The 72,089-nt window shown below is 37.7% G+C and overlaps 1 pseudogene; it reads left to right on the forward strand.

Moving 5' to 3' along the window:
• The first annotated feature begins 7,653 nt into the window (after nt 1-7,653).
• On the forward strand, nt 7,654-26,799 carry LOC118854869 (annotated as a pseudogene).
• The last annotated feature ends 45,290 nt before the right edge of the window (nt 26,800-72,089 follow it).

Genomic DNA, 72,089 nt, shown 5'->3' on the forward strand with positions numbered 1-72,089 from the left:
CACACACACGCACACAAAAGACCTTACTTAGAAGAGAGAGCTTAGACTTGGTCTTCCAAAACTTTAATTCTATGAGGAACACAAATATATTTAAAAAGAATTAAATAAGGATATAGAGATAATGATTTTTTTAAAAAAATTCAGACTAGAACAGAATTAATGAATAGAAGAAGAAATTAAAAAGAAATAAAATTATCTTACTTATTGCTTAGTACTGAAAAATTAAAAAAAAAAACTCCTAACAAATAAAAGAAGTTGGAGGGGATGAAGGGAAGGATTTTGAACTAACCACTAAATTGAGAGGGAGAAGAGAGAGGCAGGGGGGATGATATTAGATAACTTTTTAAAAAATCAATTAATTAAGCTAAACACCATAACTAGAGAAAGGATTGACAGATGATAGAAGTAGTAACAGGTGGGTATGGTGTATTTAAAAGAATATGTGGGAATTGGTTTGTAATAAAGCAAATTAAGCAACACTAGTTGTAGGGATGAAACATCAACTTAAAAGAAAAGAGGGAGCAAAAAATTCCCAAGAGAGATAAAAATGAAGGAAAACATAAACCTAAATTCTCATACACTTTAATATAAATGGATTAAACAATACAGCAAAGTAGAAGAAAATAGCAGATTGGATAAGGGAATGAAACAATACAATCTGTTCCCTACAATAAAGACATCAGAGAAGAAAAAGCATACATAGAATGAAAATGAGAGGCTGAATTAAAATTTACTATGTGTCAGAGAGTCAAAAAAGCAGAAGTCACCATTGAAAAGAAAAATTCATGGCAGAGATAAACAAATATATTCTATTATGCATACAGCAAGGTTTTTTTTTTTCCTTAGGGTCCATAAACTTGCTTATTTAAAGAAGATCTTGATAACTGCAATTCTATGTAATTTATTATATGCATTTGAAAAACTTATTCTGAGAAGAGATCCAAAGGCTTCACTAGACTGCCAAAGGGTCCATGACACAAAAAAAGATTGAGGAATCCGGGGTAATAGGAACTATAGACATTGAATCAATATCAGTATTAAATGTATACATTCAACATAGCATAGCATCTAAATCTATTGAGGACAAAACTTGTGCCACCTAAACTTTTAAAAGAATTGAAAATCAAATCAGTAAAATTTAAACATTAACAAGATAAAATCACAACAAAACCAAAAGAAATAAAAAGAATAGGGGCTTAACAAATGTTTGGTCCTTTCTTCCTTTTTCCACTTCCCTCAAATAGGAGTGACTCTCTAGGAAGGAGGAGAAGAGGGCCACTGGTAGGAAATATTAGTTACCAAAAAAACCTTAAAGTTATAAATGAAAATCAATCTTTGTTTAAAAGAAAACATATGGTGTGAATCCAGTTAGTATCATTTTGCAACTCAGAATGTTCTCAAACTCCTTACCACGACAGGTTAGGAACAACTGGTATACTGTGATGAATACTGAACTAGGAGTCAGAAGACTTAGCTTTGCATTTTATTTCTACCACCTATTAGCTGTGTGATTCAGGCAAGTCTTATTATATGTCTGAGCTTTAGTATTCTCATTTGTAAATATGCATACAATGGAAGAGACTAGAATCACTTGGAATCACATTTCAAATAGGTTAGCCATATACTTGGATTGGCCGATACATAACACTATAATATTATGGGTATTTATATTATTCTGTGCTGATAGCAGAGGATGAAGAAGTTTCACTTTCTAGTTCTCTTTTCAAGAAATGACAAAGTCTACAACTAGGAATTAGAGCAGAGTGGAAAAAAATCACTAATTCTGGCTCAGTCACTTCTTAGTTGTTCAGCCTTGGTAAGTCATTGGTTAATCTTGATATTCTCATCTTAAAATGGAGTGCAGCTAGATGGTGCAGAAAGGTTCGTCTTCCTAAGTTCAAATCTGGCTTTGGATGTGACCCTGGACAAGTAACTTAACTCTGTTTGCCTCAGTTTCCTCATCTGTAAAATAAGCTGGAGAAGAAAATGGAAAAAAAAACATTCCAATATCTTTGCCAAGAAAATACCAAATGCTATAATAAAGTTGGCCACAACTGAAATGACTGAACAATAACAATTGTAGTTATAAAGTTTTATATAAATTAAGTATTTATTATTAGTTTTAAAATATATTATTCTTCCTCCATTATTAAAGAAAGGAGATATTGACTTTTTTAAAAAAGATTGATATATTTTATTTTTATAACACCTATACTTCCCAAAATACACATCCTCCCATATGCTCCCAGAGAGTTATTTTATAAGAAAGAATAATAGGAGGAAGTAAAAAAAATTCATCAAGATTACACACATCAACCAAGTCTAATACTATACACAGTGTTCTACACCAATACTTCCCCACCTGTGCAAATAGATGTGAGTTATATCTTCTCATATCTATTTTGGAGGGATCATCACAATTATAATTTCACAACATTCTGTTTTAGTTGTGTTTCTTGCTTTGTATTGCAGTCATTGCTGTGTATGTTATTTTCCTGGTTCTGCCTTCTTCTCTTTCTGTCACTTGATTTAAGAACTTCTCAGTGTTAAGCTTCCAAGATATCATGAAAGAAATAATACCATGTTATGGGAACCAAGGAATGTGATGGAATATCTTTAATTCTTTGTTGTAATGAATAAAAGAGAGTAGAGGAACATATCATGTTCCAAAAGTCTTAGGGCAGTTTTAAGCTTTTAGAACTTCAGAGATAACTTTATAAAATTGCCAGAGAAAAAATCAACAACATTAGAAAGGTTAATTATTTAAATGTCTAAAAGACTGGTATGTTTTTAGTAAAATTCAATGTATCCACCATCTTTTGTCATACATCACTCCAGTTGATTTTTGAGCTTTGTAAAAATTTTTATCAGTAGCTGCCCAGAGACTGAAAAGGATTACATTTGAAATTCTAGTTTTAAAATCATTCAAAGGATGAGGTATTGGTAAATACATGGCAGTTTTGACATGTCTACACAAGAAGAAGTCTAAAGGAGATAGATCAGATAAATGGGTTGAGAAAGAATCATCCAGAAACTATGCAATACATAATGACAGGCTTTCCCTTCTTATTAAAATTAAAAAATTATTATTCAAAATTTATAAAAACTAATTAAATGTACAAGAAAATGATATAAACTTTCAAGTGACATTTTTATAAATTTATAGAATTTATACTTGTGAAGATACTAAAACTTGAACCTATAACAAGATTTTCTGAACACCCAGCATTTAGAAAGGAAGATGAGAGCTTTGAGATCAGAATTGCTTTATGCATTGTATTTGTTCAAATCACAACACAGTTGTGCCTTGTCATCCGATGTTATTCTTGCCTGCCTGTGACCTTCCATATATCCCTGATTGGAGGATCAATCCGATCCACTGAGACTTCCTCAGTAGTCTTTTAACAATTCATGGAATCTAGTACCCAACTGTTAGCCTATATCCTTTCTTGACTGGCTCACCTCTTCTTCTGTTCCAACACGACCTTCGTGTTATCTCTATATTATGCCACTCCCTATTTGCAAGGTACCATTGGTAATATGAAGCAACATGCCAACGCCCACCTTTCTGTTGCCCTTTGGGCTCTCCTCACTTTTGAATCTTCAAAATTTTTGGTGTTCCATGATCCACAGCTATCTAACATCATGTGGAGAATACTGATGTTAAAAAATATGCTTTAGCAGCAAGGAGCCACTAGGGATCTTTGAAAGTTATATATGGCTACATATGAAGGTGGAAAAAAGAGGGGATTAGGTTTAGATGTCAAGTATTTTTCTGTATTTTAAAACTAATAGAAATGATTAGTGGAAATGTCACAACAAGTGATATTGAGAAAAGATTTCTGGATGGAGTGAGCTATGTGGCAAAACTAATTTCCCTTGCTTTGATTCATAAGCTAGATTTCCATGCTGTGCCTGGACATAGTTGATGCCATTGGGATGGGGGGAGCCCTTTTATTTGTGGCAGCAGCATGCAAATCAGGTCAAATTCTGAAACCCTGAAATATTAGGGTCCAGAAAAAATTGTGAGGCTTAGCATCTGGGTCAATGCATTAAGGATTTGTTGAATTCTCCATATTCCTGAAATATTCACAACAGCTGAGTAAGTAGAAGTGATATTTAAAAAACATACATTACAGGCTGACCATCTCCCCTCTGGGACCGCCAGTTCTTGAATCAACCTACATTAATATTTTGGGAAAGGCATTTGTGCTTTCAGACTCTCCTAAGGGTCTGCCCTCCTTGCTGTAAAAATTGAAAGTTTCCCATACATTAGCTCAAACCTGTTTTGAAGATCCCCCCATGCTTTGTTTGATCACTGCTCAAATGCACACTTTCTAATTCCTCCAGCCATACTTTGCATTCTCATATTGATGGTATTCAAGCTGACACTGCAGTCCATCTGACAAGCAAACAAAGACTCTGAAGGGCTTCTACTCAGAGCCAGTTTCATCCTTAACAGTTGACCTTGTCCTGCTAATTTTAACTGTCAAGCAGATTGGATTTGAGCCTCCAAGCAGGAATGAGATGCGTACGCAGCAATATGGCTTGCATTTTGAGTTTGTGCTGATATGGGTAAGCAGCAACTGAAATCATACCATCCAGTTCAAGCTGTAGATATGGAGGTCATTCTGTCAATAGATGTATTCACATGGAAAGAATGCAATTAAGGTTCAATCAGCAATCCTGGCTTATCAGACACCAAGCAAATGCATCAAGGCTTTCTGTGACATAAAACAATCCTTTAAAGGCCTCAGAACCATTAGCAGCAACAGGTTGAATTGTCTCTTTGTGATGGGGAAATAATACAGTTTTCTTCTCTGGTGCAACTTGAATTTTTAAAATTGGAGCCTAAGGAAACAGTGAGATTACACTGCTGTCGTCTCTTTCCCGGTAAAGCGACATGCTTATGTCTGATGATTACATGAAGAAGAGAGGTGGGCAGAACAGCCTTTTAGAAATCCAATCCTACTCAATTTAGCAAAGTCCTTGCCTTCATTCTGTCATCATAAGATTTCTACACACACACACACACACACACACACACACACACACACACACACAATATGGAACTTCAAATACTGGGATATCCTTAAACTCTATTCAAACCCTGACCAAAGAGAGAGAATTTTATTTAAAAATAAGTGAAAAGCTACAGGGGTTGTGAGTCAGAGGAAGAGATGGAATGACAACTGAATATGATCAGATAAAGGAAATTCAGTGTCCCTGAACATGGATGTAGAACACTTGTGAGTGATGACAGATCGAGGGTATGACTGTCTCTGTGTACAGCTGCAGTGAGATGTAGGAGTAGGTCATAGGAAAAGAGTAAGTTGAGAAATTAGGAGGGTAGGGTATATTAGGCTATCTATCTGTCTATCTAAGTATCTATTTATATCTATATTGCTGTAGCTATCTATCTCTAATATATATATGTGTGTGCATATACATACATATACATATATACATACATACATGTGTATATATGTGTATGTGTGTTTAAGTTCCCTAGTATAAGGGCAGAAGTAGGGGAGGATAGAAAGACTGTGAGCCAGGCATTGAATTCTTTGAAGAAAGAAGGAGAGTATCCTATAAACAACAACCACCAGAATCTTGATTGACTGATAAATATTAATTTAATGAATTTTGGAGGAGGAGAATGAGAGTGGCAAAAAGAGAGCCTAGAAGTAGAAATGAGGAGCAAGGGGCGTATCATCTCCCTCATCATGAAAATAGACCAGGGTATGAGTGAAAGTGCAACCAGTACTAGAAAGCATGGCCCAGGAAGCTATGTCATCAAGGGGAAACCAGGCCTCAATGAATGCAAGACACAGGGAGCAAGTTTGGAAAAGATCTAAGATGAAAGCTAGTTTTTTTTTTCCTCTGAAGTATAATAGTGAAAGGGGTTAGTAGCTGTAGAGTGGGACATTATATAAGGTGTATCTACCCCCAAGTAAAGGGGATGTAAATAAGGGAGTGGAGATTGGGGAACAGAAAATGGGTTTGAATAAATAATGGCAGCCAAAGGTTCAGACTTATTAGAATAGGGAAGAGTATGAAAAATGAAAATATGATAATCCTTAAGGAATAAGTTCAGATAGTCTGTCATTGTCCCTAAGGGTTCATGTGCTGGGGCAGTGGTGTCAAATAGAAATGGGGTCAATAGTCCATACAAAAGGATCCCCACAGACTGCAATTGACTGAGTTTTAAAATGTATTGTCTATTCTTATTGTATTTTGTTAAATATTTCATAATTGCATTTTAATCTGGTTCAGATTCCACTTCAGAAAATAATGAACTACATAGGCCACATGTTTGACACTTCTATCCAAGGGCATTAGGCAACTGTGTGTGGCTGGAAAGGAGAGAGGGGAAGCTCAGATGGTGCCAGGACAGAGATAAGGCAATCCCTGCTCAGGAGTGGCCAAATAGGGATCCTGGAATGACTGCTCATGCAGGCAGGCTCAGGCAAGGCAGCTGCTCTAGAGATACAGGTGTGTAGATGACCAGAGAGAGTAAGCAAAATAGATTGGACGCTCATAGAGGTTGGAACAGGCAAGGAAATGCTCTGGAGCCATAAGGGACAAGAAAAGGAGATAGTGAGATTGAAGGGTTCACCCTTCAGGGTATAACTTATAAATTTACATGCTTACAGACCACTCAAAGTCTGAGACAGTCACCCTTACATCTCATTGGTTTTTACCTACCTTTACTTCCTGAAAGTTCATCAAGTGGATTGGGGGAAGGGGGAAAGTGGGGCTTGATTGATCAGTGTCATCTGACGAACCCCTTTCTATTTAAAAAAAAGTGTTGTTGTTTTTTTCACTCTTTAGAAGTACAATACTACATTATCATTATCATCATAGTCGCCATCAACCAACTTTGAGATCTCAGCTTTTATATCACATGGCCAAACCCTAGGGCACAGCAGTAGCATCAACATTGTTGACCCCACAACCATGAACTTGATTGCTCTATGTAGCAGCCAAGGAATCATGAAACAAAGAGGGTAGACTAAAACAAAGGTGGTTTTTCTAAGTCTTAGTTATTCACAGGAAATTATAGATGTCTCTATGTAAACTACCATGACCACATCATGACTTGCTTTCCATCCGTTCATCTGACTCAGAATTATCAGTAATTTTCTCCAAAGTTTCTTAGACTATTGTTCATATTCTTTCCTGTCAACTGCAATAATCTATCTTTCCTGTTAGTTTAGGGTTCAGCACAAGGTAATGGGTAGAAAGCTAGACTTGGATTCAGAAAATCCCCAGTCAAATCCTGCCTCTGACAGTTCCTAGCTGTGTAACCACAAACAACACATTTAATTTCTTTGAGCATTCATTTCCGCCTTTATAAAATAAGTAAATAGACATCTGCCACAGCAAATGCAGATGAGAATCTCCCACTGCCACTGTCCCCATAAGCTGCTGCTGCTTTGACTGCTACTATCCCTTTGGCCTCAGCCTCATCATCATCTCTAGTATATTGAATAGCTATGGATGACTACACAAAAATATAGAAAACTGAGAGAAGGTACTTATAGTATGTGTGTGTGTACGTGTGTGTGCCTGTGTGTATACATATATGTGTGCATATACATATATGTATATATATATATATTTGTAGATAGATATAAAGCTGTAAGTCAGATGGTAGCCACAAAGAAAATGAAATTAGAAAGTGAGGAAGGTATTCTAAGTACTGTAAGAGGAGAAATTTCTCTATTGAAAGAACTTCATCACCCAACACAATCAGTCTTCAAGATATACTCTTCTTGCAAGACTGTATCTCATTTCTGAATTCCTTTCCATGGATCTCAAAAAATACTCAGATTCTATCCCTCTTGTCCCATAGGCAGATCTTAACTTGTTAAAAATTATTTGTACCAAGTATTTAAGGGTACCAAAATCTTTTGTCACTCATGAAGAGATCTTCATAGAGTTTTGAAACCTCAAAATCTGTTAATAGATGTTAAAGGAGTAGTGAATCTGACTGACTTTGGACTTACACAGGCCTTTTGAATACCTATAAGGGTATGTACGCATGAGGAGGCAATACTGTGGTACACATCTCTGCAGGTATTGCTAAGGTCTGCTAGATATTCCATGCCAATAGACATTTGGAATGGAAAAGGAAATGGCAAACTAATCCGGTATCTTTGCCAAGAATACCTGAAATGGGGTTATGAAGAGTCAGACACAACTGAAACGACTGAACAACAAAGACATTTGGAATATAGGCACAATATTTGCTGAATTAACAGCCAAGAAGCCACTTTTCCATAACGATCTTGAAACCGATCGGCTCTTCAGAATCTTCAGGGTTTGGTGGATTCCTAGACATTTGTAAGGCCAAAAGCTGAATCACTGCAGGATTGTAATAATATATTCCCCAAGTGGAAACCAGAATACTTGATATTACATGTCAAAAAACTGGATGAAAACAAAATAGATTTGCTCTCTAAAATGTTAGTCTGTTCTAACTGAAAATGACATTGAATTATCTATGTTTTAATGACCCATATAGTCAAATTAAGATGTTCCAGCCAAACATATCCAGGGGTTTTGTATCAAGAATGGTCATTTTTTATAGTTAAACACTTGTCAACATTTGTCTTTGCATGTGTGTTTCATTTTGTTTGTAAAAATAAAGCTGTCCTCTGTTTTCCAAGGCAAATATCTCCAATCTGTAAATATTATTATAATGAATAATATTGTGTCCATCTCATCAATATAGGTGTTTTGTTTTCTATAAATAAAACTGTATATCCAAAAAAAATAGGGGTTGTAATTCCTGTTCTACCTACATTTCAGGGTGATTTTGAGCCTCACATGAAGTAATGTATATAAAACCAGAAATGAAACTGTCAGTGATTATTATCATTCCTCGGAATAGGGAACCTTTTCAATTGCCCAGTTAGTTGGATAAATAAGACCTGGTTCTAAATCCCCAATGTGACATATCTCCTTTACTTTAACAAATTTCTAAGCCGTAAGATGCAAGTAGCTCAATGCAAATAGTGGCAGTTAAATTCTGCAGCAGATAAAGTACCAGAATATGAGTCAGGAAGATCTGAGTCCAAATCCAGTCTCAGACATCTACTAGTTGTGTGGTCCTGAGCAAGCCATTTAACCTCTTTCTGCCTCAGTTTCCACATCTGTAAAAAAAAAGGAGGGGGAGGAGAATAAAAACAGCACCTACCTCCCAGGATTGTTATGAAGAGAAAATGGGATAATATTTGAAAAGTACTTTGAAAACATTAAAGTAATATATAACGCTAGCTATTATTACTATCACTATACTATTCATTATTATGATTATATGTGTGCTTTTTAGAGGATAGGCCTCTTTCACAAATGAGCAGGTCTTCATACACCTTTTAAAGGAAATGAGGCTTTCGGTAACTTGTCTGGAAATGAATGGCCCGCAGAGACAATGAGTACTCCAGCCCTACCCCTGCATAGATTTCCCTTATAATTTTCCCTAGCCATTTATTTGAGTAGACCATTGGAAGAACCTTCAAGTTTTTTGTTTATTTGTCTTGGTTTGCTTTTAAACCCATGAACTCTGAAATTCAGAGCTTTTTAAAAAATACTGGGTAAATGGTCATTGCTTGATTATGGCCAAGCCTGCAGAGATGAAGATTTGGAAAATGGACTGGATAGTTCCCACGGATTAGGGTAAGTAGATCTACCCGTGTGAAAGAAATAGTTGTTGAAAGGAAGAACCAAGTATCAGCTCTCCTGCTTACTGCCTTGTAGCTAGCAAACTCCTGATGGAGCAGGACTGGACAGGATTCCACAAATCCTAGGCTAAGGGAATCTCTCTGATTTTTCTGAAATAGCATCTCAGTACCCCAGCTGGATGGTACAGTGGATAGAGCACCCAGCCTGGAATCAGGAAGACTCATCTTCCTGAGTTCAAATCCAGCCTTACACATTTACTAGCTATGAGACCCTGGGCAAGTCACTTAACCCTGTTTGCCTCAGTTTCCTTGTCTATAAAATGATCTGGAGAAGGAAATGGCAAACCACTTCAGTATCTCTGCCAAGAAAATCCTAAATGAGGTCACAAAGACATCTGCCCAATAAGCAGAAAGCCCAATGAATCCAGCACAGTGACTTATTCAATAAAGACACCACGAAGTGTGAGGAGCATACTCAGCTGGACCAGCTAACAAGCACAGATGCCAACCAGTGAACATTCCATGAAAAGAGAAAGGACATGGAGGTCCAATACTTCTGGATTTGTAAGTTGCCTTAGACATGCGCATTTCTTACATCTGTGATTCATTACCAGTGAACTACATTTTTGTCCAATCTCCCCACAGACATTGTGAGTGTTTATGTGAGGGTGGACCCAATGTACCTGAAGATGGGGTATAATCTTCTTGTCATGATATTGGGTAAATGTCTTTGCTAAGAGCAAATTGAGTCCACCGGATGATTATTGTGGGGAAGAACACTTATGGGGATCCTAAGTTGTAGTTTTAAAGGATATAAAAGGATATATAGATTTAATACCCTAGCAACTATGGTAGAAGCCACAGTCTTGGGACCCAACCTGGAAGTAAGTATAAGTTAAAGTAATAACCCAGATGGGGTGCTATACTAACAAATTTAAGGAGTTTCAGCTGAAATACACAGCCCATTAATTCTTTCAGTGATACGCATCCAAAGAGTATCTAAAATACTGGCAGCAGTCATTCCTACATCTTGCACTAATTAAGTGCCTTTTGAAACATAAGTAATGCATTGTATTATATCTTGTCATTGTGTACCTTCATCAATATCCTTCAACTTAGGTAGTTCATTACCAAGTGACACCAATATGGTCATTCATTTTTAATATTGAATGACCTATTGGGGAGTGATGTTCTCCTTGTAAGTGATAGATGCCTTTGCTGTGTGCTTGGGATGTATCCTTGTTGATTCCATTTTCACATGATAGGGGAGAGAGAAAGGGAAAGATAGAAACATACTGCCCCAGATCTTTTCAAGACAGTAACAAAAACTGACAAATATAATTGTTTTCTTCTTCTGGGACTTACAAAAATAGATACCCAATCACACAAGGTCAGTTAATTCTCCTTAGTCTGAATTTTTTTGAGAAGACATTAATATAGTAAAAATGTGAACTTTTACAATAAACAAAAATCCTGGCTCCACCAGTAAGTCTGTTTCAATCAAGGTTTTGCAAACTGTATTATGTACATTTTTTTCTTCTAATGGCTTATACAAAATCCTCCAGTCTTTGTTTCTGCCTCTTTCTATAGAAATTCTGAACTAGAGGCTCATGAATAATATACAAGATGTACATATGATCTAAGATGGAAATTTTAAATCCTGGCAGCTGTCAAGTAATGTAACTGTCACTAATTAATTTGCTATGATCTATTTTACTAAAAAAGAGGGTTTTTTTCTTTTCTTTTCCACCAGTATTTCCTCAATCAGAGGTCTCTATTAACTGATATCTCCAAATATCAATATTTAAATTATACTTGATGTTCCTAATCACATACCCCTTGGATCTGCATAAGTTCTTGAGTACCTTCTGAATCCTCATTTAAAAAAAAGTGGAAACATACTCCATATTGCATTTGAATCTATAATTTCATGGGATTTTATGTTTAAAGCTAAATGGGGCATTAGACTAAGGTCATATAGCCTAATACTCTCCACCAACCTCCATTGAAAAGATGAGCAAATTGAGTTCCAAAGAGGTTAAGTAATTTATCAACGGACAGACATAGATCAAGTGGCAAAGCCAAGATTCTTTGGAAACTTGTTGTTTTTGCTTGCTTTGAAACTCTCTGTTAACTGGGATTGTGGATTAATTGTAGATGTCCTCATCCCCCAAACCTGCAGAATGACAAAATGTTTACTACTAGAATGACCCAGTCTACATTTGGAGACCCAAAATCACTTTTCTTCAGAAAAGACCTGAATATTATTGGTGATTACTAAGACAGGTTTAGCCAAGAGGAATCTGATTGTTATGACAATTCATGAGAAAAAGACACAAGTGATTCTGACAGGATCCTCCTCAGAACAAAGAGGAGAACAAAACTCCGTGACTAAAACAAAGTGGACAATAAAGCATTGTGACTGATTTTTTTTTAAATATGCATACCAGAACATAAGCATCCAAATTACTGTTGTTCCCTTCAAATGCAGTCATTTTGATACATAATTCTGCAAAACAAAACAAAACAAAACAAAACAAAACTACATACTTTGGTATTCATGTACAGTGTGGGAGAGAAGGCTCAATTTCAAATGTAGGTTTTTCTCTTTGACTAGCTGCGTGACCCTGGGCAAGTCAACCTTTGTGAACTTGTTTCCTCATCTGTAAATAAAGGGAGTTAGACTAGATGGCCTCTAAGGTTTCTTCCAGCTCTAGTTCTATGTTCCTATGAAGTCATACAATCCCTACATGTATAAATCCAGCTTGCTTTATACAATACTGGTCCTGTAGGCTTCCATATGTCCCTTTCTGTTTCCCACTTCATGAAGAACTATCTGCTCATTAAACAAATAGTGTTCAGGGTCTCTGTCTAATAGAGCCAGAGAAGGCTGGAGCTGAAAGGAACTTTTTTTTTTCTCTACTCACTTGGCTTTCACCATAATGTAGGCATTAATCACCTCTTTTCTTGATGATTGTAATAGCCTCCTAATATTTTTTTTCTGCTTACAGTTCCCACCCCTCCCCCCCTTCTCTAATAAGTCTTCCATACAGCTGCTGAAATAATCTTCCTAAGGCACAGGTCTAACTGTAGTATTAGAGCAGGTAGGGACCTTGAAATATATCTGTTCTAATCTCATTTTACATTAAAGAAAAAATATGCATTTATTAAAATCTTACTATAGTCCAGGCAGTGTGCTAAGCTCTTTACAGACTAATTTTATCCTCTTGACAACCCTAAGAAGTAGGTAGTATTATTATCCCCACTTTAAAGGTGAAGAAACTGAGGATAACTATCCAGGGTCACCAGCTCCTAATTGTCTAAAGCTGAATTTGAATTCAAGTTTTCCTGCCCCAGGTCCATCTGACTGCACCAATTATATATGTATACATTAAATTATCTGTATTTATACATACATATGTATAGGTATATGTATTATACATGCGTGTGTATATAAAATAGGCACATGTTTTATATCTATATGATATATCTATATAGCTATATAAAAACACATATACAGGTTGTGTCTAGTAGGTGATAAATTGAATGAAGGTAGATACCATTCTATCTTATTTATTTTTTAATCCAGACATTAAAACCCCCACCACCATCATGATCAGTTCTACTCTGATGTCTCGTTGTAGAATATGTTCTCAAAGTCTTTGACAAGAGAAAGGATGAAGCCAGACTGTGGGAGTCTTTTACAAAGGCTGTGCACACAGGCTAAAGAACCAATTGTTTACATATAGTCTAAGGGCTAGTCTTAGTTTGAAGGCTTGTTATTAGGCTGGCTACAGGATTATGAATTTTCTAACCACAGTAACTATAAAGGACTATCTCTGAACTGAAGATGGATTACAGTCTGCATCAGAGGAATGATTACCTAAACCAACAAAAACAGAGGGTTGAAGTACTTAAGGAAAGTACATTTAGCATTTAATTTTGTGCCTTCTAAGTAGTAGGGGCTTAAATATTTTTTAATTAAATTAAATAGTAGGAAACCTTCATCAGTTTAAGCTGGAATATGGCCTTCAGAAATTGCAAAAAGTCATCCTAATCAAGGAAATTAATATTGTTTCAGGTCAGAAAAATAATGATAAAAAATTATTAGATACCCACTATGTTCAGAATATCATGCTAGACATATGAAGGAAACATACAATTTGGCTATGACATACTCCTAATCTTCATCCTCCATGAGACTGCAAACTCTATCAAATGTAAACAATATTTCTAGAATAAAATAAGTTTCTTGAAAGATGGGAATTTTTTTCATATATTCAAATACTTATTTTTTTGGTCCTGTTTCATTAGTGATATAGAAAGCTCCTGGTGAAAGACTTCCTTAACTATTACCATTACTACCAACGACAAGAAGAAGGCTAATCTTCAGAAGCAGCAGTATTGAGTTGAGAATTGGCCCCCAAACTAGCAAGACTCAAACTCAAGACCCACCTTTGACACACACCCAGTGGACTCTTAACAACTCTCAAGACTATAATTTGCAGAGAAGGTAATAACTTGGGTTGGCTGAAGGAGTCCTTTGGCCAGGAGGTTTTCTAAGCCAATACCAATGAATCACAGGTACAGTCCCGATATCTATATGTACATACATATATGTATAGATATATGCATGTCTTTGTGTGTATACTTATACATATACATGTATACATTGTTTACGTATATATAAACATATGTGTATGCATTTGTATACTAAAATCATAATTAATGTTAAGCGTGTTAGAGAATGAGAAAATAAACTGCTATTTGAAGGCCAAAAAGGGAGTTGACAGTCAGATAAGGGAAGGTTTCTTAGAAAAGGCAGCATTTGAGTTTAGGTCTTCCCAGGGAGAGAGGTCATTCTGGGTCAAGAAAGCACATGGAGAAAGGCAAATTGGGTCTCCAACATGAACTCCATTATCTCACTGACTCCATTCCTTAAATCTCTATATAATCTCCATCTTCTCCTTCCCTCTATCCACAAGGGAAAAATCTCCTTGCCATTCTTACTAAGACTACTAATGTATAAGTGTCATGTTGTAAGATACTCTGCTCCTAAGGTCATTCCCAAAAAGGAGTTCCAAAGGTGCTTGTAGCAATACTAGAATCTTGGGAATAAAATCATAACCTTACCAAAGGGATAGCCTGAAAAACAGCAGCAAGAAGAACAACATTCATAAGAGCTTTCTTTGGTATTTTAAAAAATATTAACTCACTTCAGTCTTTGTTGGTAGACAAACCTAACAAATGTGCCCATCTATTCTTTTTTCTAATTATGGTGATGTAATTCTAGTGTTGATTTAAAATAAGAAACAAACAAAAAGTTCAAAACGGCATGAGTTTTGAAAATGTGATTTTAATTGAAGATGACTACATTACATGCTCTTTACCAAGACTCTTCTCACAGAAGGAACGAAGTACAGAGCATGGGCCCCTTTAGAAGCTGTTTTGGAATTCCAGAATCTTTGCTTCCTGGAGGCACAGGGAAAGGTGGAAAGAGGGGCACCACTATTGTATTTCTACAGAATTAACTGCACAGCAATGAGCTTCATTCTTCCAGATGTCAGAGGTTCATGATTTTGCTTTTATGATCCCCTGTCCGTTCAATTTATTGGTCAAATACCATGATTCATATTTGATGTCTCAGGGACCAACTTTGAATACCAGAAAAAAAGTAAATGTTTACTTAAAACATGGTGCGTGAGAGACTAAGTTTGGGGATTCTATTCGCACAAGCTTGTTCATTTTATCATATCCATGGCTCCATACCATGCCCTTTCCTCTCACCCCTCAACTTCTAACTATGAACCTGTTAGTCCCAAGAAGGTCATGATGGAATGACAAAGCAGGAAAAAATACATAGAAATCATCTAGTTCAATCTTTCAGGTAAGAAAACTTAGATCCAGAGAAGTTAAGTGACTTGCCTAAAGTCACATAGTCGGCTCATGGTAGGGTCCAAGTTTTCTGACCCAAAGTCTAGCACTCTTTCTATCATGCCATGCTCAGTGTAAAATCTGTTACCACTCTTGTTAAAAGAATTGCAATCACATGCCTCCTAAAAACATCTTTGGACAAAGAGAGCACACAATATCATTCATTCATTCATTTACCAAATACTTATTCAGTACTTATATTGTGAGTACTCAATAAAATTCTCCTCCTTTACCTCCTTATGGTAAGGAAGTAGCCTTGGGTTCTAGAAGGTTATGCCATCAGAGTACCAGCTGTGGTAGATCCTACCAAGTTGGAAAGTCTTTGAGAATGAACCTGGTCATATCTGTCATGTGAGGACCAGCTTACACAAATTCAGAGAGGCCCATAATCAAAAACTTGGCTTTGGGGCCACAGAAACAAAATAAAAACAAAAAATCATCTAAAAATCAGCCTTGTTCAATTTTAATTGTGTCTACCAACACTAGTCTGTTTGACTAAATTCCACTTGAAAATGATTAAATTAAATTGAGTCAAATAACCATTAGGCAAAAGCTATTTTGCAAATAATTATATTTTTAGTGAAAAATTAACTTTTCACTTTTCAACTGGACATTTTGATATGATTTGATGGAAGTGACTAGTAAAAAAAAATCCCAAATGCCACAAACTAACCAAAGAAACTGACATTTAAATAGTATTTTAGTCAAAAGAAGACCAACTATGCACACAGACTCTCATAAAAATGCTCCTAGATGTGTGGTAGAGTGCAGACAAGTGACTATCTTATGAAATAGTGCATTCCTAATCATTGTAGTTGTCCAAAAAGATGCTGAATGCCCATTTGTCAGAGATATTACAAAAGAGATTTCTATTTCAGGTTGAGCTGGATTGTTCTATCTAATTCTGATACGCTATGATTCTCCATATACCACATGTTGTGAGAACTTGATCCCCACCCACCACAGGAGGAAGAATTGAGCTAAATCTGTTTTTGTAGCCTGTGAAGGTCAGAGACATTGGCTATGTTTTCTCACATATAAGCTTAACTAAATTTCCATGTTATTTAAATGTTTGCTATGTCTAGAACTACTTCAAGGACAAACAATCAAGAAATTCTAAGTGCAAAAGACATTTAGATAAAATATTCTGCAACTCTGAGAGCAGCATGGGGTTGATTTAATAAAGCGCCCTTCCTGTAGAAAATGTTTTGCTTCATCTGAAAAAATAACACTACCTATATTGAAAAAAAGACATTTAGATACATTTAGAGTCTTCTGGCAAAAACAGAATTAACCAAAATAGTTTATGTATAAAGCCAAAACCAATTTAGGGATATTTTATGTAACCCTTTACTTTGAGTGCTATTAGGGAAGACAGAAATTTCTTGGAAAACTGGTCTTAGACTATTTCTATATAACTTAGAAACAGATTTCAACTTTTATTATTTACACTTGGGTTATTCATAAATGAACAAAGAACACTGGTACTAGAGGTGGGTTCTTGGTATTGTCTCATTTACAGCGCTCGACAATAGGCAACACCAGAAAGCAGAAGCAGTATTCTTCCTTAAAAAAAAAAAAAGGAATGGGAAAGCCTTAGAATCATACTCATTCTCGAACCAATGTAGCTTGTCAGAGGTCAAGTTCTGACAGCTTCCTTTACCCCAGAAACCTCAGGTAAATTCTACTTGGATGTCAGGACAAACCTCCTAACAACAAGAGCTATCCAGAAGCAGAAGGGGCTGGCTTGGGGTGTAGTGGTTTACCTTTCATTGGAGGTCATCAAGCAAAAGCTGGATGACCATTTCTCACATAGGTAGGACTAATGTTATATTGTATTTTTCACATGTGGATTGAACTAGGTAGGGGTTCTGTTCCACTCTTCAGGTCTTTGGTTCCATGAATCTAAGGTATTCAGGCTATTGAGTTTCTTCTAATTCCTAAAGCCTTCTCTCTCAATAAAACATTATTACGGTCCCTGATATTTACATAGCTTTGTGCTAAGTGATAAAAAAGATGTGATTAAGTTAAGATAGGACACATTCCCTGCCTTCATGATAGTTATAGTCTACGGTAGAAAGAAATGGAGAAAGCTATGATGTACTATATGAAATCTGTTACAAAGTGGTTGAGTGAGGATGGAACCAAGAAGGTAGAGTGAAGGCAGGGATTTATGTGAGCTTTTCCAAATTCTGCTCCAAATAATGTTTTTTATTAATTTATTTTTTACTTTTAGTTTACAACACTCAGGTCCACAAGTTTTTGAGTTCCAAATTTTCTCTTACTACCTCTCCTCCCCCCTGCTCCCCAAGACGGCATGTAATCCCATACAGGTGCTACATATACCTTCGCACTGTACTTATTTACATAATAGTCCAATTGTAAGGATGAGTTATAACCAATGAAATGAATCATGAGAAAGAAGAAATGAAACCAAAAAAAGAAGGAAAGAAAAGAAAAAAAGAGAGCAAATAGTTTGCCTCAAGCTGCATTCAGACTCTACAATTCTTTCTCTGGATGTGCATACCTTTTTCCATCATGAGTCTTTTGGAGCTGTCTTTGAACCTTGCATTGATGAGAAGAGCCAAGTCTATCAAAGTTAGTCCTTACAGATACTGTGTGTCTGTAATCGTGTATAATGTTTAAAATAAGACCTCATGTCAAAATCTGAATGGCAGAAACAACAAAAGTTTGGAGTGAAACGATTTTCCAGCCTAAGACAACTTAGGAAATAGGCAGGAAAGGTCAGTCTCACTGTGGTACTCGTCAGGCCTAGAGCACAGGCCATGCCCTGGCAAGCCAGAAACAGTCCTTGGGGGCAGCTGCATTGGCAGCACAATTTGAAACGTCTCAGCTAACAGATGGTAATGGGGTCAGACAACTGGTCAGAAGGAGACTATAGGGGACATTTTGCTGGCACTGGGAACAGGACTTTGTTGTATTGCTCATACACATTTCTGGCTCACAATCCCAGGGTGAGGAGGAACAATTACACACTAGTGATTGTGGCAGCAAGGGAACAGAGACCCTAGACAAAGATCTAGGGCAGAGAAGAGTAATTGTGGTCACTAACAGGGAAGCAGGAACCCTGGTCTCAGGTCCAAGACGAAAGGAGAACTAGCAAGAACCCAAGTCATAATTCCAGGGTCAAAAGAAGTAAAAAGACTTTCAAATATAGAAGAACAAGAGCCCTCATCACAGTTCAATAGTGAATAAGAGTGCTTGTGATCTTTCATGGACCAGAGCATAGGCAAGGAGAGCAGTGACCACATCTCTCCTTAGATCATACCACCTTAGAAAAACTGAAAACTTACAGACTCTCCAGAACTAGCTCTGAAAACAGCAGCTCAGAAACCTGAAGTGTGAGACAGTGCAATCTCTACTCCAGGAGAAGAGTCCAATTTTAAAACAAAAGTATAAATCAAGAAATAGGCTAGAAAAATATGCACACAAGCAAAAAAAAAATAATCTGACCATAGAAACTTACTATGGTGAGAAGGATGATCAAGCAACAAATTCAGAAGACAACAAAGTCAAAACAACTACATGTAAATCTTCAAATAAAAATGTGAATTAGTCACAGGCCCAAAAAGAATTCTTTTTTTTCCCTTTTCTTTTTTTTTTATTCTTCATTTTTATTTTATTTTATTTATTTAATATATTTAGTTTTCAGCATTGATTTTCACAAGAGTTTGAATTACAAATTTTCTCCCCATTTCTACCCTCCTGCCCACTCCAAGATGGCGTATATTCTGATTGCCCCATTCCCCAGTCAGCCCTCCCTTCTGTCACCCCACTTCCCCTCCCATCCCCCTTTCCCTTCTTCTCTTGTAGGGCAAGATAAATTTCTATGCCCCATTGCCTGTGTATCTTATTTCCTAGTTGCATGCAAAAACTTTTTTTTTTTGTTTTTGAACGTCTGTTTTTAAAACTTTGAGTTCCAAATTCTCTCCCCTCTTGCCTCCCCACCCACCCTCCGTAAGAAGGCAAGCAATTCAAGGCCACATGTGTATCATTATGTAAAACCCTTCCACAATACTCATGTTGTGAAAGATTAACTGTTTTGCTCCTTCCTAACCTATCCCTCTTTATTGAATTTTCTCCCTTGACCCTGTCCCTTTTTGAGTGTTTGTTTTTGATTACTTCCTCCCCCATCTGCCCTCCCTTCTATGGTCGCCCTTTTATATCTTCTTCCTCCTTCTTTCCTGTGGGGTAAGATACCCAACTGAGTGTGTATGGTATTCCCTCCTCAGGTCAAATCCAATGAGAGTAAGATTTACTCATTCTTCCTCACCTGCCCTCTCTTCCTTTCCTACAGAACCACTTTTTCTTACCACTTTTATGTGAGATAATTTACCCCATTCTATCTCTCCCTTTCTCCCTCTCTCAATATATTCCTCTCTTATCCCTTATCCCTTAATTTGATTTTATTTTTTTAAATATCATCCCTTCATATTCAACTCACCCTGTGCCCTCTGTCTGTATATATATACACATATACATATAAATATACATATATATACACACCCCTACATATATACATACATTGACACACACATACGTGTATATATACATACACATTATGTATATATATGCATATTCCTTTCAGCTACTATGATACTGAGGTCTCATGAATCACACACATCATCCTTCCATGTAGGAATGTAAACAAAACAGTTCCACTTTAGTAAGTCCCTTAGGATTTCTCTTTCTTGTTTACCTTTTCATGCTTCTCTTGATTCTTGTGTTTGAAAGTCAAATTTTCTATTCAGCTCTGGTCTTTTCACTGAGAAAGCTTGAAAGTCCTCTATTTTGTTGAAAATCCATATTTTGCCTTGGAGCATGATACTCAGTTTTGCTGGGTGGGTGATTCTTGGTTTTAATCCTAGCTCCATTCACCTCCAGAATATCGTATTCCAAGCCCTTTGATCCCTCAATGTGGAAGCTGCTAGATCCTGTGCTATCCTGGTTGTTTTTCCACAATACTCAAATTGTTTCTTTCTGACTGCTTGCAGTATTTTCTCCTTGACCTGGGAGCTCTGGAATTTGGCAACAATATTCCTAGGAGTTTTCTTTTTGGGATCTTTTTGAGGAAGCGATCAGATCAGTGGATTCTTTCAATTTCTATTTTGCCCTCTGGCTCTAGAATATCAGGGCAGTTCTCCTTGATAATTTCTTGAAAGATGATATCTAGGCTCTTTTGTTGATCGTGGCTTTCAGGTAGTCCAATAATTTCTAAATTATCTATCCTGGATCTATTTTCCAGGTCAGTGGTTTTTCCAATGAGATATTTCACATTGTCTTCCACTTTTTCATTCCTTTGGTTCTGTTTGATAATATCCTGATTTCTCATAAAGTCACTAGCTTCCACTTGCTCCAATCTCATTTTTAAGGTAGTATTTTCTTCAGTGGTCTTTTGGACCTCCTTTTCCATTTGGGTAATTCTGCCTTTCAAGGCATTCTTCTCCTCATTGGCTTTTTGGAGCTCTTTTGCCATTTGAGTTAGTCTATTTTTTAAGGTGTTGTTTTCTTCAGTGTATTTTTCAGTATTTTTTTGGGTCTCCTTTAGCAAGTCATTGACTTGTTTTTCATGGTTTTCTCACATCATTCTCATTTCTCATCCCAATTTTTCCTTTACTTCTCTAACTTGCTTTTCCAAATCCTTTTTGAGCTCTTCCATGGCCTGAGACCAGTTCATGTTTTTCTTGGAGGCTTTTTGATGTAGGCTCTTTGACTTTGTTGACTTCTTGCTGTATGTTTTGGTCTTCTTTGTCACCAAAGAAAGATTCCAAAGTCTGAGACCGAATCTGAGTGCGTTTTCGCTGCCTGGCCATATTCCCAGCTAACTTACTTGACCCTTGAGTTTTTCAGCAGGCTTGTAGAATAAAGAGTACTTTGTTCCAAGCTTAAGGGGATGTGCCCTTGATTTCAGAGCTATTTCTATACAGCCAGCTCTGGCACACCAGCATTCCTCCTTCCTCAAGAACTGCCAACCTGGACCTGATGCAAATCTTAAGCAGGCTCTGCACTCCTGCTCTGATCCGCCACTTAATTCCTCCCACCAGGTGGGCCTGGGGTAGAAGCAACTGCAGCTCTATTTCTGTAGCTGCACCTCCCCCTGCTGCCCCCGGGGCAGTGGCCAAACTGCAAACTCTTTTCACTCTGTCTCCCACAGCTTTTCCCACTAACCTTCTCTGTTGTCTTTGGTGTTTGTGGGTTGAGAAGTCTGGTAACTGCCACAGCTCACTGATTCAGGGCGCTAGGGCCTGATCCGCCGGGCTCCTGGTCTGCTTGGTCCTGCCACCGCCTGCACTGGGCTCCACTCCCCTCTGCTCTGTGTGTGATAGACCTCATCCAGCGACCACCCAGGCTGTCCTGGACTGGATCCCTGCTTTCCTCTGCTATTTTTGTGGGTTCTGCAGTTCTAGAATTGGTTCAGAGCCATTTTTATAGGTTTTTGGAGGGACCTGGTGGGGAGCTCATGCAAGTCCCTGCTTTCCAGCTGCCATCTTGCCCAGCTGTCCCCCAAAAAGAATTCTTAGAAGAGCTCAAAAAGGGTTTAAAAATCTATTATGAGAGACAGAGGAAAAATTGAGGAAAGAAATGAGACCAACGTAAGAAAATTATGAAAACAGAGTCAATAGCTTGGTAAAAGAAGTACAAAACTTTACTGAAGAAATGAAGTAGAATTGATCAAATGGAAAAACAGGTACAAAATCTCACAAAAAAAATTCTTTCTTAGCAATGCAAGGATCCAAGACAATTCCAAAGGACTCATAATGGAAAATATTGTCTACACCCAGAAAAACAACTATGGAGTCTGAATGCAGACTGAAGCAAATTATTTGCTCTCTCTTTTTTGTTTGTTTATTTCTTCTTTCTTATGGTTTATCCCATTGGTTCTAATTCTTTTTTACCATATGACTAATGTGAAAACAGGTTCAGTATGAATGTATATAGAGAGCCTATATCAAATTACACACCATCTTGGAGTGGGAGGAGGGAAGAGTTGCGGATAAATTTTGGAATTCAAACTCTTATGAAGTGATTGTTGAAAACTAAAAAAAAAGTGAAAAAACTCCTTAAAAATTAGATTTTGGCAAGTGGAAGCCAATAAATTCATGAAACATTAAGAAATAATAAAATAAAGTCAAGAGAATGGGAAAAATAGAAGAAAATGTGAAATATATTACAAAAGCAACTGAACTCAAAAATAGATGGAGGAAATACAATTTAAGAATTATTAGACTACCTAAAAGTCATGATCAAAAAAAAAATAAAAGAAAGAAAGAATAGGCATCATCTTTCAAAAAATTGTCAAGAAAAATTGCCCTGATGTCCTAGAATCCGAGGGTAGAGTAGAAATTAAAAAATCCACTAATCACTTCCTGAAAGCAATACCAAAATAAAAGCTCCCAGGAATATGACAGCTGAATTCCAGACCCCCCAGGTCAAGGAGAAAATATTACAATCAGCCATAAAGAAACAATTCAAATATCATGAAGTCACAGTCAGGAAAGCACAAGATTTAGCAGCTTCTACATTAAAGGATCGGAGGGCTTAGAATATGATATTCCAGAAGACAAAGGAACTAGGATTACAACCAAGAATAAGCTACACAGCAAAACTGAGTAAAATCCATCAGGTGAAAATACTGACATTGAATGAAATAGAGGACTTTCAAGAAGTCTTGATGAAAAGACCAGAGATAAACAGAAAATTTGACTTGCAATTACAAGACTGAAGAGAAGCATAAAGAGGTTAACATGAAAGAGAGATCATAAGTGATTCAATGAGATTAAATTGTTCCCATTCTTGTATGGGAGGATGATATGGGGCATTTAGAAGGAGTATACATAGACAGAAGGCACAGGCATTAGTTGACTCTGTTGCGATAATTTCAAAACAATAAAACTAAGGGGTGAAAAAGAGGAGTGGATAGGAGGAAGGGAAATGCAGAAGCAAAATGGGGTAAATTATCTCACCCAAAAAAGAGGCACAAATGGAAGATCTTTTGCAGTGGAGAAGATGGGAGGGTTAGCAAGAAACGCTTGGATTTTACTCTCATCTGAATTGGCTCAACAAGGGAATAACATACATAGACAGTTGGGTATAGAAATCTATCTTGTCCCACATGGAAGTAGTAGGGAAGGGGAGCAATAGTAGAAAAGAAGACAGATTGACAGAGGCAGTGGTAGGAAGCAAAACAAACTTTTGAGGAGCGACAGGGTGAGGTGGAGAGAGAGAAGAATAAACGGGGAAAAATGAGATGAAAGGAAATACAGAGTTAATAATCATAACTATGAATGTGAATGGAATTAGCCCACCCATAAAATGGAAGCAAATAGCAGGATGAATTAAAAACCAGATTCCTACAATATATTGTTTACAAGAAACTCACTTGAAGCATACGCATGCATGCGCACACACACACACACACACACACACACAGAATAAAGGTAAGGGGATGGAGCAGAATCTATTCTGCTTCAGCTAAAGTAAAAAAGAAAAAAAGCAGACATTGTAATCATGATCTCAGACAAAGAGAAAGCAAAAATAGATCCAGGGAAACTACATTTTGCTAAACGGTACCAAGACAATAAAGTAATATCAATACTAAACATATGAATAGAAAAAGAGCAGATCAATGAATTTGGCATTCAACTAAAAGAACAAGAAAAGAATAAATTAAAAATCTCCAATTAAGCACCAAATTGGAAATTCTGAAGCTCTAAGGAAAGATTCATGAACCTGAGAGTAACAAAACCATTGAAATAATAAAAAAACCAAGATCTGATTGGTTTTATTTTTAAAAAAATAGATAAACCATTGGTTAATTTGATTTTTAAAAAGAAAGAAGAAAACCCCAAATGAAGACATGAAGAATTGTACATGACTGAAGCAATTGAACAGCAACAAAATCTATTTAAACATCAGCAAGCATTATGGTTTTGGGAGTAGAGTGGGGTAAGTTATCTCACACACAAAGAAGCACAAATGGAAGAGCTTTTACAGTGGAGAAGATGGGAAGGTTGGCAAGAATTGGATCTTACTCTCATCTGAATTGGCTCAGAGGAAATAACATACATACTCAGGTATAGAAATCTATCTTGCCCCACAGGGAAGTAGTAGGGAAAGGGGATGAGAGAAGGAGGGAACTGATATGAGGGAGGGCAGATTGGGAGAGTCAAAAGGGATGAGCTACAAGCTTTCCCAATAAGATCAGGGGTGAAATGAGGATGCCAATTATCACCACTATTATTCAATATTGTACTAGAAATGCTAGCTATAGCAGTTTGGAACTAATCAGGTACAGAGTAACATCTCACATTGTATGTCAAGATAAGGTCAAAATGGGTATATGATTTAGATATAAAAGGTGAGCATGAGCAAATTAGAGGAGCATCAAATTTTACCTGTCAAATCTTAGAATAAGGGAAGAATTTATGACCAAACAAGATATAGAGAGTGTAACAATATATAAAATGGATAATTTGGTTACATTAAACTAAAAAGGTTTTGTACCTGTTTAAGACAATTAGATTATGGTAATAAGAACTAGGGAAGGCCTTAGAAATCATGTAGATTCTGGTTCAACTTCCTCATTTTAGATACGAGAAAATTGAGGCTAAGGTAAACTGATCTCTCCAAAATTAAAAAGTTAGTGTATTATAGCAGAGCTGAAATTAGATCCTAGACCTCACATTTCATAAGGTCAGAGATCTAGAGCAAAAAGAAAATTAATGGCCACCCAGTTCAGTCCCTTATTTTTTCGATGAGGAAATTGAGGCCCAGAGGAAGTCGGTGACTTACCTAGAGTCACACAGGTAGACAAAAACAGGGCCTGAATTCAGACTCAGGTCCCCTGACTCAGAGTTAAGTACTCTTTCCTCTGCACTGCCGTACCTCCATGTCTATGGTTAGTTTCTATTATGTTACAGTGCCTGTTATTCCAAGGACAATTTCCTAATTCTCTGGAAGAAAAGTTTCACAAAGTACTTTACCAATATCCCAGATATGTAATGTAGTTATCACACCATAATTATCATCTCTCTAAAACATAGAAAAGGAACACCAGGAAAACAAGCATTGATGTCATTCCAAAAATGATCTTCACAGCACCAGGTCGATGAGCTCCAACAGAGAGAAGATCTTATGAAAATCAAAGTGCATGGAACATAGTAGGTGCTTCATAAAAGGACAAAATTTGCACAACTGACTCCTTTCCACTTAACTGTTTACCTGTATGCTCATTCAACGCTGACCTCTTTGCAGTTGTCATCGGTTCTCCAAGACTTTAAGTGATAGATAGAACAGGTGATGCTCTGCAAAGGCAGAGAGCGTATTCTCAGGGATATTATATACTTAGAGCCCGAGAAAACCAAGTCACGACACATGAGGTCACTTGTCCAAGGTCACTTGCATAGTACATGAGAGAGGTAGGATTTGAATCTTGAACCTCTCATTTCAAACCCAGAGTTCTTTCCAGAATTCTCTATGCCAATGAAATCACAAGTCTGGTCCCCAAGGTGAGGAATAACCATACCTTCAAAATCTACTTCCCAGGGTTATTCTGAAGTTCAAAAAGAGCTTTGAAACTTTAAAGCGGGACAGAAACGTCAGTCACTGTTCTTTAGCCATTTCCCCATTTGCGTGCGTCTGTATGACCAGCCAGCTGACTAACTCCAAGTTCAGCTCACCAGGGATGTCTGAAGTCTGTGAAAGGTGTATCTTAGTCATTAGCCCTGGGGAAGCAAACTGGGAAAAGATTCTGTGTGGAAGGAAGATTTCTTGTTAACCCCAAGGAACTTTCTAACTGTTAGTTTCATAGGGTGTACCAACCAGATCAGAGCATATGCAATACCTTTCAAGTCAAACCATATCCACAGTAGTGGCAGTGCTATAGAGGGAGGGGACAGCCTGGAAGCTGGAGCTGGGACAGGACCCTTCAGCTCCCTCTCAATCCCTCTTCTAGGGAATCAGTCACATGGTTCGCATAAGTGTGCTCCCACCAGTTGGCAGGAGGATGCAGGCTGGCAGCTCAAAGCCAACGCTGACGGGAACACCTCTGGCCAACTGCAGCAAACTGACAATGTCAGAGTATTGGATATACATCAATACCGGCTGCTTGGCAGAAGATTTGTTAATGTTCAGAGATCACAGCAGAGAGGCATAACATCAAGTTAAGACGCATTCCCTGAAGGAAAGCTAATATAGGGTTGTGATCTCTCCCCTCCCCCTGCAAAAAATTGTAATGATCATGCCAGCTATAGGTGGTAGTATAACAAGTAACTTAGCTCTGTCAGGCTTAGAGTAGGCTTGTTTATTTTTTTTCCCCTTTTACCTCCCATTGAACTTTCTTCTTTCTACCTTGAGGCAATTGAGGGTGACCAAGACTACAAAAACCTGGTTTCATCTCATTAGAAAGCAGCCAAAGGCTTTTTTAACCTAATAAGGAGAGAGAAAGATCATAGATAAAAACAAGATAGCCCATCCAGGTGGAGACTGGGCCTTCAAGGGTTTATGTTAATAATTAGAGCTTTGGTATCCAGAATCAGAGGACCCAGGAAACAAGAGGGCTTTATGATGTATTTACAAGCTTTTCAAAATGTGCCTTATAATAAAACCGATCTTGAACTTTCCCCTTTCCTCAATCTCTCCATCCCCCAATAAACACAGTCATTTCCCTCTGCAGGAAATTATTCAGAAGGCAAAAATAAACACTTTCCCTCTGGAAGCAGACTCTGTTTTATAGCAGAAATAAATGAAATTTTAAAATGTAACACAATAGACTTCAAATTGAAGTATCTGATAGTCAGAAATGCCAGGTTCGGATTTTTTCCCCAGTTTCTTTGATATGCCAGATAATTTCCAAAACTCAGGTCAGTAGAAATCCTATTCTTTCTGCTCCTCTCCTAGGCCTTTGCCTGCTTCTCTTCTATTTTCCTCTAGCTCCTTGCCTGATCCCCTTCCATTAGTCCACCTTGGGTTACCCTTTTATTTACATTTAAATAAGCAATCCTTGAGTTCTCTTCACTCCTAAAGTCACTCTTGCAAGACCGTGAGGGATGTTCTGGGTAACAAGATACATCTCTAACCAATGAGTATTTTGTTGTGAAAGGAGGTTAATACCATTCTCCTTGAAGCCACAGTGACAAATGGACCTTAAAAGTTATCTACTCCAACCCCCTCATTTTGTAAGGGGAGGACCATAAGAGGTCCAATAAATAGGGTGCGTAATCCAAAATCATCCAATTAGTAATTAACTGATTCAAGATTTGAACGCATAGGTCCTCTGACTCCAAAATAATAATGATAGTGATAATTATTACTAATAATAATTAATCTTGCTTTAAAATAGAGTTTTTAAGTGTTTTGAAGTTATTTGTCTTTAAATTATTGTTGTTATTGTATAAATTGTACTAGTCCTGCTCACCTCATTCTGCATGAGATCGTGCAAAACTTCACAAGTTTTATCACTTCTAACAGCAAAATAGTATTATATTACATTCACATGCCATAATCAGCCATTCCCCTGCTGGTGTGTATTACCCTTAGTTTCTAGTTGTTTGACACACAAAAATGTAATCACGGACCATGATTCCAGGGGACTATCTACCTCCTAACAGACAGGTGCTGTACTCAGAATGCAGAATGAGATGTGTTTTTGGATATGCCTACAGTGTGAATTTGTTTTGTTTGATTATGCATATTTGTTACAAGGGTTTTGTTTATCTCCCCCCTCCCCATGGGAGGAGAAGGAGGAAGAAAAATATAATAAATGTTTGTTAAATGAAAAGAAGACATTTTTTAAAGAAAAAAAAATAATCAGCCAGTAGGGATGGATTATCATATACCTCTGCAAATGTCATTGTGGGGAGTTAGGAGGGTCAGAAGCAATCACAGGACCACTAATCAACTTGCCCAAATGGCAAATCTTCACAGATTAGTGCTAGAAGGGGCCTTAGAAGGCATCTACTTCTATCAGCTTATTTTACAGCTAAGGAAAGTGAGACTCACATTAGTGAAGTGACTTATTCAAAAGTCACAGAGGAGAAAGTGGCCATAGCAAAAATCACCTCTGATTTCAAGTCCAGCCCTTCTTTCCCTGTTTCTCATTGGCTCTTCAGCGGGCAAAGTATGCACAGCCAATTCAGTGAGATATCAGAGACACACCTGTATAAGAAACATGAGACCTGCCAGCTTTCTGATCCTGGAAAATTCCAAATTAGCTATTCTCTCTTGTACCTTAAGGCTTTGTAACCTGCTCAAATACAAATGCTTCAGGAAGTTCCTAACAGTTTAAGGCTTTTCCTTATAAATGAAATGACTCTATTATAGTGGAAAGGAAAATGGTACAGGAGATGGGAACCCTAGCACTAGTAGTGCTTTCTCTCCCACCTATAAAAGGAATGGCCTGGATTTGATAGTCTATAAGGTAGGTCCCTCCCAGTCTTAATACTCTGTGTTCTCTGATTCTTATCCATCTGATTATATTATTCTTCCCTCAAGGGTATTTGTGACAATGGACAGAATGAACAGAGCATAAGGAAACTGGAGGGGCTGGAGTGGGGGAAGGAATGCAGAGGGTGAGGATCTGCCACCCAGGCAGCAAAACTGAGTCTAGGAATGCCACATTTGGTGAACTTTGAAATTTCCTATAGTGCTGGTTCTGCCAATCAGTGCCCTGAGAAAACCTTCCCAATGCAGTCACACCATCTGTTCCTTTCATTTATTCTTTGGGTAGGCTCATATCTGTGAGTGATGAAGGTTGCAGAACCCATTTCAGAACCACCAGGGACAGGAACATAGCAAATAGGACTTCACATAAGAATTAAAGAGGTGAATTAAGTGAGTCATTTTTCCCCTTTAAAAAAACAAACAAATGATCCCTTAGAGGTGAATCACATAAAAGGAAAATAATTTCTGAGGCTGAAAATTGTAGGCTTATTGAAGAGGTTTCAATAAAATGCTCACACACTTTAGTAACAAATATATTTTCAATGAAAATGCAAATTTTCAATAATAAAATTGAATAGTTAGGCTTGTGGGAGAGGTAAAAGCCTTGGATTTTGAGGCAGAGGATATAGATGTTAATACTGTCTTTGCTATTTATTAAGTATGTGACCTTGGGCAAGTCATATCCCTTCTCTGGGTCTCAATTTCATCATCTATAAAATGATGGGGTTGGAGTAGAAAATCTCTATGCTTCTTTCCAATTCTAAATATATACTCTTATGAATATTTTATCAATCTGTTAGAATATTTCAGGATTTTATTGAAGAACATTTTAAACATTTGCTTAAAGAAGTCCTTCCATACTCTAATGTACCTCCTATATCATTGTTATAGGTAATTCCTCCAAGGATGCAGAATGCAATTTAATCTGTTCATACCCCTCACCCCAACCCACTTTCAATTTATATTCAAGCCCTCCCAAAAGTCCATCAGCCATGGTTCCTTGAGTTCTTTTTGAAGATTTCCTTTCATAATTCCCTGTATTTCTTGCACTGTAGCCTGCTGATGCCCAACATGGACAATTTCCCCTTGAAATATTCTCAATTTCAGTTCTTCAGAAATGGTTCTGTGACTCAGCCATGCAACATCACCAGAGGATATTGATATCAAAAAGAAAAAAAGAAGCCTTTGTTTCAGGAAATAAATTGGGATCATTAAAAGAACATTTCCAAAAAGTCAGCCAGCCCACTCTCTTCCTGCTGTTTAATTCCTTGGTCCAAATAATTATCAATTTAATGATGACAATGATGATGATGGTGGTGGTGATGATTTTATCAGGTTCCTAAAGCACTTTATATAACTTGATTCGCACAATGCCATTTTACAGTTAAGGAAAATGAGACTGAAAGAATTTAAGTGATTTCCCCAGGGTCACACAACTAAGTAAATGTTTGGGGCAGAATTTGAAGTTGGGGTTTTCTGACTCTAAAATCCATCAGTGAGGCAGTGTGTTTGTGCATACACACACACACACACATACACACACACATTTAAGTTTATAAACTTAAATGTATATAATATATAAATGTATATGAATATATATTATTATACATCTTGGGAACACTGTATAGTAAATATATATATGTGTACATACACACTGATATATGCATTCATTTATCTATATTTTTAGCTATCAACTAACTACTGATAAAGGAGACTGTGTGTCTGAGTCTGGACAATACACAATTTTCATGCATTTATTTTTTTTCCTTTTTGGTCACACAATCACTGTAAACAAAGCACCTCCACAAGTACCCAGGACAACACATACCCAAAAGCAATCTCCACTGTAACATGCTAGAAAAATGTTCACCCAGATTGTGTTCTAAATACCTCTGTGAGAGAGAATTTACCATTCTACTTTTGGTCAACTCTAAAAGTTCCTTACAAAACTTTTGCAGGACATCCAACTAATACTGGCCTCTTTGCAACACAGGCCCTATCATCTAGTACTCCTTAGCTATCTCAAATGTGTCATCTGCACATATAATGAGAATGACATCTATGCTTTTATCCAAGTCACTGATAAAAATAAATGATAATAATTTAAAAATTGGATAGCTAGGCCAAACTCTTTTAAGCAATTATAGATTTCATTTAGGAGTCTCTGAATACTCCAAGACTTAACTAGATAAAATTAGCACATCATTCAGAAAAAGGAGCAGCTAAAGAACTCTGGGCTAGACATCTTTCATGATGTTGTTGAATAACTTTTGTAAGAACACATGTCATGGCTTCATACCTCACTGCTGGTGATCATTCAAAACAGTTATCTCTTTTATTTCAAGGAATATTGTCTAATTTTCCATATTCATTGAAGATACTTTTTTTGATAGGGCAGGGTATTTGTGGCTATTTTGGTCTTCTGAATCAATTTCTTATAGTAAGCAATAATTTCATAAATTAAATCTGAGACTGAAAGACATAAAAAATGTAAGATCTACTCAGGTTGCTTATTTGCGAATTATGAAATCACATTTTATTTGACATAATAAAACATCACTTTTAAGCAAGAGTTTTTAATTTAGTGTCTGGGGACTTGTTTGTTAGAAAATATTTTGATAACTTAATATATATAAAAATATTTTGATAATGAATTTTAACATAAATAGTTTTATTTGCAATCACATGTATGTTATTTTATGCCTTTACAAATATTCTGAGAAAATGTTTATAGGCTTCATCAAATAGCCATGGGTTCTAAAGCTCTAAAGGTTCTCTTCCAACAAGGTGTGTCCCCAAAATACATCAAAACCATTCAAGATTCCTTGAATGATATCACAACACAAATAATATTACAAATGAGTTTTTGATCATAAACCTCAGGTAAGACTTTAAAAAGGGAGAGGTTGCTCTTGAAAAAGCTTTTCCCATTGTGCTGGAGTGGATCCAGTAAAGAGATCAAGTTCTGGAAGAGATCCAATAAAGATATCATCTTGTGGCCAGCTTAGTTCTTCAGATATTTCTGTTTTCAATGGTATTGTGCTGGTTGCATTAAGCCCCAGTATATTTTCCTGCTCAGTTGCATAATTTGTTATCATTAGAATCATTGAATTTATCTACTATGTGTCTCAGAGTTTGCAACATATTTCCTTTCCTCCACCCACCCCAGAGGGAATCTATAGATTCTTGCAATTGGTGCTTTGTATTCTGGGTTCAGAAGTTCTGGGAAGTTTTCTATTATTTTATTTCTTTTGCGTTATTGTGTTCAGTCTTTTTCTTTTTAAATTGGGTACTTCTGGGACACCTGTCTGTTCCTTAAGTTGTCTCTATGTATCCAGTCTTTGAAATGAATATGTATTGTTTGTATGAAAATCATATTTTCTTTTAATGTTATTGCTTTTGCTTTTCTTCCAGGTTGTCCCTCACTTTAGTTTCTTTGCATTCCCTATCACTTATTTTCTTTTTTGATGAGAATTGGATTCAAATTTTTCTTTCTTGCTAATTATTTCTGTTATGCAGGCCATAAATTCCACTTTTACAACAATTATTTCTCTTTTTAAACAACTCAAGAACATGTTATTATGGTTTTATTATCTTTTGAGAGATAATAGAACTCCTTTGCCTCTTCAGGTACTGATTCTTTTACTTTATCTTGCAGAAGTTATTCATTAATGTCTAGATTCTTTTAGCTTATCTGGAGACAACATTTCCTTCTTTTATTAACATTTTCTATATCAGTTAATAAGCTAATGTTCAAATTTTTTAACTGAGGTTTCTTCCTCCTGAGATCTTTTAATAATTTCAGTCTTTTCTTTTTCATTATATTCCCTATTATTGACTTCCTGACTCCTTCCCTTTGATGATCAGGGGCTAGATATCAAAGCTATCTCAGCCTCATCCCAAATTTGGCAATTGACATTTCACTGGCCTCAATCTCTATCCCAAGTGATTTCTCGGAGCATAGGACTCTCCCTAGTTGGTTGTTGGGCTCTTTCCCTCAGGATTAGTGGAGTGTCACACAGCCACAAATTTTTCTTGCCCAAGTTCCCTCTAATCCTCAGTTGTCTGGCTGACCTCTGTTCCAAAACAGATCACTGCCACATTGCTATCATGCCTGAAATAATCTTCTGACTTTCGGTTTTCCATGGCACTTGGAGGAAGGATACAGAAAGAGTTGGTTTCTATTTCAAACCTTTGGGTCAGTTTGGGCAGCCTTGCCAGACAGTGTTAGGAAATGGATAGTAGGTTACTGAATGACCCATTAGGGTAACCCTGAACATCATTCTCTGTTGTTCATCAAATTGATATCTTGTTAGGATTCTTGGTGTCCTAGACTGTGAAGACAGCTGAAATCTTTCACCTATTTTGGAGAGGTTTGAAAGGTAATGTCTAGTCCTTCATTTGTTGGTGATGGCCCAAAAGGCAGCCTGGTAGTTATTCTTTTCATTTACTTTTTTGGAAATCTGAAAAGTTTTTTGCAACTTTGATATTTCTTCTCCTTTATAGACCTTGAGAATTGATAGCTTAGTGTTCTCAAAAGTGTATCATCTCCAGCATGGGCAACTTCTCTACTTGGTTTAGTTCAGTTAATGTTCCACCTCAGTTTTACTCAATGTTATCACCATTTCCTTAATAAACATTTCTGGGACTGTTATGTTAGAGTTAAAATACTTTCCTAAATATTGAAGAGAGGTTGTTATTCTTTTAAAAATCTTCATATATCTTTTTCATTTTTCATCTGTTCATTGTCTTCCTATTGGGTTCATTCATAAGTGCCATTGAGATGAATCTACTTAGTTGGGTCTTTCACTAAGCCTTCTTTAAGGTATTTTCCCCCACCCATATTTCTACCTGTTTTATGAAACACATAATCTTCTAACATCCTTCTCTGCAAGATTTTACAAATGATTTTGTTTTAAACAAGTGTTGCCATTGACTACCATATCCCTTCACTTGTCAAATAGATTCTATTTTGCCAACAAGTGTGGCTTTTTAGGACCATTTGTTCTCATTATAACAATTAATTTACATCTGTTAAACTTCGGTATGAAAATGTTGTGATCACTTTCAGTGTCATTTTGTTCATTCATTTTCCTTTTTTTTGGTTGTCAACTTCTTTAAATATATCAAGATGGAGTGATTTTAATTGCATGCCATATTAATTTTAATAGTTACTCTATTGATGGTGTTACTGTACACTGATAGCCAATTCATGAGTGAATCCAACATCTCTAACTAGTAATTTCATGTTGTTAAATATAATTTCATTGCTCATGTTATCCAATGCCTTCCAATTCTTTTGCAAAGAAAAGCATCCATAATGTATAGATTGTTGTGAAGCTACTTTGTAATCTTCAGCTCTTTGGTTTCTCTCATTCTTCATTCCTGAACCATACTTTGAAAGATATTTTTCACCACTAACACCTATGCCTAATGTTGTATTGAAATCAGAATATCAAAATATGTGTTGGGTTAATTTGGAGCATAAACTGCAATTATTTCCGTGGTAGTCAGCAAATACTAATAACGAACAATTCAATATAAGATGATTAAAAGTTAAATGAAATCATGTTTCTTATTGCCTTTGGATACATGAAAAAGGTAACTACACCAATTCCTCTTTGTCTCACAAAGGAGGATCTCTGAGTCATAGTTCCATTTAGGTGTAACTTCTATATATCCTCTGGTTATGTTTATAGCAAAACTGTCAAAACTGATAAGGTTTAATTCCTCTAGGAGAATGTCTGTTCATTTAGTCTTTGAACAAGATGACATATTTATAAAACCAACAGCTAAGTTCATTCTTATACTTTGAAATAATAAAAAGAGATGATTTTTTTTATAGAAAGCTCACTATGTGTCAGGTACTGTGCTAAGTAGTTTACAATTATTAATTTACAATAATCAAAATCGCATGATTCTTTTTCTCTACTCGGCCATTGTCACAACAGAAGCTAAAAGGGGTCAGAAAGGGTTAAAACTCAGCACTATTTTGATTTTGCTTTTTAGTTATGGGTTGCATTGCCAAAAAAAAAAAGTTACCAACTGTGATGAGCTCCTCTATATTTATCTAAGCTGATCCTTGAAAAGGAGATACCCAAGAAAATGTTATATAGAGCTTGCACTTCACTGCCATGACCTTTGAGAACTATACTCACTTCCTGGCTAGGATGAAGCACTGGAATAGGACTTTGTGGAGGTTTAAAGAAGTAAACATTTTAAATGTCCACCATTCAGCTTCTATGCACTTGATAAATGCTTTCATTCACTTATTCAAATGCTCTTGTACTCAGCCATGAATCCTTTTCTCCCTCCAACCCCACCCCCATCTCTTTTCTAACTGAATCCTTAGAGCCATCAAAGCCCTAATCATGTTGTCTGTCCCTTTTTACTATTCTCCCTGTTTTTTTTTTCAGAGAAGTAACTTCTCTCCAAAAGGAGAAAGCAAAATACAGATCATCCCCTTTATTTCACCTCCTATACCTCATTTCTCCCTTCTCTTCTTTATGCACCTATCCCTAAAATTTTTCAGACACCATTATGAGACAGAAAAACCACTCCCACACAGAGTTCATTTATACTCCATTTGTGACATGTTAGGGCTGGACTAGCTGATCTCTAAGGTATCATTATGGATCCCAGACATTTCTATGCCACTCTACCTCCATTCTGGTCATCTTCCCCATTTTCCTCATCCCTCTCCTACTTCATCCTCAACTTTGCATTCTCTCCTCTAAGATCTCAGGCTCTGATTTGTGGGCTCTCCATTTATCTTGCTTCCATGTCAATTTCTGACCATTTGTAGACCATATCGTACCATGCATACCTTCCCCGTCTACTTTCCCTTTATGTGTTTCTTCCCCTCATTAGAATAAAAGGAACTTCAGGGCATAGAATGCCTTTTCTTGCTTGTCTTTAACATCCCTAATTCTTAGTACAGTATCTGGCAGATAGTAATCACTTAATAAGTACATGTAGATTAATTCACCTACATCTCATGATCCTACAATTCTACCAGACTGGCCAGCTCCACATTGAATCTTCTAGCACCTAACACCAGTGTTGTCTTAGGTCATTTCTCCACATTCACACTGGCCCTGTTCTCCAATTTCCCAGGGAGTTACCCTTATAATCCTTCTGCTTAACAGGTGGGAGGGATTTTCTAGTCTTGCCTCACACAAAGCAATACAAAACCAGTGATTTGAATGATCCTGTTTCTGTTTTAACTTTTAGGGAAAAAATAGAAAATTGCCCCCAAAAGCTGTCCTGGGACATAGAGAAACAAGGGGACAATCCTGTTAAAGTGGGGCTTTGATTACATACTGGCATAGGATAGGCAGCTATCCAATTTTGTGTTTAGTTGTCTAAAAGTTGTGGACAGGCAGGCACCAAGGAAACATTTATCTCTTACTCCTGCTGCTCCTTTAATCTGACACTGCTTTTAAGGAGATAGTCCATGATTACAAGGGAGGTAGAGATAAATAAAATTGTGCTAATAGGAGAATACCTTCATCTACAATAAAGACATTAAACATTTTGTGTCATAAATGGTAACTTTCTATCATATTTTTAACTTTTTTAAGTTCCTAGGATTGGTCTAAATTCACAAATTTGAACATTCAGTTTGTAATTTTTCAGTGACCAAAACTAGTCTGGGCATAAACAATTCCCTGTGCTCCCTTGACACTTTTTTGGATTCAATATCCATGTGTCAGGCTTCCTATGTCTGTTTTTTTCTGTGTCCCTCTCTTTCTCTCTCTCTGTCTTTATCACACTATCTGTTTGTCTCTGTCTTCCCCCCACACACACACACACATGCATGCACACACACACACACACACACACACACACACACACACACTCACATACACGCATATTCATAAGCTGAGCCAATCTCTTGAGCACCAGTTCAACATTAACAATTGTCTTAGATGTCTCCCTCTGGATATCTCATGACGAGTTTTCAACATGTCTAAAACCAAACTTGTCATCTTCCCTCCCAAAGTGGCTTATCCCCTTGACTTCTCTATTTCTGTTGATGTCATCACCATTCTCCCAGTCCCGAAGGATTGAAACCTCTATGTGACTTTTGACTCCTCACATTCCCTCATCCTCCATTATCCAATCACTTGCTAAGTCCTTGTTAAATTCTTTAGACTCTGTCTCTAAAATGTGTTTTGCATTCCTCTCTTCACTCCCTTTCCCACTAGTTCAGGCCCTTCTTGGCTTTCCTCTGAACTATGATAATAGACTCTTAACCTGTCTTTGGCCTCCATTCTCTTCCACTCTGGACTCTCCTACACACTTTCCTGAAGTACAGCTTGATCTTCTCAAAGTACAGTTTCGTTCATGCCAAACACCTTCTCAAACACTTTCATTGGTACTGAATAAAATTCTTATTCTTTAGCTTGTCATCCAAGACCCTCCATGACTTGCTCCCAAACTGTCTTCAAAGCTGCATCTGTAACTACTCCCTTCAGAGACACTATGCTCCAAACAGACTGCATTACTTACTGCTCCTTAACATTCCCTCTGTTGTCCCTGTCACCATGTTTTCATTCATGTTATTCCTCCCTAGAATGCCCTGTTTCTCTGATTTATGCTTGGCTGATCCTTAATCACCATTCAAATGCCAGCTTAAAGAGCACCTCCTCCATTAAGGCTCCTTTAATTTCCCCCAGGAGGAAGTGAATTCTTCTTCCTCCATACTCACAGTGTTGAGGGAGTGGGGGAAGATAGTTCTAAGGTTTCACTTAAACATTCTACCTTGTATTCTAAGTATTTGTCTATGTACCTTATCTAATCTGCTAAACTTTAAACTCCATGAGGGCAGGAGACATACCCTATCTATCTTTATATTTCCCATGAGGTCTAACACTGGACTTTAAACAGAGTAAATACTCAATAAATATTTATCAAATGAATGAATTAGATACAGGAAACTACTGACAAATAGACTGGAACTCTTTTTTTTAAAGAAATCATAGCAACTAATCTCCTGCAAGCGTTTACAATCTGAACTAGAATAATTATCATCTTGTACCGCCGTTCTCCTGGGACCCTATTCTCTGTTTTCTAAAGAAATAAGTGGTAAGTGGTGACTTGATAAACTAACATGTATTGAGAAGTTAATGGTTAGTAATCACAAAGATTTTTGTCATAGGGCCTATAAACTTTGTGACATTGTTGTTTAATTTTGATAAATGTATTTCAATATAATTATTTTCCTTTATAATGCTATGTATTCTATTTTAGACATTTTAAAACACTATTCTTATACATGGTCATTAGGTTTCACCAGATAGCCAAAAGTCCTTAACAAAAAAAAAATATTGTTTATGACCCATTGAAATATGGCACCACAGAACCAGAGAATGCTAAGATTAGAGACTATTATAAGCCATTCAAAGCAAATCCCTCACTTTAGTCAGATAACTAGCTAAATTTAAGTGGCTAAAGATAACTGGCTAGACTTCAGGAAGCTGGTTGGTAGCAGAACAGAACTGGGACCCAGGTCTTGTGAATCTCAGTGTGGTGCTTTTTCTACCACTGGATGCTCCTGGATCATTTGGGGCATATACTTATTAAGAGATACAATTCTTTAAATCAGAGAATGTAGCAATAGTATAGTTTGAGGTGCCACAGGAGAGAGATTCTGGAGCAAGAGGAGCTGTGTTCACTTTGGCAATACCCATTCTGAAATACATGAGGGCCAGCTTCCTGTTCTCCTCAAACCATTGAGGCAGCTGGCAATTCCATCCTTTCATAAGACTGATCTTGGCAACTTGGCTCCAGGAAAATACATAGATATGAGTATGTCCTACTTACATCAATTCAAGGCTGTGCTCACGCATTGGATAGTAACCACACTGGTACCTATGTGTAAAACCAATGGGCTGAAAATCTCCTATGGAATCTTTCTATGCTTATTTATGAGAGGGCCATGGTTACTATCATAGAAAGATCATTGAACTGGGATTAGAAGGACCTGAATTCTGGTTCCATCTCTGTTGCCTATGTGACTTTGAGTAAGTTACTTCAGTGACTACGAGTCTCAGTTTCTTTGGCTATAAAATGAAAGGAACCTTAAGAATTTTTCAAACATTCCAAAGAAATTCACTTTTGACCACCAAGAAACATGTAATTGAATCTGGATTTCACATGTTGAGACGAAAACATCTCACTAAAAATTTTAAAATAAATAAATAAATAAATCAGCTTGTCTTAAAAATCATCCACACAAAGAAACATAGGCATCCATATCCATAGGAAGATTGACTACTTATTTGAAATTTTGCCAAACTTCTAGCAGAGAAAGCAGACTTCACAAAGTGTAAACAATCCCTCAGAGAGCATAACAAAAGCTCTTTTGTGGCTTAGGAAAGCAGCATCAAAAATGGAAACAGCCAGGGACCTTCTTTCATGTAAGGAGGAATATAAAAGGTCTAGCTTTGCAGGAGCAAGGAAGAATTCAAGGACAGTGACCATACTCTAATTAAGGTCTGTGATTACAAAAAAAAATGATAAAAAAAAATAGTGCACTTCACACAAGAAAAAATATGCATGTTCTTTTCAACAGAACCAAGTTTTTGTCGTGGTTAAAAGGCTAAGGTGAAAATAAACGTAATTTATTAATGAAGAGAAAGAAGTAGGAAAGGATGAGTTACTCTATCCCTGCTAGTTACTTAGTTTATAAAGTAATAAATAGACTGAAAATCGATATCAACAACAGAAACGAAAATGAGAAGGAAAGGAGTAATGGTTAGAAGGCAGTCAAGTGGACTCCGCAAACACAATTACGTGAACGAGGAGATTTTTGAATGTGACAATAAGTAGGAGAGACATCTGTCTTGGAGGGGAAAGAACACACTTGACTGGGATTCAGCAGACCTGGGTTCTATCTAGTCTGAACCCTATTAATTGTCTTGCCTGGGGCAAGTCAAGACCTCTCCATTCTTTCCTCTGTCAAATGAAGGGGTGAGAGAAGATGAGTTCTAAGTTCACTCTCAGTAAGCCAGAGTCAAACCTAACCTGTCCCAGGGTAAAATCATCAGGGCCAAGTTTCAGGAGCAAGTAGAGAAGTAGAATATAATATGCCTGCTGCAAGGGGCTTAGGGCGGTGACCCTTCTCACCAAATATGTCCCCAAAATGTTCACTGCCACCCAAAATCTCTTTGTCACAGAAAATATCAGCATGTGGTGAACAATAAGGTTTAAAATGCAGACTCTTTAGGGACAGGTCATGTTGGCTTCCCTTGGTGCTAAGGTTTAAAGAGATGATTGATACGAGTTTCTTTACTGAGAACAAGCTTTGATAGAGAGTGAGAACAGGAGCTCACTGGGGGCCTCTCTAAACAATGAAAGGACTCAGAAAAGGAGGGCTGAGGCACAGAAAAACAGAATTTGCATATGTCACTATTTCCTAAGAGGTCTGGCCCTAGAGATTACAAAAGGAAGGGAGAAAACCGGCTTCTGGCAGAGAGTATGTCTTAATCATTGTCATAAAGAGGAGCAACCAGATGGGTTTTTTTTTAATCTTCTGGAAAGGACAAAGTGACAGAGGATTTAGCATTAGGTAGACGCAGATTCAGATGTTTCCTTTGATACATACTAACTCTATGAAAATGGGCTAGTCATTTTCTTGTCAGTTTCCTCATCTGTAAAATGGGGTCAGAGATATCAGTAGTAACCACCTCACAGGGTGATAATGAGGCTTAGGTGACATGATCAAGCTTTTTACAAATATTAAAATAATCTATGCATGCCAGGTAGTGGTGGTGATTATTTCCTTCTGTGAAGAACAAAAGATGAAGTAACTTCCCAGGAAGAGGTATGTGTAGGTAGAGGGGAAGAATGAAGAAACAAAGAGAAAGAGTTAAAAGGGAAAAAAGGAATTAAAGTTCTGACTAGCATTGCAGTTTGAAAGATCCCTGAAAATTATCAAATTTCCTCTATGAATTAGCTTTTTGAAGGGATCTTAGAAGCAAAGACAAATGGCAAAGCGTCTTTAATAGTATTTTATTTTTTCCCATCTATACATGAAGAAAAATTTTAGCATTCATTTTTATAGAATTTTGAGTTCCAAATTTTCTCCATCCCTCCCATCCCATGAAAATGGTAAGCACCTTGATATACCTTATACATGCACTATCATGTAAAAAAATTTACATATTAGTCATAGTTGTGAAAGAAGACACAGATAAAAAGAAAAAAAAAAACGCAAGAAAGAATAAAGTAAGTGAAAAAAATATGCTTCAATCCACATTCAGAGTCCATCAATTCTTTATCGGGATATGGATACCCGATATCTTCCTTTGTGAGTCCTTTATACTTGCCTTGGATCATTGTGTGGCTGACAAGGGCTGAGTCAAGTTGCTGACACTGTACAATTTTTCCCTGGTTCTGCTCATTTCACTTTGCATCAGTTCCTACAAGTCTCTCCATGATTTTCTGAAATCCACCTGTTCATTATTTCTTATTGCACAATAATATTCCACTATATTCATATACCACAGCTTGCTCAGCCATTCCCCAGTTGAAGGACATTCCCTCAATTTCCAGTATTTTGTCATCATGGAAAGAGCTGCTATAAATATGTTTGCACATGTAGGTTCTTTTCCCTTTTTTATAATCTCTTTGGGATACAGACCTAGTAGTAGTATCACTGGCTCGAAGGGTATGCACAGTTTGGTTGCCCTGAGGGCACAGTTTCAAATTGTTCTCCAGAATGGTTGGATCAGTTCACAACTCCACCAACAGTGCCTCAGTGTCCCAATATTCCCACATCCTTTCCAACATTTATCATTTTCAAAGTATCTTTAAAGCAGAGAAGGGAATGGTCTAAGATGCTGAGTCACTCATTGAAGGTAAAATGTTGAGTACCCTAATCTCAGCTGACTTTTGCCAAAAGAAAAGTATTAGAAATATTCTTAAGGATTTTTTTAAAAGTTAGTTTTTAGGTTAAAAAATTAAGTAGTTTGTCGTTAGTTCAGTGGATGTTTGAAGTTTAAGCATGTTGAATTACTACCTTTAATTTTGAGCATAATTAACTGAACTTTTGAAAATGAAGAAATTTGATTCAATCTGGTTTTAATCAAAATAGCAGGGAGAACATGGCCTTCCTGGGGCATGAGAAATAGCTGGGTGGAATGGAGGTTGATTACACTGGTTCTTTGTCCAGTATATTCAGAGGAGGCAGATAGTATAGATGGAGGCATTGATTAGACTGACTAATCTGTCTGCTGGTGAACATAGCCTGTTGGGAGAATGAGTAAATCAGAGAGACTGGTTTTAAAGAGCTATATAGTTATAGCATCCATGGTGTTGGAGGTGGGATCTTTCTACCTTTTCTATCACTATGAGTACTAGGGTTATCCAAAGATATCTCTATTGACCCAGAGTACGTACAGAATTAGAGAAGTAAGTGATACAGAAGCTGATCTCAAGAGTTGTAGTTAAGTTCATTACCAATCCCTTCCCAGACAAGGGATGCCTGGCAGTGCATATCTGTATATTATGATCCTGTATGTGCTTCAATCTCCGGTGGTAGGGTGAATTAATAGGCTGCTATGCTGTGATTGGGCTGACTTAATGCTTTTTGACTTTTCAATCAGTCAGTAACAGAAGGCCCAAGTGCTAGAGGATCCAACAGAAGGAAAAAAATTCAGAAAATAGCAGCACCAGAGTGAAAACTCCTACAACGGATACTGTATAATTCTTAGATTAACTCTCAGTGTCTGGGATATGGTCGCTGCCAAATATGTCAGTGCCCCCACTGTCTCAAAATGCCACAGTGCAGTTATAAGCCTGACTAATAATAAAGGGAAACTCTGGAGGAAATTTCTGCCCCATCCAGTGCTTAACACAGTGCCTGGCACCTCATGGGCACTAAATAATTATGCTTATTGATTGCTCTCCCAGACATACACTTATCAACCCCCAAACCTTCTCCAGTCTTAACACCCCTTAGCTCTCATTTCAGATTAACTTCATGCATATTTGAAGTAGATTGCAACTTAGTTACTGTGGTTGGAAGCAATGAATTAATGAACCAAAAAAGCAGTTATTAAATATTTACTATGGGCTAGATACTTTGCTAAGTGCTTTTAATACAAATATAAAGGTAAAGAAGTCCCTCCCAAGAAGATGCTTACATTCTAAGAAGAGAGAATGTAGAGGGAAGGGGTGCCTAGCAAAGGAGTTTTGATATAGAAAGTCACCAGATTGTGAACTGATCCGTAGGCCAACCAATCAATATGCCCTTTGCAGAGGAAAGGCAAAAGATCGAAAATGGAGAGGGGGAAGGGGCATTCAGCATATCCATAGTGGAAGAGTGGCAAGATCGCCCAGATGATGCCCACAAGGGATGTGAAGCTTGGTCTGGCCTACATATAGAAAGCTAAGGGAGTTTGTATTTAATTATTCATTAATCAACAAAGCTCAGTCGCAGAGTAAGGATGCCAAAATGAGTGGATTAACTGTTCTAAGGACTGGAGGCATTTTCTGGAGGTCACACCTGAAGGAAGCTATTACACCCTGGGAGAAAGCAGATAATGAGAGGACAACTGAGTTGCTAAAATCACCAAAAGTCACCACCTTGTTCAAATTCTCCCTTCCCTTGGGAGAAATGGCCATCTACAATTTCTACTTTGGAACGAAGGAACTCTGCTAAAGGCCCCAGGTAAAGATTATATATAGTTTTTTAAGAGGAATAACTTACAAGCACAAATTATTTAAATACAGAGCAGAGGTCTGAGAAAATGAGAGGAGACATTCATGAGTATAGATGGAAATGTTGGAGAGAGAGAACATTTTTGAAGCATAAGATGTTGCCCATGGAGGAGCCCTAAGCAACTGAAGGGGAAGCATGGAGGGTGGGAATTAGACTTCCAGGCCAAGAAAAAGAAACATTAAGTGGCACAGTAAATAGAGAACTGGACCTGGGTTCACTAAGACCTGAATTCAAATGTGGCCTCAGACAGTATTTGAAAAGTGTTTCGCAATAAATAAATAAATAAATAGATAGTGTTGAATCATTAAACTGACAAAAGTCAGGGGTGGCTAATATAATTACTCTGAGGTATAGGTGAAGGATATGGTATACTCATATTAGAAATCACGATAGACTATAAAAAGCTCTCTCAACTAAGAATAAGAAGACTTGTGTTGTAGTCTTAGTTCTTTCTTTAACTAGCTGGGTAAATTTGAGCAAGCAACTGAAACCTCCGTAAAGTGAAGGGAGAGCCAGTTTGAAGTGGGAGATAGGAAGTCAGGAGTCTGAATGGGGAATCAGAAAACCTTCCATTCAAATCATGCCTCAGACCCTTCCTGTGAGATCTGGGGCAAGTGATTTAATTTTCCCCGGTCTCAGTTTCCTCATCTGTAAAATGAAGGTGCTGGACTCATTGACTTCTATAGTGCTTTCTAGTTCTAATTCTAGGATAACAAGGGGTTGGACTACATGGTTTCTCAGATTCTTCTCACTAGAAGTGCATGATGTGTTTTTTAGGCTTCCCCAGAAGCACAGGAAGATCACCCAGTCCTCTGGTCAGCCTCAGCCTTAAAATAAGGGTCAGCCTCCTGTGCCTTGGGGTTTCTATCCTGGGTTAATTTACTCTCTCTCCCTATGATTTAGATCTATGTACTCCTGAAAGCCTGGCTTATTTCTGGAAAATAATAATTCCCAGGAAAAATCTCCCTTTAAATATATAACATTTGTTTCCTTTTCATCAAAATTCACTATTGCCTACCAAATCATCTCTTCCTTGTAGAACACAGGCTTTGAGCTATTTTCCTAATAGAAAGAATGGATGTACTTAGCCTCCAATATGGAAAAAGGTTCAAATGTGCAAAATATGGGGATTAAGAAAGGACCTATGATGGCAGCTGGAAAACAGGGACTTGCGTGAGCTCCCCCCCAGGTACCTCCTAAAAGCTATAAAAATGGCTCTGAACAAATTCTAGAGCTGCAGAACCCACAGAATAGCACAGGGAAGCAGGACTCCAGCCCAGGACAGCCTGGATGGTCACTGGGTAAGGTCTTTTGCACAGAGCTAGGAGCTGAGCAGAGCAGAGGCCAGCTTGAACCCCACCCAGACCAACCAGATGGGTAGAACAGGTCCTAGCTCCCTGAATCAATGACCCGGGGCAGTTACCAGACTTCTCAACGCACAAACACCAAAGACAACAGAGGAAGTTAGTGGGAAAAGCTGAGGGGGACAGAGTGAAAGGAGTTTGCCGTTCGGCCACTGCCCCAGGGCAGCGGAGGTGATGCAGCTCTGAGGGCAGAACTATAGCTGCAGTTGCTTCAGGCTCCAGGCCCGCCTGGTGGGAAGAATTAAGTGGCAGATCAGAACGGGAGTGCAGAGCCTGCTTAAGATCTGAGTCCCAGTCCAGGTTGGTGGTTCTTGGGGGAGGAGGAGCACTGGTGTGGCAGAGCTTGCTGTGTAGAAATAGCTCTGAAAACAACAGCGCAACCCCTCAAGCTTGGGACAAAGTACTCTCTACTCTACAAGCAGTCATACCCTGATGAAAAAATCAAGGGTCAAGTAGCTGGCTGGGAACATGGCCAGGCAGCGAAAACACATCCAGATTCAGACTCAGACTTTGGAATCTTTCTTTGATGACAAAGAAGACCAAAACATACAGCCAGAAGAAGTCAAGGAGCCTACAAGAAAAACAAGAACTGGTTCCAGACCATGGAAGAGATCGATAATGATCTGGAACAACAAGTTAGAGAAGTAGAGGAAAAATTGGGAAGAGAAATGAGAGTGATGCAAGAAAACCACAAAAAACAAGTCAATGACTTGCTAAAGGAGACCCAAAAAAATATTGAAGAAAACAACACCATAAAAAATAGACTAACTCAAATGGCAAAAGAGCTCCAAAAAGCCAATGAGGAGAAGAATGCCTTGAGAGGCAGAATTAGACAAATGGAAAAGGAGGTCCAAAAGACCACGAAAGAAAATACTATCTTAAAAATTAGATTGGAGCAAGTGGGAGCTAGTGACTTTATGAGAAATCAAGATATTGTGAAACAGAACCAAAGGAATGAAAAAGTAGAAGACGATGTGAAATATCTCATTGGAAAAACCACTGACCTGGAAAATAGATCCAGGAGAGATAATTTAAAAATTTTTGGACTTCCTGAAAGCCATGATCAAAAAAAGAGCCTAGATATCACCTTTCAAGAAATTATCAAGGAGAACTGCCCTGATTTTCTAGAGGCAGATGGTAAAATAGCAAATGAAAGAATCCACTGATTGTCTCCTTAAAAAGATCCCAAAAAGAAAACTCCTAGGAATATTGTCACCAAATTCCAGAGCTCCCAGATCAAGGAGAAAATCCTGCAAGCAGCCAAAAAGAAACAATTTGAGTATTGTGGAAACATAATCTGAATAATCCCAGATCTAGCAGCTTCTATTGTAAGGGATCAAAGGGCTTGAAATATGATATTCCAGAGGTCAATGGAGCTAGGATTAAAACCTAGAATCACCTACCCAGCAAAACCGGGGTATCATGCTCCAAGGCAAAATATGGATTTTCAATAAAATAGAGGACTTTCAAGCATTCTCAGTGAAAAGACCAGAGCTGAATAGAAAATTTGACTTTGAAACTCAAGAATCAAGGGAAGCATGAAAAGGTAATCAAGAAAGAGAAATCATAAGCGACTTACTAAAGTTGAACTGTTTTGTTTACATGCCTACATGGAAAGATGATGTGCATAATTCATGAGACCTCAGTATTAGGGTAGTTGAAGGGAATATACATACATACATGCATATATATATATATATATATATATATATATATATGTATATGTATACACACACACACACACACACACACACACACACACACATATATATATATATATATAGACAGAGGGCAGAGGGTGAGTTGAATATGAAGGCATGATATCTAAAAAAATAAAATCAAATTAAGGGATGAGAGAGGAATACACTGAGAGAGGGAGAAAGGGAGAGATAGAATGGGGTAAATTATCTCGCATAAAAGTGGCAAGAAAAAGAAGTTCTGTAGGAAGGGAAGAGGGGGCAAGTGAGGGAGAATGAGTGAATCTTGCTCTCATTGGATTTGACGTGAGGAGGAAATAACATACACACTCAATTGGGCATCTTACCCCACAGGAAAGAAGGAGAAAGGAGATAAAAAAGGGGGGATGCTAGAAGGGAGAGCAGATAGGGGGAGGAGGTAATCAAAAGCAAACACTTTTGAAAAGGGACAGGGTCAAGGGAGAAAAATAAATAAAGGGGGATAGGAGAGAAAGGAGCAAAATATAGTTAGTCTTTCACAATATGAGTATTGGGGAAGGGTTTTGCATAATGATACACATGTGGCCTATATTGAATTGCTTGCCTTCTTAGGGAGGGTGGGTGGGGAGGGAAGAGGGGAGAGAATTTGGAACTCAAACTTTTAAAAGCAGATGTTGAAAAAAAGTTTTTGCATTTTAGGAACTAGGAAATAAGATATACATGCAATGGGGCATAGAAATCTATCTTGCCCTACAAGAAAGTAAGGGACAAGGGGATGGGGGAGAGTAGGGTGACAGAAGGTGTGTTGGCAACCAAAAATGGGCTCCTTAGCACTTAGTCAACAAGTGGCCTTGACTAGTTTGGCTTTTTCCCCTGAACTGAATGCTGTTTGTATCTTGGACTGGAGTAAGCTTGTCGGCCCCTTCACCTTGCTTCCCTTGCTTAAGCTGATCGAAAGAACCTGTGCTTTCCCGGTCAACCCCTTCACCTTGCTTAAGCAGATTGAAAGAACCTGTGCTTTCCCCGGCGTACCTTACACCCCCGCAGAAGCTGGATGGTTAAAAGCAGCTCCTGTTGGAGCCAGAGGCTGCCACAGCTACAGCCACAGCCACAGCCGAAGCAGGAACTGCCAGTAGGAGGAGGGGGAGGAAGCTGAACAAAGACTTCAGGCCAGTGGGTAATCTTATTACCATAGAGGGGGAAGCATGATTTTGCTTTACGCAATCATGCTTCTCTGTAGCCTCCTGGTTACTCTTTCAAGGCGTACTTATTGGGCCTGGAAGCTTTTGATCAATATATCAAAATGGGGTTGCTGGTTCATGGGTTGGTTACTGTGGAGCCTAAATATATGTTTTGATTCTTCTGCCTTCTACTTTGAGAGTTTCTTATATCCGGCGGTTCCGAACCTTTCAGACATGTTTATGATCCTCTTTGAGATTATAAACTCTGCCCTCCTAATACAGAAGGGAGGACTGACTGGGGAAAGAGGTAATCAGAATATATGCCATCCTGGAGTGGGGGGAAGGGTAGAAATGGGGAGAAATTTTGTAATTCAAACTCTTGTGAAAATTAATGCTGAAAACTAAAATGTTAAATAAATAAATAATGATTCAAAAGAAAGGACCCATGATTACATTTGGATTCTGTAAAAAAAAAAAAAAAAAAAAAAAGAGTTTAAGTTTCTGCTTATCCCCTAAGTAGCTACATGACTTTGAGTGAATCATTTAACCTCTGATATCCAGCTTCTTCATCTGAAAAATGGGAATAATCTATGAATATATTATTTCCAAGGATCTGGGAAAGGATCAAATGAAGGGGGAAAAAAGAGATGTGTAAGTGCCTTGATAAGATTAATGGTTAATAATAGCTAATTTTATATAGTGTTTAATATGGGTCAGGCACTGTGCTAGGTCCTTTACAATTATCATCTCATTTGATCCTCATTGGAAACCCTGGGAGGCAGGTTTTGTTATTATCCCTATTTAAGGAGGTTAAGTGATTTGCCTAGGGTCACACAGCTAGTAAATGTCTGAGGCTGGATTTGAACTCAGATCTTCATGATTCCATGTCATTCATAATGATCATTCACAGCTGGGAGCAAAACAATTGGATGGAAAGAGGCAGATTGGCCATGCCTGAGACCCTAGGCCACACCAGTATTCAGTTCTTACCTGCTCTCGCCATGACAGTGCTCATTTATCCAACAACCTTAGAGATAACATAAAACAGCAGATGCCTGAAAAACACACTTAGTGCAACTAATTCATTTTAAGAAAACATTTAAAATGTAAACCATGGGACAAATACCAAAATTCTTTTTTTTTTAATTGGTGTCTGGCTCTTGTTTTAAAACCACAGTCATTCCCAGATATATCTCCCCCAACCCCCTACCCAGTGAACCTTCCATTGTTTAAAAAAAAAAAAGCAAAACCACTACATAAACCCAATCAATACAATGACCATTTGTGGCAGTATCTGTAAAATTCTTTACTTATAGTCCCCTGCCACTCCAAGAAAAGTAGGAAGGTACCTTTTCTATCTCTTCTATTGGTCCAAGATTGATCATTATAATTACTCAGCTTTTACTGTTATTTTCATCTACAATAATGTAATAGTTGTTTATATTTTTTTTTCCTGATTCTATATATTTCACTCTGTATCAGTTCATTCACGTTTTCCCATGTTTCTCTGAACTCCTTACATCCATGATTTCTTAGAATACAATATCCCACTATATTCACATTATACAATATATTCAGCTGTTCTCCCAATCAATGTGAACCCCTAGGTTTCCAGGTTTTGTCTTTTGGTTTATTTTTGCTACCACAAAAATGTTTTTTATGAATATTTTAAAATAAATGGGGTCTTTCTGGTTTATAGTCCCATATTTATTGCTTATCAGGCACAACATCTCCTCCATGCTGGCAAGCACAGGTAAGGCCAATGAATTCTTTCCAGGTGCAGACTTTTTTTTTTTACAGGAGAGATTTTTTTTAAACGTATCTACAAGGTGGCAACAATCTGATTGTTCCATGTTTCAGAACTTCCCTAAGCAAAATCAGCTTAATATTCATAAGATGTAGGGATTTGGGGGGAACTGATTAACTCTGGCTCTTGAGGTTACATAAAGGTAGCCACATATGCTACAGCACGTGCCAGAGATGCCTGGGTGCTGTTGCAAGTCTTCCTCAATAATGCTTATACAAGGCCCATATACATCGTACTATAATTTTCCTAGAATATGTGTACATTCCACACCCTGACTCTATCCTATAAAAATTCAAAGGGAACCATGAAACTGAGTTAATGGCACATTATATGAAAGTCCTATGTTGCTGAGAGGACATTCCCCCCAGGCAGTGGTTCAAAGGAAACTTGGAATTTTCCATCAGAAAGTGTTCTTATTAATGATCTCACATGACATGCATTCCTTTTCCTTTCTTCCTTTTTGTTTCTCCTTGACTCCCTCTTCGGCTATCCCATGCTATGGGAAATGCTATTTGTTTGTGAACTGTTTGAATGAGAAGATCTCTAAGAAACAGGGAAACTGTAGGAGGCTGCTTAGAAATCTTCAGATTTGATCACACCCTGGACAAGATACATCCCTGAACTATTTTTCAAGAGAAAGACCAGGATCTGCTCAGTGTCAGACCAAGCCAGAATCCGTGACTTCCTGGCTTGTTCCTCTTCTGATAGGCCCTTTTATAAAACCATTCAATGAATCAGACATCCCATGTTTTTGCTATGCCTGGCCAAGAGCATCTGTTTTCCCCTTTGAAAAATCTCCAAGTCAAACCTGACAAATAACAGCCAATGTGACAGATTTTTTAAATCCCAGGGATTTCACAGCTTTTCAAAAGGAAGGTTGCAGATTTTCAAGCTGATTTCCAATTGTAAACTTTGGTTGAAATATGTATCTTTTGAGATTTTGTCATGACGGTAAAGGGGAAAAAAAGGTTATTATGTATGAAGTATTTATTGTTATCTCATATTGTGGAGAGATGATCCAGGCCCAGAGAGGCCTCAACCAATTTGTGTGAGAGACCGGAAGATGCATGATGGTGTTAACTCAAGAGGATTTCTTTGGTTTGGTGTATAAAAGAGCTTCAAACTCCTGCTCAGAGCACTAGAAAGCAAAGTCCTTTTTCTGTCCATTGAATGTGCTCCATAGAAAATGCAACGTTCCTTTTCCTTCTCCTCCAATATGCTTTGACAATAACCGAAGGGATAGATAGCTCTCTCAGAATGAAAGAAGCTTCATTCCAAATCTCTTGTTGAGGTCGGCTAATGAGGCAAGTGAGGAGGATTTGGGGGATGGATGGTACAATTCTCTCCCAGACACAGAGCCCAATCTTTGATATTTTTCCCCCTTATTAGACACTAAGTAGGCAGTAAATGAATTACGTCAATAGCCTAATGATGAAAAAGGCTCTATTTCCCTAACTAAATTCCTGTGGCCCTATTGCTATGCATCAAAGAACTATTGGAAGATGCTTGACAGAAATAAATAAATAGATTTTTAAATTTGTTGCTCACTACATCTTTGAAATGGAGTATCAGAAAAAGCAGATTTTAGTGTTAGGAAAGAAGGCATTGTAGCACAGTAGAAAACCAGGGGTCAGGAGAAAGGCATCCTAATCCTGGCCCTGTCACTTACCAGTTGGAATCTTGGGTACTTCATGTCACCCGTGTAGGCCTGACTCAGTCTCCTCATGTTATAAAAATGAGGGAGCTGGGTTAGAAGGCCTCTGAGCTCCCGGCTATTCCAGGAAACTTTAATATTCCATGTTTTACTGCAAGGTTCCTTCCAGTTCTAATGTTCTAAGGTCTTTTCAGGCTCTAACATTCTATGAGGAAGAATAGAAAGATGTATGATGTTAAATATACTATTTCCATTATGCTGCAGTGATATTTTGAGATTGTCGGGTAAAAATAATCCAGTCACACGGGAGAGAAACCTTGTTCAACCTGTAGGCTTTGTGTATGAAGATAGGAAGCCAACATCAGCATTATTTGCTCTGATGGACATATTTTTTTTTTACAATGGAGCAAAAAGTTTGGTTCAGATCTTAACTGCATTATAAACTATTATGTCCACGTCTGGTGAAACATGCTTTACAAGCAAATAATAAGGTGACTAGATAGTTATCCCATAGGATAAAATTGAATTAGGAACTTATTCCACCCTGTTCATTACTGTTGTTGTTATTACTATTGCTACTACTACCTACTATTATTACATACTACTAATTAATACTACCACTACTACTACTACTACTATTACTAATTACAATTACTATCTAGTACTATACTACTACTATTACACTGTTACTACCACTAAATACTAGTACTACCAACAACTACTACTACTACTATTATTACTGATTACTATTACTATCTAGTACTATATACTACTATTACACTGTTACTACCACTAAATACTAGTACTACCTACAACTACTACTACTACTATTATTACTAATTACTATTACTATCTAGTACTATACTACTACTATTATACTGTTACTACCACTAAATACTAGTACTACCTACAACTACTACCACTATTATTACTAATTACTATTACTATCTAGTACTATACTACTACTATTACACTGTTACTACCACTAAATACTAGTACTACCTACAACTACTACTACTACTATTATTACTAATTACTATTACTATCTAGTACTATACTACTACTATTATACTGTTACTACCACTAAATACTAGTACTACCTACAACTACTACCACTATTATTACTAATTACTATTACTATCTAGTACTATATACTACTATTACACTGTTACTACCACTAAATACTAGTACTACTAACAACTACTACTACTGTTATTACTAATTACTATTACTATCTAGTAGTATATACTACTATTACACTGTTACTACCACTAAATACTAGTACTACTAACAACTACTACTACTGTTATTACTAATTACTATTACTATCTAGTAGTATATACTACTATTACACTGTTACTACCACTAAATACTAGTACTACTAACAACTACTACTACTACTATTACTAATTACTATTACTATCTAGTACTATATACTACTATTACACTGTTACTACCATTAAATACTAGTACTACTAACAACTACTACTACTATTATTATTAATAACTACTATTACTACCTAGTATTACTTTGTTGTTGTTCAGTCATTTCAGTCATGTCCTACTCTTTGTGACCCCATTTGAGATTTTCTGTGCAAATATACTATGGTGGTTTGCCAATTCCTTCTCTAGTTCATTTTACAGGTGAGGAAACTGAGGCAGAGTTAAGTCACTTGCCCAGGGGTACACAGCTAATGTCTAAGACTGGATTTGAACTCAGATTTTCCCTACTTTAGAGCTGGCACTCTATCCACTGCACCATCTATCTACCTGCCCAGACCTACTATTACTAGTTACTACTACTAGTAGCACTAATACTACTACTGCTGCTGCTGTTACTATTACTAACTCCAACCACTATGACTATTTCTGTACTACTACTACTGCTACTGATTACTACAACTATTCTACTATTAACTGCTGCTAGGTACAACTACTACTATTAAATATTGCCACTGCTACTAACTATTTGTTACTATTTCTAACTACTGCTACTGTTACTACTACTAACTACCGCAATTATTATTATCTGCGACTAACTACTATTGCTATTAACTGCTACTATTACTGCTGTTCCTACTACCATTACTACTACTAACTACTGCTATTATTAACTACTATTGTTACTCCTACTACTGTTGCTACTACTGCTGCTACATTTCTAGCTTTTTTTCACACCCCCACAATAGTTACTTGCTCAATTCAACGAGAACATAATGTTCTAGGAACTCTAACCATCAGGAAGAACAGAGACAAGAACATTATATTCTAGTGGAGTTAGACAATTTGCTGTCCCCCAATCTTGTTCCCTCTCCTGCTCCTGTGTATTTACTGATTGTCTCTCATCCCTGAAGCACACACCCTCCTCTCCCTGGATGTTGAATCTTTCTCTTTTTTTAAGTCCCAGTTTCACTGCTACCTTCTCCGTGAATCTTTCCCTGATTCCCTAGCTGAGAGTGAATTCTCCCTTTTAAAGTGTTTTATATTACCCTTTGGTTGCCTTCCTCAGCGCTTAGCACATTCCACTTTGTGGTAGGCTCATTTGTGCACATTTCCTATTTTCTTATTTGTGAATCCTTTAGGTGGTAAGGCACCATATTCTTTTTCATTTTTTGTCTCCCTGGTCCTGAGCACAGAGCCTTGGCCCTAGTAGGCATTTGATAAGTTCTTACTGAATTCCATTGAGCTGCAGTGTTGCCAAGACACCCTAGCCCCTGGCTGAAGCTTTGATGTACCTTGGGTATTGAGGCTCTTTTCATAACACTGCCCTTGGGGCAATGCTTGTAGGCTTCACAAGGTCTTCTTTGGACTTAGAAGGTGGAGTCCTTGATCAGTGTGTCAAACAGGTAAAGCTAGAAACCTTGCCTCAGGGCAAATGAAATTGTCATCATTATCTTTGGTGACACAGGTGGCTAATGCTGAAGACCTCTAAGGTTAGGGAGTGCCCTAGGTACTCCTCAGCAGCATTTCTTCCAGCATGCCTTGTCAAGGGGGCAAGTTAATATTGATATTCCATGTTCAGCCCCACTTTGACTAACATTCATGTCTACCTAATTGGCAGTCACCTCCTTAGAGATGAAAAGACCTGTGCTGGTGTGAGTCTTTGTTCTTCTAGGTTCCTAGAAATGAGATGCTGTGCATGGGAACAAAAAACTTTGTTAAGTTCCCAAAGCCTGACATTTAGCATTTTTTTGCTTTTCTTTCTTTTTCTTTTCTTTTCTCTTTTTCTCTCCTTTCATTTTTTAAAAAAATATAACCTTCCTAATTATCAACAAAAACAAAGGGGAAATCACCTATTGACCCCCAACTTTTAAGAAGACAGAACCAAAAGAATTAACAAACAACAACAAAAGAGTATTATGCTTTTGTTTTTGTTTTATTTTGTTTTGTTTTTACTGAATCCTTTCAGGTCTGACCGAAATTCTACCACCCCTTTACTAGTTTTTTCATACGATCAGAGCTAAAAGGGACACTAAAGGTCATCATGTCCAATTGCCTCATTTTACAGATGAGGAAAATAAGTCACAGAGAGGTTAAGTGACTTGAACAAGGTCACACAGCTAGGAAGTGTCTGAGTCAAGATCCAAACTTTGGTCTTCCTGACTTCAAGTTCAGTTCTCTACCTACTGCATCTACCCAGCTGCTTTTCTTCATTCCTTTTTTTTCTTTGCCAACTAAATATAGATAATGGAGTGTGCACTTCTATTTATTTCCCTCTACCACCTTTCCTAGGTTTTTCCATAGTTCTTTCTTATGCTTCAGATTTATTATTTTTAATGAAGCCACAATACTCTAGTATATTAACATATCACATTTTATTCAGCCATTCTCCAAATGTTGGTCACAAAGACTGTTTTGTATATACATTTTTCTATACAGATCTTTTCTGAATTGGAGTAAACTCGGCTAGTATAAGTCAGATCCACAAATCTAGGATGGATCTGACAAAATTTTGTCATTGACTTTTTCTCCAACTCACGTATGTGTATGTGTGTCTCTCTATGTGTACATGTGTGGTGGGAAGGGAATGGCAAGAGCCATGATACTAAACCAATAGACACTAATGAACAACTACTTATACCGTACCGAAGGCCCAAAGTATGAATGACCCAGTACTCCAAGACCAAGGACAAGCTATTTTCTTTTTATTCCTCTAAACCAGTCTCTATGATGATATCACCACACCATTTCTCACTATCATATACTTTCCAGTTTAATCTAAGACACATAAACCCCATTTAGACCGTACGGAACCACTAAATATTGTAGAAGAAATGTCAGTCTAATCAGCCCCTAATCAATATAGTTTCAACCTCAGTACTTTGGGATCATCCCCAGGGAATTTCCCATGCACAACCCAAGGTACCACCTTCTACCTCTATGGCCCACAGCGAACCAGTCTTCCTGTTAAAACAAAGCAAATATAAGTAACTTATATGCATAAGCATATGTGTGCATATAAACATGTGCAGTATACCATATAAATATACAATACTTTGATTATCTATACATATATATAATCACTTATTGATTATTCTCTCTCTGTCTCTGTCTCTGTCTGTCTGTCTGTCTCTCTGTCTCTCTCTCTCTCTCTCTCTCTCTCTCTCTCTCTCTTTCTCTCTCTCTCTCCACTGATATTGATCATAGTTCACCTCCAACTGAGTAGTGACGTTCCTTCAAAACTCATCACTTTGCAACCAGTCTGGTGATGAACTTCTTTAATTTAATTAAGAATAGACAGTCAATTCAACAAGCATTTAATAAACATTTTCTACTTGTGTGTACTCTGTTAGGTGCTAAGGACATAAGGACAAAAACCAAAGTCCCAGACCTGAAGGGTCAGACATTCTCCCAGGCAAGCATTCTGGGTCTGGGATATGTGGGTATGTATGCACATATATGTGTTTATGCATACACACATATTTGTTTATGTGTATATACATATGTGTATATATACAAACATATACATATATTGTATATTGTGTATATACATATATCCCCACATACACATATATATATCATTGTAGTTATAAATATGAAATATATAAATATATTACTATATTCATATGAAGGTATACTCATGTTTATTAGATATAATATGTAATATATTAATATGCAAAGTATGATATATATTAATAGTTTTCAATATATTAGTATGTATCAATTTTTATTTATAACTATACTGTATATTGATAACTCAGTATAATTAGTTTCCTTTGTAATCCTTTGCTTTTTATTTTATGCTTCTAAAATCATGATACTAAAAAGGGGCCCATAGGACTACCAAAGGTGTTCATGATACACAAAACAATGGTTAATAACCCTTGTCCTAGGAGAATTCAAAGTAAGTAAGTTGAATATAACTCAAGGAGATAAAAAATCCTGAACTAAGGACATCTGGGAGGGCTCTATCTAAACCTTGAGGAATGCTACATAAAAAGGATACCTATATAAATGTATTTATATTGATCAACAATTACAAAACACTGTGATGAAAGAGAATAGTTTGAGGCACTCAAAAAAGTCCTCAAAGGGCACAATCAGAACCTGGTCCTGTAGAGTCTCTCTTTAGCACCCTCAGCTGGTCAGCCTGCACTCACAGGTCCTAACAGCAATCCTACAATCACTCCAAGAGCACAGCTTCTTAAAGATTGGAGATTCTCCACCTGCAGCTAAAATGTTCATCTCAGCATCAAGGCACAGGAAGAGTCCATTCCAGGACCATTTCCCCAATGTGCAACTTTCTATGAGACAAGAAACAAAGAATATTTCCCCCCTTCTGAGAAGAGAGAGGGAAAGGTTGGGAGGAATTCACCCAGTGCCTACAGAGGAACAAAGTGCCCTACAAAGTTAAAGAATTGGGGTAATATGCAAAGTATAATTAATATATGTTGGACAATATTGTCTCAAGTGTTGGTCATGTTTCTATATCAATTGAGTTAAAGGTATAATTCTCTTTAAAACTGTCTGAATTCCCTCATAATTCAGTCAATCAACAAACATGTCTGGGTTTTGTTTTGTTTTTGTTGGTTTTTTTAAGGTTATACATGTATAATCATATTAATCATATTTCTACATTAGTCATGTTATGAAAGAAGAATCAGAACAAAAGGGAAAAACCATGAAAAAGAAAAAAAACAAAAAACAAAAGAAAAATGAAAATCATATGCTTCGATCTGCATTCAGACTCCATAGTTCTTTCTCTGAATGTGGGTAACATTTTCCATCATGAGTCTTTTGGAGTTGTCTGAGAACCTTGCATTACTGAGAAGAGTCAAGTATATCAAAGTTAGTCATTGTGCAATGTGGCTGTAACTGTATACAATGTTCTCCTGGTTCTGCTCACTTCACTCAGCAACTGTTCATAAGGCTTTCCAGGATTTTCTGAAATCTACCTATTCATCATTTCTTATAGCACAATAGTATTCCATTACCTTCATATACCACCACTTGTTCAACCATTCCCCAATTGATGGGCATCCCTTCAATTTCCAATTCTTTACCACCATAAAAAGAGCTGCTATAAATATTTTCGTGCATATGGGTCCTTTTCTCTTTTTTATGATCTCTTTGGGGTACAGTGGTTAGTGACATTGTTGGATCAAAGGGTATGCACAGTTCGATTGCCCTTTGGGCATAGGTCCAAATTACTCTCCAGAAAAGTTTTATCAGTTCTCAACTCCACTAACAATGCATTAGTGTTCCAATTTTCTCACATCTTCTCCAACATTTATCATTTTCCTTTTCTGCCATATTAGCCAATCTGATAAGTGTAAAGAGGTACCTCAGAGTTGGTTTAATAGCAACAAACATGTTTTAAAGAGCTTACTATGTGTCAGGCACTGTGCTAAGCACTGAGGAGTGCTTAAAAGCAAAAACATGGTCCTTGCCCTAAATGGAATGTTTCAACAATAGGTGATAGGATGACTTGGTAGAATGAAGCCTATTAAATATGCACAGAGCCCCAGCAAGTCTTAGTACAGTTTAAAGCTTAGCATAAGAATTTTGGAGACACCCTTCATAGAGAAGGGGAGTCATTTTACTGATGACTATCAAGCACATAGACTTGGGAGGAAATTTCTAGCTTAGTAACAAATATGTTGTTCTTGTTAAAGTCATTTTCAGTTGTGTCTGACTCTCCATGACCCTAATTTGGGGTTTTCTTAGTAGAGATACTGGAAGTGTTTGCCATTTCCTTCTCCAACTCATTTTGCTGATGAGGAACTGAGGCAAACAGGGGTAAGTGACCTGCCCAAGATCACATAGTAAGTGTATGGGGATGGATTTGAACTCATTAAGATCCATCTTCCTGATTCCAAGCCCTAGTGGCCCAGTGGATAGAGTACCAGGCCTGGAGTCAGGAAAGCCTGAGTTCAAATGCCTCAATGTACCTCAGTTTCCTTATCTTAAAAAATGAGCTGAAGAAGGAAATGGCAAACCACTCCAGTATTTCTGCCAAGAAAACCCCACATAGAGTCACAGAGAGCTGGAAATTGATTGACCAACAACAAACAAACATATACAATTTTATCTTAAAAAACTTCTAAAAATTGAGGATAGAGTTAACAGTAACCCTGAAAATACATAAGATATAAGTGCTCTTGAAATAGGATAAAATTGGATCACCTCCCCCAGGAACTAGCTTGATCTATTGACATGATACCATATGATCTCAGTTCCCAGCAGAAAAAGAGAATGGGAGGGAGAGAGACTGGTGTTTGCCCCAGTAGCCAACAAGAAGGAACTAAAGAGAAAATGCTGCCATGTGCCCAGCAGCAAAAAGACACTCCTCTCTACCTTCCCAGAGAAACCCCCTCATCTCTGTCCTCTAGAACTAGAGAGAAAAGATAGAGGTTTAGCTTTGCTGAATGTATCCTGCAACTTCCACTAGAGGTGGAGTAGCGAATAAGCATTTATTAAGTGCCTACTATGTGCCAGGTGCTGTGCTTTACAGATATTATTTCATTTGATCCTCACAACAACACTGGGACATAGAGCGATTATTAGCCCTACTTTACAATTGAAGAAAATGAGCCAGCATAGTCTAAATGACTCACCCACAGTCACACATCTAGTACGTGTTTGAGGCTGGAATTGAATTCACATCTTCATCGTTCTCTGACGTCTATTCACTGTGCCACTTAACTGCCTGACCTTTGATCAAGTTATGTGTCAGGATCCTAATCAGCCTCATCCTTGGTAAACTGTCTATTCTTCAGTTTGTTTGAGCATTGACCTTCTATGTTCCAAGCCCTGGGCTGCGTCTGAGTGGGTGCCCATTTTGGTGTTTCTCACCTCCTTTTCAATGTATACATCAGTTCTGAAACAAGGAGATCCAGCCCTGACAACAATAGAAAGTTGTCACTTGAATCCTGTCACATGCTTTGGGGACCACTTTCTAACATCTGTAGTTTGGTCCAACCTGAGTCAGAGCGGGACACATTGTCATTACTCCTTGGCCTACTCCCTATTCTAAACAAATACAAAATAACTTGATGTTGGTTGATAATTATGATATTCCCAAGGATGGCAAGGCTGGAAGGTGCCTTCTGGAGTCAGATGACTTTGTTCCAAGCCCCCATGTTGCTACTTACTTCCTGTGTTACTTCAACTCTCTCATATTCAATTTGATCATCTGAACCAAAAAAACATGACTGAAGACTGAATTTCAGTTTTCTTGTCAGTAAAATGAGCTCCTTAAAAGTACATAATTTCTAAGGTGTGTTCCAGCTCTAACTCATATTCAGATGCCATCATCACCAAGTAATCTATAATTCACTTCCAGCTTTAACATTCTAGGAACATCCAAATTATATAGGATGGGGGAGGAAGGGAGAAATTTCACAGACACCTCAGCTTGTGTGAAGGATTGTTAAATATTGAGTACTCTCAACCCTACAAAACATCATAATTCTCAGTAACCCACATAGGCTCAGTGAATCTGGAAGTACTCCTAAGCCAAAATGTTACAACCAAATCTATTCATCGATCAATCATTGCTTCCTTTTCTCCTATTCAGATCCCTAATTCATTTCCACCTGCCTTTTGTCCTGTTAGTCTGTAATCTATTCTAGTACAAAACAAAACTATTGTGTGCTTCCCCAGGGGTTACTCAGATTGGCCAAAAATGCATTTGCATAATGGAAAAGATGACTGATTTGCAATTACAAGGTCCAGACCTATTTGATGGTATTCATCATGTTTGGAAACTGGGAGTCAGACTAAGCGACAGGCAAGACTGATTGATGGCTTTCTTTAAAGAACAGAGCTGCTAATCAGCCCATCATGGAGCAAGAAGGGTGACTGCCAAGAACGTGTGAGAATTTCTGCCGGTGCTGGATTTGGCTTGACAAGCATGAATTACTGCCACAGTCAATACTCTCTCAGGCCTAGTCCAATTAGACAGTGCTGAGCAAACCCCATGCCTAGATTCCCTGAAGAACCCAAGAAATAACTCTGGGAATCACATAGTCACTGCTGTGATCACACCCCTGAATAATCAATCCTCAGGAAAAAAACAATTGAGTGAGAAAATGATAGAGAAAGGGAGTGGGGAGGGGAGAGCTAGGCAGTAACGTGAGATTTCTGAATAAAAGGAAGCATAGTAAAGCATTTATATTATCAACAGGTGTGTAAGGGAGGGATGAGATTGGAAATAGAGAAAATGGGAAGAAATTGCTGAGGCTCCACCTTGATCTGGGTGAAAAGGAAGTGATTTACTGAAATTCATACCTGATTCAATGACGATATAGAATTTTCCTACTGGCTGATCTTTGGTGAGATGCATGGCATAGTGTGGGGGCAGTAAAGGCGTGAATATCTAGGTAACTTTCTGGAGACCTTGAAGAAATTAGACTATGGTGATGTTCTTTCCCAATTGCCTGTATGTTTGTATTGCCCCGACTGCTGGTCCCCAAGAGTAGTAGCTGGGATTACAGGTCACACTGATTTCTTCCATCTCTACCTTTTTGGCCATGGCAAAGGGCTTTCTGCAACCCAAGTAGCAAAGCATGGAAGTTTAACTCTGAAAAGTGAAGGGAATGATCACATTATAGATCTATCAATCAATCTATTTACTAATTGTTGCATGGCAGGAGAGAGAGAAAAGGGGAGGGAGAGAGACAGACAGACAGAGACAGACACAGAGACAGAGAGACAGAGAAAGATAGAGACAGAGAAAAGAGAGAGAAGAGAGAAGAAAGAGAGGAAGAGAGACACAGAGACACAGACAGACTGACGGACGAGACAGAGAGAGTACAATGTAGCATGTACTTTGACCACTATCTCCCCTCAGACCCTGATAGAAACATCCCAGGACCCCAAACCCAAAGAGCCTTTGGATAGCAATGTTTTCAGCCCAGCGTCTGTAATTATCATCCTCTGAAACAACCTTTGTAGGTTTGAAGTCTGACATACGCTCCTGTAGATACAGAAGCCAGGTCTTTTGAAGATTAAAAAAAAAAGATTTTTTTTCTATTTTTGGGTTGTTCTTCCCCCACCAAAGTCTTTTTCACTGTCAACTGGTTCAACCCCAGAAACTGTTAGGATCATATTAGTTGAAATGACCTTAAAGAAGAGCCCTTACCATCTACTCTGCTGCTACACCCTAGGGACCATAGGACCTTCCATCTGACTGGCAGCTAAAGAATTCCTTTTGTGACTTCTTCCTCATTAGAATGTGAGCTCCCTGAGGGAGCTGTCTCACTTTTCTCTGTAACCCTAGAGCTTAGCACAGTGTTTTGCCCATAGCAAGTACTTTTCCTGTTTCATCTATCCATCCATCCATCCATCCATTCATTCATTCATAGTGAGATGTCTCATTTCCCTAACTAAAGTCTATGCAGGGACTTTATCTTCTACTTTTTTTTTTTAGTATCCCTATTTCATCTAGTCATTAATAGCTGCTAATAAGTATTTGTTGAGTAGGCATTCTCTCGCACCCAAATGGAAAGCCACAGAGGGATTATCCTGAATATTTTTATAGCTTACTCATGGAAGGATGAGGCTCAGTCAGGATTTTGGAATTCAGATTTCTGATTTTTTCCTCATTTGAATATTTTATATACTAATGTTAGGAGTTCACCCGGGCATATTTGGCTAACTAGCAAATGAAACTTAGTTTGTTGGACTGTTGTATCTTGGCAGATATAATTTGCCATTCAGTATAGCCCAAATCATATAGTGATGAGCTGTGTAATTGTGGGATTTTACAGTATAATTGCCAAGTCTTGATATGTACAACATGTCTTGTAAGAGATTCCCTTCTCTCCGCTGACATTTTGTTGTTGTTGTTAAGTCATTTCAGTAGTGTCTGACTCTTTGTGACCTCATTTGGAATTTTCTTGGCAGAGATACTAGAGTGATTTGCCATTTCCTTCTCCAACTCATTTTACAGATGAGGAAACTGAGGCAAACAGGGTTAAGTGATTTGCCCAGGGTCACACAACTACTAAGTGTCAGGTCAGATTTGAACTCAGGAAGATGAATTTTCCTGACATGAGGTCCATTGACATGCTACTGCTTACTTCAGGCCTTCATCCCCACTTACTTAGACAATTATAATAACTTTCTAATTGTTCTCCCTGCCTCAAGACTCTTCCCCTCTCCAAAATTTTCATCTGCCCACCAAAATAGTATTCCCAAAGCACAGGTCAGATCACTTTTTCACCTTGGTCAAAAATATTCTGTAGTTCTCCATTGCTTCTAAAAATAAAATACAAACTCCTCAGCCCAGTATTTAAAGTCCTTCAAAATCTGTCTCCAGCTTTCCTTTCTAGACTTATTTCACACCACTCTCTTTCCTTTGCTCTGTGTTCCAGCCAAACTAGAATTGCTCCCCAAATTTATCTTTCTAGCGCTCTTCCCATTCCCACTGCATCTTTGCACCACTGGTCAAGAAGTCCCTAATTCTTGGAATGCTCTCCCTTTGTACCACCTCCTCTTTGAATCCCTAGCTACCTTCAAAGCCCAGCCCAGCTCCAAGTAGCTTGTGTTTACTTAACTGTTAATATGTTGTATCTTCCAGTAGAAAGTAACTCCTAGAGAACATGTATTTGTTTGTTTTCCTTTGTCTTTGGATCCTCACTACCTGACATAGTAAGTTACATGTTGAGATGCTTAGTAAATGTCTAATTGATTGATTCATTGAGTTGAAGCCAATGTCATCAGATAGATTTGTAAGAAAAAAATGGGAACAGTTTGAGGGAAAAGGGGAATGTGGGGGCACTTAGGTGGGTGACAATATAAAGTTCTCTAAGCAAAAGAGCGTTTCGTTCCTTGGGAACAGATAAGCAATGAATAACTTTATGGGAAAATGTTCCTATTTTCCTCATGCACTGATTTATAAATCTCCTTGGAACGGCTAGCCACCATGTTGTCTAGTACAGAGATTCCAGCAATAGTTTCATAGAGTAGCTCAGATAAAACTTCAGGCATATTTACATTTAAGGGTGCTAGTCTCTCCTGTCCCCTCGACAATAGCATACAGTCATCCCTCATGATTAACAATTTATGATATGTTGCTATAAATACCGTTGGGCGCAGTGCAAAAATGTTTGACTGCCCAATCACGTTTTAATAACCAAGTTGTAAAAGCCATTAAAGAACACGATCTGCCAGGTTTGCTCCCACATAAATATTTTATCAGGAGTTAAGAGCAACATGCAAGGAAGTTCTGTAGGAATAAAATGCTCTTCTGGCTCTGAGAAACCAGGAAAGTGACTCAGCAGTGGAAGAGATTGTGGCACAGTGTCACTGGGCCACATCAGGTCACGTGGTTCTGAAGCCTCCCATTCCCTCTTGCTCTTTCTGAATAAAGGCATCATTGTCTTCATTATTAATGGGGAAACAGAGGCTCAGAGGGGCTGCAAGGGACTTCTGAGAGTGTCTAGTTCAAACCTTTCATTTCATAGATAAGGAAATCAAAACTCGGAGAGGTTATATAACTGGTTTAAGGTGCCACAAAGAATAGACAGAGAATGAATTTGAACCCAGGTTTTCTGACTCCAAGTTCAAGGTTCTTTCTGCTGTACCAATAGGGTTTCTGGGCAAGAAACCAATATGAAATGAATAAAAAGCTGGATGAAACAGGCATCTCTCCTTCCATAGTAGCTCTCATTTCTTCCTCATTTCCACTTCTTAGAATCCTTAATGTGCCTCAGGATTCAGTGTGCCACCTTTGACATGAAGCCTTCTCTGATCCCTGCTGCAGCTAATATCTGTTCCCCCAGTCACCTTTTAGCTATTTCATATTTATTTTATGTATCTTATTCCACAGGATTCAAAGTTCTTAAGGGCAGGGGCTTTTACTTTTGTCTTTGGATCACCAGTGCCCAATACAATGCATGGAACATAGGGGCTTAATAAATGATGGTTGATTAATTTCTTTGCTCTTACAATCTATACTTCATGCTTTTCTCTTTCTAGATGCCAAAGACTCAACCTTAGACTACAGAAAAGAGGATAGTTTTCTGTATGATAGTTAAACACATTTAAAATCATCCTCCAAATGGCAAACTTTCTTTAAATCTTCATTTAGAATGGAACGAAAGCCCGGTCTCCTTTGAAATGTGGATGTATTTAGAAAAGTAATAGATCATGACTTGTGTGGGGGCAGGACAGGCATCAAAGTTCCAGGAGGCCAAGAGAAAGAGTATTTTGGGCTCAGCCCAGAGATGGGGCAATCATAAATCTCTTGAGACTGCCTTTTCTCTCAAGAATTATAGCCTGACTTTTTTTTGACTTAAGATTTATAAAGTTCATAAAAATTCAGATATGGTTCAGATAAATTTCAGATAAGGCTCTGAATTTTCACTGCTTATCTAAGCCAAATAACCTCTGATTCTGTGGTGGCTTACCCTTCACTAATTAGGAAATAAATCTCATACGTTCTTTGGCCAATATCCTGAAGGCAAATAGAACTTTAGCTGCCCCAAATGTCTTCTTTACCTTCCTTTATTGAAGTTACCAATAACCCAAGATCCTGGCCTGTTTGGTGTCAACCAAACATTTATAGTCTTGTAGGTCCTTAGCTTTAGGGCTCTGGGTTAATAGAGCTAGGAATTTTGGAATTCATTGTCTGGGATTACAGAGAGTAATATTAGTTGGCAGTAATTGGAGAATGGAAAGGAAACTAATCAAAAAGGATCAAGGGAAATCATATGATTAGTTATGTAAAATAACAAAAGGTCATTAATTCTGCTGAGGCAAGAAGTGAAGGTTTATTCTTTACCGCATGCTTCACCTGGCAAGGTTCCACTTCTCAGGTGGGTTCTGTACAACCTTTTGAGATGCAGAACTGAAAGAGAGTCATCAAGTTCACCAAAGGTGCTTTAATGTTGGACATATGAGGTGACTGGGACTGGAGGGTCAGGCCACCATGAACCTGTCTGACCCATCCCTTGGCTTCCTGTCTGTTCTTAGATAGAGCCAAGAAATGAAAGGGCAGAGATCAACAAGAGAAAGGGAAATTCGCTTATAGAAAATATTTATCAACCAGCAAAGGTTGGTCTTGGGCTTTGAAATGCATACTCATTAACAAAGAGGATAAGTGTAGTTTCGAATAGGGTCCACTAACCCAAAAATAGCTTATAGGACAGGGTTTTTACCACCTACACAGAAATGTCATTTTATTTCATGTCTTACTGAACCTTCATTAGATTGTAAGCTCCTTGAGAGCCCACATGGACTTATAATCAGACCTGAGTTCTACTCCATCCTCAACTGTGTAACTCTGGGCAAGTCACTTCACATCTAAGTCTCAGTATCCTAATCCCTAAAATGAACTCATTGGATCCAATCTCTAAGATCCCTTCAATTTCTAAAATCTATGATTTCCAGAGTCTAACAAGTATCTGGTACATGGGAGACATTTAATAAATGTTTGCAGACTGGTTAACCAATTAATAAAGTATGGTTGAAAGAACTGATTGCATCCAGGTTAAAAGGTGCATTTTTTTTCTACAAAATGATGCTTTTTTCCCCCTTGAATTTCATTCAACAAAACCAGAAGAGAGTGCAGACTTTTCCCTCACCTATGTAACTGTTAATATTAAATTTTATTTTACAAGCATTTTTTTTAATTTTTCTCTCCTAACTCCTTGAACCCAAAACAAAATCTTGAAATCCTTAGAATAAATATGCATGGTCCAGTGGAAAAAATTCCCATTGGCTGTGTGAAAATATGCGTGTGTCTTTGAATATTTGAAGTCCATCACATTTCTGGGAAAAAGTGAGTGGTATGATTCACCTTTAGTCCTTCAGAGTCACGGTTTATCACTGTATTAATCAGAGTTTTAACAATCTTTTTAATAATATTTTAAATTACATGGAAATCAATTTGTAACATTTGCTTCTTTTTTTAATTTTGAATTTCATATTTCCGCCTTCCCTCTTTCTTCCCCCCCCCACATTAAGAATATAAGCAATTTCATGTATGTTATACAAATCCACTCATGCAAAACATATTTCCATTATTAGTCATGCTATGAAAGAAAACATGCTCCCTCCAAAAAAGAAAGAAAAATAAAGTTAAAAAAAGTATTCTTTGATCTGCATTCAGACTCAATCAGTTCTACATCTGGAAGTAGATAGCATTTTTCATCATAAGTCCTTCAGAATTGACTTTTTGTTGTTCATTTTTCAATTGTGTCTGACTCTTCGTGACCCCATTTGGGGTTGCCTTGGCAAGGACACTATCATGGTTTGCTATTTCCTTTTCCAACTCATTTTACAGAGGAGGAAACTAAGGCAAACAGGGTTAAGTGACTTACCTAGGGTCACATAGCTAGTAAGTGTCTAAAGTCAGATTTGAACTCAGAAGGATGAATCTTTCTGACTCCAGGCCTTGCACTCTGTATACCGAGCTGCCTGGCTGCCCCATACAGACTTGTCATTGTATTGCCAAAAAAAGCTAAGTGGTTCATTGTTGATCACTGTACAATTGTACAATATTGCTTTTACTGTGTATAATGTTCTCCTGGTTCTTCTTACTTCACTTTGCATCAGTTCATGTGAGTCTTTCCAGGTTTTTTGTTTTTTGGTTAACAGGATTTTACTGAGCCAGTCTCAAACCTGAAAATGATGAAACAGTAGTCAGGTAGCTGTTTAATTAATTAGTTTCATTATGAGGAGTAGATTTGCAAATCAGGAATTCTCCTGATCAGAATTGCACCTTGCTGAAGTGAAGACAGAGGATATATCCATAAATCACAAATGGAAAGGGAGGGGGAAGGTAGATTACGAACAATCATTCCCACTGCCAGAGTGGTTCTCCACAACAAACACACTAATGGAAGTCAATATAAAAATTCTGAAGTGCTGTGGGAACAATATTGCTCAAGTCCTTGGGGGTCCTTACTTGGTGGGTCACAGGACCAGAATTCTGTGATGGGAACAGGTTCTACATTATTTGATTCACTTCACATCAGGTACACAGACAGAAGGATGCCAATTTCAAGGTTTGAGTAATTAGTTTAAGCTGCACTGTGAGCTCTAACTCCCAAGCCAGAGAGGCAGCTCTTGAGAAAACTAAATTATTAGCATATTCATGACACATATCATATCAATCAATATCAAAATTATACATTTCTTTCTCACTTTGGAACCATCCTGCTAATCATTTCTTATAGCACAATAGTATTCCATTACAATCATATACCATAACTTGTTCAACCATTCCTCAATTGATGGGCATCCCCTCAATTTCCAATTTTTTGCCACCACAAAGAGAGCTGCTATAACTATTTTTGTACATAAGGGTCCTTTTTCCTTTTTTTTTTAAATCTTTCTGAGGTGCAGACTTAGGAGTGATTTTCTTGGGTCAAAGGGCATGCACAGTTTCATATAGCCCTTTGGGCATAGTTCCAAATTGCTCTCCCTAACACCGTTCAAAGCTCTTTTTCTCTATAATGTCATTGTATACAGTGTCCTCCTAGTTCTCTGAATCTCGGCTCACTTTACTCTGCATCAGATCATAAGTCATCCCAGTTTCCTCTGAAATTGTCCCTTTTGTCATAATATTGTATTCGTATGCTGACTTTTGTTTAGACATTCTCCATTGTGTTATATTAATTTGCTATACTTTAATATACCACAATTTGTTTAGAGTTTTCTAATGGGTGAGCAACCCCTTAAACTCCAATTGGGGCTACTCTGAAAAAAGCAACTATAAATATTTGTATACATATGTATCATTTTCCTCTTTCTTTGAACTCGTTGGGAATAGTGCCCTAATAGCTATGTAATTAGGCAAAATGGGGTAGGGGAGGGAGAGAAGGGAAAGGAATAAGTCTTTATATATAATAGACTAAAAGTCTATTATATATATATATATTATCTCATTTAATCCTCACAGCAACCCTGTGAGATAAGTTCTATTACGATCCCATTTTACAGGTGAGGAAACTGAGACCAACAGAGGTTTAGTGACTTACCTGGGGTCACAGAGCTAGAAAGTGTCTGCAGCTGGATTTGAACTCAGGACTTCTTGTCTCCCTTCTAGTTCTATCAGTCTAAGATTCTACATGACAACTTTCATCTCATAAAGGCTTGTGTTGAACCTAGAGCCTGATTTCAGAGCAAATGGGAAATCTATTGGCATCTGGTTATATTTGATAAGTCTGAAGAGAAAGTATCTGATTTTTTTTCTTGCCATTAAAACCTAGAGTTTCCTTTTATAACTGTGTGTATGGGAGTGTGTGTGTGTGTGTGTGTGTGAGAGAGAGAGAGAAAGAGAGAGAGAGAGAGAGAGAGAGAGAGAGAGAGAGAGAATGAGAGTAAAAGAGTGAAAAATGAAAATGAGAAAAAGCAAGAGTGTGAAAGTGTTTGTGAGAGTGTGAGAGCAAGAGCCAGAGTGAAGTGACAGTGAGATTTTCAACATCCTTCACACACCTTTCTTAGCCTGGTCAACCCTAAAATGGTAAAATGCCATCTTTGTGGTCCCCCTCCTTTCCACTGGGCACCAATCTCCACCTCCACCACCACCCCTTCACTTCTTTAACCTTCCCCAGTTTTTATAATCCCCTGGCCTCTCTCCTATGGGGACTAGATGATATGATAAGCTAATGCACATTAAGGTGATCCCATTTTAATTTGTGATCACCCCCACGCACCCCCGCACCCCCTTCCCAGTGAATTTGCATTTGAAAAGAGGGCTTTTAGAGGATTAGGAATGAATCTCTAATCTTTGTATTCCAAGCACTTTGACTCTGGCCAGATGAAAATCAGGCCTTTCTTAAACCACTCAAATCATATCACATAGGTGACCACTTGTTCTGTATATGAATAAGGCCAGCTTCCATTGAAGTTTAATGTGCTTATCTGCATTTTTAAGGTGTACATTTGCTGGCAGAGGACAGCAATTGTTTTCATTTGTATGTTATTCTATGGTTACAAAAAATGCTTTCCATTATTTGTCTCTCTTCACAACAGCCCTATGAGGAAGGGAGTAAAAGCATTACCCGCATTTTACAGGTGAGTTAAACTGAGCTCAGGAGGTGAAGCAACTTTTCCAAAGTCTCATAGTAAGTGGCAGAGTGTGGACTTGATTCTAGGTTTTTAGACGAGTCCCAGCACTTCATTCACTCGATGTGGGGGAGAAAGGAGAGACATGAGGTCTTCCATTCTCCTTCCCAGGCTCGGCATTCTCATCTGATGAGTGTTATCACTGAAATGGATGACTTTCAATACCACTTCCCAGAGGTTATATGACCATTTAACTTCTCTTTCTTATTGAAAAAGCCAAATCAAGACTTGAATAATGTTCTTATTTTCTCAAATACAAAAGGGAAACCTGAAATGTGACAGGGTCACTGGTAATTGCTACTGAAAGTCATAGCTCGTAGGCAGTTAGTAGAGTGAGAAATCTTTTTGCATCCCCTGCTCCTGTATCTTCCCTTCTGCCCCCAATGTTCTGTAACCCTTTATGGAGCTGAGCTTCAACAAAGATGATTCTCTGCAATGTTAGCCCCAGACAAATGTGTGAAGTAGGGATGTGTGATATGGATGCATGTATGTATTACAATATAGGCATATGTATGCATTGTCATGTGCACATATATATATATATATAAAACATAATTGTAAAGTCTAGAATATATATGTGTATATAGGTTATAAAGCATGTAATGTATATAAATTATCCATACACATATGTGAATTATATACACATGTATATGTATATATATACACATATGCGGGATATCTCAAAAGTCTTGATGCAATTTTAAACTTTAATAGCTTAAAACTACACTAAGACTTATATAATGCCCTTTTTTATGTGTGTTTATATACATTGTATTATGTGTATAAGTATATATGCATATGCACACATATACAGCCAAACTCTAACTTTCAAGGAGGTAATATTCCTAGAAAATGGTGCAAATAGAGGCTGAGTCAAGATGGTAGAGAAAAGGAGGGACTCACCTGAGCTCTCCCCCAAACCGTTCCAAAAAAACTTTAAATAATGCCTCAAAAAAAATTCTGGGGTGGCAGATCCCACAAAAGGATAGCGTAAAACAATTTTCCATCCCAAGAAAGGTCTGTTGTGCCAAGATGATAGTGGAGCGCATACAGTACAGGCTGCATACCCCAACTAGCAGTAGGCCTTAGGGCAACTGAACCTGTGATGACATTGGTGATTTCCAGACCTCTCAGCCCACAGATGGTAAAGGGAGGTAGAGGGGGCCACAGACAACTGGTCAGGAGAACATTACAGGGGTGGCATTGCTGGCACCAGAGGTAGGACTCTGTTATGTTGCCCTTCACTGGATCTGGGTTATAGTCCTGGGTCTCAGTTCCAGGGCAAAGATGAGTACTAGCACACCAGAGCTTGTGGCCTACAGAAGAGCTAGGACTCTTGTCACAGGTCCAGGGCATAAAAAAGTACTTGTGGTCACTCACAGACTAGAGCACAGGCCAGGAGAGTAGTAAACACACCCCTCCCTAGATTATACCACATTGGAAAAAACCTTAAAACTTATAGGTCCCCAGAATTATCTCTAAAAACAGCAGCATAGATTTGGGACGGTGCCCTTCCACTCTAGAAGCAGAGCCTCACTTTAGAATAGAGTTAAAAATCAAGAAAAAGACTGGAAAAGACTGAGCAAACAGTGGAAGTAGCAGAAAAAAGATCCTGACTATAGAAAGTTACTGTGGTGACAGGGAAGATCAAAACACAAACTCAGAAGTCAACAAAGTCAAAACGTCTACATCTAAAGCCTCAAAGAAAAAATTATGAATTGGTCCCAGGCCATGGAAGAGCTCAAAAAAGGATTTTAAAATTCAAGAGAGGTAGAGAAATGGGAAGAGAAATGAGAGTCATGTACAAAAATCATGAGAAAAGAGTTAACAGCTTGGTAAAGAAGCACAAAAAAAATACTGAAGAAAGTAACTCCTTAAAAAAAGAATAGGCCAAGTAGTAAAAGAGACACAAAAACCCAATGAAAAGAATGCCTTGAAAAGCAGAATTGGCCAAGTGGAAAAAGATACATGAAAATGGTGCGAAAGTCAAAAACACAAATTTTGATACATTGAGCTTATGGGAAATGTGATGGTAGGTTCCTATAACCACTAAAAACTACAATCTTTCAC

Source organism: Trichosurus vulpecula, chromosome 6 (assembly GCF_011100635.1).
Source record: "Trichosurus vulpecula isolate mTriVul1 chromosome 6, mTriVul1.pri, whole genome shotgun sequence".
NCBI classification, from domain to species: domain Eukaryota; kingdom Metazoa; phylum Chordata; class Mammalia; order Diprotodontia; family Phalangeridae; genus Trichosurus; species Trichosurus vulpecula.